At 46.5% G+C, this 72,089-nt stretch overlaps 1 protein-coding gene across 8 annotated transcripts; it reads right to left on the reverse strand.

Annotated features, from left to right (window-relative positions):
- Positions 1-25,842: 25,842 nt before the first annotated feature.
- Positions 25,843-56,569, reverse strand: LOC137421712 (perilipin-3). Of its 8 annotated transcripts, none has more exons than XM_078773400.1 (12): positions 56,319-56,421; positions 56,073-56,148; positions 55,019-55,140; positions 54,562-54,621; positions 53,326-53,524; positions 53,144-53,226; positions 51,059-51,230; positions 50,468-50,643; positions 50,108-50,230; positions 47,469-47,599; positions 31,887-32,061; positions 26,311-29,467 (listed from the first exon to the last, which is right to left on the reverse strand). In XM_078773400.1, the coding sequence occupies exons 4-12, from the start codon at positions 54,601-54,603 to the stop codon at positions 29,225-29,227; spliced, it is 1,344 nt and encodes a 447-aa protein (XP_078629526.1). In that variant the 5' UTR covers positions 54,604-54,621; positions 55,019-55,140; positions 56,073-56,148; positions 56,319-56,421; the 3' UTR covers positions 26,311-29,224. The 8 variants fall into 8 exon arrangements, with proteins under 8 accessions (XP_067964124.2, XP_078629526.1, XP_078629525.1 ...); XM_078773399.1 differs by having other exon boundaries at positions 50,468-50,676; positions 56,319-56,366; XM_068108023.2 differs by lacking the exon at positions 56,073-56,148 and having other exon boundaries at positions 25,843-29,467; positions 50,468-50,676; positions 56,319-56,569.
- Positions 56,570-72,089: the final 15,520 nt, after the last annotated feature.

Raw genomic sequence — 72,089 nt, forward strand, 5'->3', positions numbered from 1 at the left:
GACGTAGGTAGTTGAGATGGATGATAATGACGAAGGGAGTGCTTTGTGTAATGGGATGACGGGGAAGCACGAGTATTAGGGGAAAAGCAGATAGATAGATGATGCTGCGTGTGTGAGGAGTTGTGTATTGAGACAAATGGAGTTGGTTTGAAGTGTATGGAAAGAGGTGTGTGAGCACAAAAGGTGTGTGAGAGAAGTGGTGTGCAAATAAATGGTGTGTGGAATATTTGGTGTGGAATGCTTGGTGTGGGAATAAAAGGTGTGGAATGCATGGTCCGAAGGAGTGAATGGGGGGAGATGGACCCATTCACGAATACCTGGGGTGGGCAGTTTAAAGTCAGGTAGAGGGCTCAGGTAAATTGTTTGGATATTGACACCTGTGGTGCAGGTAGTGGCAAAGTAGTGCTTTAGAGGGTGCATGAGTCAGTGAAATGGCTGGGCGTGTGGCTAATTGGTGCATATGGTTATTGGTTATATAGTGCGTATGGTGCGTATGACCCCATCCCTACTATGGGGCACTCCGCCACTGGTAGTTTGTCGGCCAGGTGAGGGTGCAGGTAGGTTCGGGAGCCAGTTAGAGTCGTTGTGAGTTATTCAGTGGGGCCCGAGGATCCAAGGGAAGGACCCGGGTTGCCCAATGCAAAGGAGGGCATCAGGGGGTAAAGAGCCAGGAGGGGCCTTCCCCAGTTTAGGTAGTCACAGGAGCAGGTAAGCTCGGGTGGCGACTTCAGTGGCGGAGGTGCGCAGGTAGTTGGACCTGCTAGTGGAGCCACATGACCCAGCCCTGAAATTGTGCAAGGGCACAGATTGAAAAATTGGGGAGTGAGACCCAAATTCGTAGGGCACCGCAGAGTGGTCAATGGGGATTCGGTTTTTAGAACCACATAGTTTAAAGATGGCCGATTGGCAGGGTGTGACCCCAGGTAGTTTAAGTGAGTTAATGTCATTAGTGTAGTTAGGATGAGAAATCCCCTTCGCATCATCTACAGCCATTCACCAAGGAGGACGAAACTCCACACCAAGACCAAGTGAACTGTTGAGTGAGTAAGACGCATCATGACGTAATGAGACATTGTGGTTGTTCCATTCCTTCCTTCCTGGGAGGGATTGGGAGACGACTTTGGAGATAGAGGGGGATATTGGAGAAAAGATGTAGAGACGAATTTGAATTTGTAAATTCCAGGAAGGGCTAGGGTAATGTAAGCTGACGTTGGGGGGTACGGACGGTTAGGGACGAGCTTGCTCTGCTCGCTCTTCCGCGCCCCTCATGCTGCATTACCTTGTTTTGCTGTGTACCTTTGTGCCCTTTCCGCTTTGCTGGTCGTGCTTTGTCTCTCCCCCCACCCCAGCACCATTGTGGAGGTGGAACGGTGCAGCACCATCGACCTGTGCAGCACCCCTGCTGCACTTTTCTACATCTGTGCAGCCGAACTGCACAGCACTTTGCTGCCATATCATTTTGTGTAACTTTGCCACACCTGTGCAGCACTTGCTGCCACAAACACTTTGCTGCACATTACACTTATGGACCACAAGTTTTGTGGCCTTACACCTCACCTGTGTAGCACCTTGCTGCAAACTCACCTTGCAGTTTCGGACAACTTGTTTTGAGTGGCATCAATGTCACGCAGTCAGACCACATAGGGTTGGCCCTGCTTGGCAAAGAAATACAATTAACACAGTTTTTGTGCATTTTTATTATGGTGTGCTAGGGACGAGAAGAGTTGTAAGTTTACTTAGCCCTGAAGAGCAGGAATGGCCTGTATGCCGGTCAGGGGGCTTGCCGGTTTGATATATGCACACAGAAGATGCAAGAAGCAAGATGCAAGTGGCAAGCAGCAAATGAAATGTGAATTTTTGAGTGTGTGTTTGTGCTTTGCTGTGCTTTCTTTCCCCTCCAATCTTCTTTCCAAAAAGGACAGGTCCTGGGTCATAGAACTGTAAATAAGGTAAATCTTTTGTGCTTGTATATAAAATGCTGCCCACCGGCTCTATGTTTAGTTTGACAAATTCCGGATTCGGTTAATTGTGGGCGTGATTCTGTTAGATTAGCTACTCAACGCAATACGTGGGACATATTTAGTGTTTTAAAACTGTCGCACCCACGGGTTAGAGTAAATGTTAGGGGGAACCACATCTATATGTCACATGTAAAAGTAAAAGTTAATTCCCAGATCTTTCTCAAAACCGGTCGTTCCAATTTTTGTAGGTTCGACTCGGGGACGGGTCTGACGAGGGAGAGGGGTAGTGTTGCGGTTTTGAGTTTTGGTAACAGTTTGTATAATAAAGGTTAAATTTCCCCCTAATACTTAGTCACACAACAACATGTAGCCTCGCGATAGTGTAGTTATCTCTTAGTATTTGTGAGCTTAGTCCTTTTCCTATGTTAGTTCTGCGTTGAGTAGAGTAAGGAGAATAGGTCCTTCTCCTACTTCCAGTGCCTTATCCCGCCTCCATCGCCTCATGCCTCTTTGTGAGGCCTTTGGTTCTTTTGGCGCGAATTAACACGAGCCAGGCCTCGGAGGGTCGGGGCGGGACCGAATGAGGGCGGCAGAGGAGCTGACGGTAAGCGCGAGCCGCCATTCGCGGCTCAGAGGGTGTGGCGGCAGCACTGCGTCACAGGGCGTGGTTGGAAGGTTCGAGAAGGTTCGGGGCATGTACATATAAGCTGTTGCACAAAGCCACCAGGAGTTGTTGGCACCCAGGAGTTGGCGAGTGAGAGAGTGCGCGGTGAGCAGTGGAGTTCGAGCAGCAATTGAGGTAAGAGGACTGAGTTGGCATTGAGTGGAGAAAGACACGCATGAACCAGGATACACGCTCAGATGAAAGTGCTGCTCGGTTGAGCTTGAAGCCGAGCCGTTATAGTGCATTGAGTTACGTGAGTGATAACGCGCTGTGTAACCGCCAGCCGCGCTGAGAGACACGTACTTTTCCTTCCTAACTCATCGGCTGCCTTTTGTTCGGGAGACGTGCTACGAGGATCCTTCCACTGCCTGCTTGCCTTCTTCGCGGGACGTGCTGGGACCGTGGAGAGCCGGACGGGGCCATTCCTGGACGACCAAGTCGGCGCGTTTGGCCTGAACATCAACCTGCCTGCAATTCCCTGTGTGAGTGTGACGGGCCCGAGTCTGGGGATTAAGAATAAGACTGTTTAAGTCCTGCTCTGTGTCTCTGCTCCTACCAAATTGTATATACGTGTAAATAATAATTAAACCTGTGTTCTTCCTTCCATTCGATCGTTCTTGTGATTTCCTCATTGACTAAGCGTGGTACGAATAAAACCGCTCAAATTTGGGTCCAATATTTAACGGTGACTGCATGGACCACGTGGTATGCAATCCGCTCGGTGTACTCACATTACACGTGGCTCATGTGAGGCTTGGTTCCCCACTTCCGTGGCGGCGCAGGGATTTAGGTACGAGCGAGACTTGGTCCCGAAACCCTCCCTTGCGTTTGCCCGGAAGAGGCGTTTCAAGTCTCTCTTTTCCGCCAAGCCCAGAAAGAACAAGGGGCTTAATCCCCCCTTGGTAAGGGTAATAATGGCGGCGGAAAACCGGTAACAATATATATATATATATATATATATATATATATATAGATATATATATATATATATATATATATATATATATATATATATATATATATATATATTGTTGCGGATATGGGATTTGCATCCACCCATATCCGCTTGTAAATATTCCCCTATTTCCTCAATACTTCCCAACTATCCCCAATCCCCCATTCCCTAGTCCCATTTTCTGTAAACAACACTCTGTAGACCCGACCTCCCCCTATTTCCCCCATTAAATGTCGTGCCCAGGTTCACCGCATCTCATGTAAGACAACTATAGGACATCTTGCTAGTTATTCTTAGTCTATGTCAGTTAAGGACTCGTTTCCATTAATTCTGACCCTTCGTTGCACCAGAATGTGATTGTATGGCACCGTTAGGAAGTTTAGGACCTCCCAATACCTCCCCGCAGCTCTTCCTCACGGTTCAGCAACAACAACAACAACAACAGCAATGGCGGCGGCGTGCACAGGGAGTGCGCGTCCTCACTCCGGCTTGGTTAGTAGGGGGTGTTGGGAGGGCACGAGGCCTTCCCAACGAGCCGCCATCGAACATGTGCTCGACGGGGTTACCAAATAGGGGCTCCCTGTCAGCTCCTCGTCAAGGGCGGAGCCCAGTAACCCCCGCACCCAATGGAAGCGGCGGACCGGTCCCATCTGGGGCGGAGCCAACCAGCCGAGGGCGTGTCACTCCCCGCTGAGCATGCGCAGGAAGAGGGAGGTGACGTTAGATGCGCGCTGAGCTTGGAGCAAGCAAGACGTACCCTCCGAGCGCTGTGAGGCCTCCCCGCATCTCTGGACTGGACCGTGCTTTATCCTGTCCCCGAGCCAAGGTGCACCTTGTGCTATCGACTACCTGTCCCTTCCTGCCATCAATCCCTGTGTAAGTCAGCCTTGTTCCGTTTGTCTGTGGTCTGTCTGGGTTAAGATAAGATTGTATCTAAATGCCTATCTCTTCTGTGTCTTTACCTCACTACCGTGTAATCTACCCCCTTTTCTCCACCACTGTAATTATACCCTCCTCCGGAGGTCTTGAGAACTGTACCCCTTGCGTCGTTTCATCTATCCCAGTCGTTTTGTCCTTTCGATCATTGATTTAGCATAGCGCGATTTGGTCAACGTCTGGGTGGAATCGGGGTCTAGTCGGGGAATAACTGTTCGGTCGCGGTCATACCAACCGCTCGGTCAAAAATAACATCCAAACCGCGTCAGTAACAATTGGTGTCGAGGAGTGAGATTCGAGGCCCGAACCAAATTTTTAAAAAAACATCTAGGAAAAAAATTTGGTCAAAATTATAAAGACACCGAAATTTGATTTTGTTTTACAAAAAACCCGAATTTTGAAAGTCGCGCTATGGGAGATCAAGACGGCTGGGTTCCGGTAGAGGAGAGTGAGGCAGGGTCGATCCAGGACCAAATTGAGGGACATGAGGAGAGCGAAGCAGTGAGGGCGGCAGGTTCGCAAAATGGCGTCCTCGCGCACGAGGTTACGGGCGCGCAAAATGGCGCCTCGCAGATGGCTACGGCGGCCGCGCCCGCTGCACAAGTGGGAGGGGTTGACATGCAGGCCCTCATTGCGCAGCTACAGGCAGCTGTACAGATGAGTATGGGGAGCCAAATTGAGCGACTGGGAGAGCGATTGGAGGGCCAAATGGGGGTAATGAGGGACGAAGCGAGGGGTACCGGTGAGGGATTAGACAAGAAATTAGAGGGGTTAGACAATGGGATAGAAGGGGTGAAACATGGGTTAATGGGGGTAGAAAACAGAATGGCCGCTCAAGAGAATCAAATGGAAGGGATGAAAAAGGGGTTAGAGGGGTTAGAAAACAGTATGGAAGGCAAATTGAGGGACATGAGGGACCAAGCGGAAAGGGAAGTTTAAAAAATGGGGCAGCAGATAGAGGGGGTCAGAATGGGGGTAGAAACTAAATTGGATGCTCACAGGGAGGAAATGGAGCAGATGAGGGTGGCATCTGGGCAGGAGATGCAAGTGATGGGAGAGGAGATCAGAAGAGGTGTGAGTGAGGAGGTCGGAGGAGTGCGCGAGGAGGTGAGGCACTGTAAGGAGCGCATGGAGAAGGAGGTGAGAAAGGGGACTGTAAAATTGCAAGGTGGTATGGAGGAGTTGACGCTGGGAGTAGAACAACTGACAGTGGGACAAAAGGAGTTGGGGGACCAGGTAAAGAAGAACACAGCGGTAATAGAGGGTTTAAAATCAACACAGAAGGAGATGAAAAAGGACGTAGGGGTAATTAAAAAAGAGTGTCAGACGGTACATGAGGACCTGACGAGGAAAATGAACAATGTGGTAGAGGTGATGGAGGTTAAAGAGCGGGAGGTGCGGGAGCACATAGAAAAAAATAAGGTGGAGTTAGAGGAAGAACTTAAGGGGGCGCACGAGGAGATGAAGGAGGTGAAGCAGAAATTAGAAGAAGTGGAAGAAGGGGTGAGCGAAATTAAGAAGCGACGGAGAGAGGATAAGAAAGAGATAAAGGAGGAAGTAAAAGAATTGGTCCAAAGTCTGTGTTCGGATCGTGATGAGGTGCTCATTAACCGGATGAGGGATTCGCAGGTGATGGAGGAGAGGCGAAGAGAAAGAGGACCCGGTGTAAGTGGTGACCAATATGGTCGTGCGTATTGTTACATATCTATGTGAATTAATATTCAGATCTTTGCTTATCCGTGTGTAGTATATTAAGGGTTGTTGTGATTGGAGGGTCAGGAGCCCTTCTGAACCAGTGGCCGGAAACGGAAGTGACCGGAAACGGAAGAGGAAACGACACGAGGAAAAAAGGACGAGTATTCGTCTTGTTCTTCCTCGCCCCGCTCGGACGAAAGGTGGCCTCGACCTTGCGCTGCGTGAAAAAGCGGCGTTCCGAAGCCCGTCTGGCGAGAGGAGTGCGGGGCCTGGTACGATACCGACCCGGTGGAGACGTCAAGTTGACGTGGGGCCGTGCATCGACCCCGCGTCTGGTACCGTTCGCGGCCCCGTCTAAAAAGACGCGTATGAGTCGCAGGTTGGGGCCTAGCACGCCTGGCAAGTGGCGTGGGGCTTTCGGCTTGCTTTACCGCGCCCGCTCCGCGTAGCCACGAGAGGCTGCAGCCGCGGGGCCGGGTACGATACCTGTCCGGTGGAGACGTCCACCCGGGGTTCGTTCAACCGCCCGAGTGCGGCGACGCCGACTATCATCTTGGTCAGGAGGGGCCCAGAGACATTGTGCGGGACCGAGACCATAAGGGTGTCGTGAGTACTCACCGGGACACACGTATATAGGATGGCCATCTTATTCATAGGGAATTGATTGTCAGTGAAAGATTGTTGATGGTGGTGTATTGTTGATTGCTCGGGGAAAATCTCCGTGGTTGTGTCATTGGAAATTGTATGGTATCAGTACCATTGGGAAATATATTCTTGAACATCAGTGTCTCGTGGGTGGAATTCATAGGGATTGCGTTGCGAAAGCGCATCTATATAATACTACTTTCTGGCGAAGGTCCTCTCACGGTCCGGGGGTCACCGAGACCAGGTAGTCCCCGAGGGGACCACGTAACAGAATTGGGGGCTCGTCCAAATTACGATTTGCGGATTCGCAATTGGGTCTACGTCCAGGATCTAAAATTGTATAAAATAATAAAATAATATTTTTATTAATTAAAAGTTATTAATTAAGTATTAATTGGTAATTTTGGGGGAAATTGGGGTAAAGTCTTGGGGGAAGGTTAACAGGTGTTAACGATAGTCACCATGGCGTTTGTGGCACAGAACTTTGCGGTAACACCGAGTGAGGCACAGTTCCGAGCGTTACTAAAGTCGGACCTCTTGAAATTGGCCAAACATTTTAACTTGGAGGTCCGAACTAATTTGAGGAAGGCAGAGTTGCAGACCACGGTGATACAGTCTATGGTGGGATTAGGAACATGGGACGAGTTAGCCTGGGAGTGGCTACCTGAGGAACCAGAAGACGTGGAGCTCCGGAAACTGGAGTTGCAATTACGGAGCCAGGAACGGATCAAAGAAGAAGAAAGGAAAGCAGAAAAGGAAAGAGCAGAAGAAGAAAGGAAAGCAGAAAAGGAAAGAGCAGAAGAAGAAAGGAAAGCAGAAAAGGAAAGAGCAGAAGAAGAAAGGAAAGCAGAAAAGGAAAGAGCAGAAGAAGAAAGGAAAGCAGAAAAGGAAAGAGCAGAAGAAGAAAGGAAAGCAGAAAAGGAAAAAGCAGAGGAAAGGAGAATGGAACGAGAACTCCAGGAAAGGTTAAAAGAAGAAGAAAGGAAAGCAGAAAAGGAAAGAGCAGAAGAAGAAAGGAAAGCAGAAGAGAGGAGAGAAGAGAAACAAGCAGAGGAAAGGAGAGTGGAACGAGAACTCCAGGAAAGGTTAGCAGAAGAAGAAAGCAAAGCAGAAGAGAGGAGAGAAGAGAAACAAGCAGAGGAAAGGAGAGTGGAACGAGAACTCCAGGAAAGGTTAGAAGGGAGAAAAGCAGAGGAGAGAAAAGCGGAAAGGGAATTAAAGGAACGTGACATGGAGCTTCAGCAAGAAATCAAATTCAAGGAGCTGGAGTTAATGAGAGAACGGGGAGAGGCACCACCCTTGCTGACGGGGTCGACACCTAACCAGAGAACCTGGGATGTGGGCAGACATGTGAGGCTGGTTCCACCGTTCAGTGAAAAGGAAGTCGCGAAATTTTTCCCACACTTTGAGAAAGTGGCTCGACAATTAAACTGGCCGGAGGAGGCCTGGACCATACTCGTGCAAAGTGTGCTGGTGGGGAAAGCTCAGGAAATTTATTCGGCGCTACCAATGGACCAATGTGCAGATTATGAGGTACTGAAGAAGCACATCCTCAAGGCCTATGAGTTGGTTCCGGAAGCTTACAGGCAAAAATTCAGGAATGCCAGGAAGAGGGAGAGTGAGACCCATGTGGAGTTTGCCAGAGTGAAAGAAAACATGTTTGATCGGTGGTGTGAGTCAAAAGGAGTCGGGAAAGACTTCGAAACATTGCGGGACTTGATCCTGGTGGAGGAATTCCAGCAGTGTGTCCACGAGGACATCAAAGTGTACCTGCAGGAAAAGAAAGTACCAAAGTTGTGGGACGCAGCCACCATGGCAGATGATTATGCCTTAACCCACCGAATAGGGGTCCATGAACCTACCTCCTCGCCTAGATCTCCGCAGGGAAGGTGGGGAACAGCAGGTGCGGAGAACGACAATACATGGCGGCGGCCTCGAGAGGATGAGGGGGACAACGCGGATACCCCACCTGTTCGAAGTCAGAGGGCTGTGGGCCCAAGACCAACTTATTTTTCAGGGGGCCCGAGGCAGACCACGAGTTTTTCCTCCGGGCCTACTTGCGCGTTTTGCAAGAAACCTGGACACTTGATGTCCAGTTGTTACCTCATGAAAAGGGACAACCCAGAGCGGAGTCCGACTATTACCACTCCGAATGCGATGGCTAGCGTAAGAAATCGCCATCAAAAGGGTTACCAACCATTTATTTCAGAGGGGTTTGTGTCACGGGATGGAGCCTCGACTAACCGGAAACCGGTTAGGATATTGAGGGACACAGGGGCACATCAATCTTTAATGCTTGAAGGCATTTTGCCATGGTCCGAGGAGACGGCAACGGGGGATAGTGTTCGTTTACAGGGGATTGGGGGCGGTGTTAGTGCTCCCCTTCATGTCATCCATTTGGAGTCCGAGTTGGTGTCAGGACCGGTCACCGTCGGTTTACAAGCCACGCTTCCTATAGAGGGTGTATCTGTGGTTATCGGGAATGATTTGGCCGGGGGTCAAGTTTATGGTAACCTGAGGGTTGGTCAAGAGCCCAGCAGGGAAAATAACACCACACCAGCTCGGGATGGCGACAAAAGTGCCAAGTTATTTGTAGGGGGACTGAACTTCGAAACAGAGGAAGAAGTTCTGACCTCTGTCTTCAACAGATATGGGCCGCTGGTGGACGTGCGGTTGGTAAGAGACTGGGAAACGCAACAGTCCAGAGGGTTCGGCTTTGTCACGTTTGCCAGCACCAAAGACACCAGAGAGGCAGAGAAGAATTGGAATGGCAAGGATTTGGAGGGTCGGACCATAACAGTAAGGAAGGCATTTCGTAGGCGTCGAGAGGTCTACAGGAGAGGACAACTGGGCGGTAGTTTTGGTGGTGGCCGCAATCAATATTATTATGGAGGCTCCCTGAGTTACGGCAGCTCCCGAAGGAAGGATTGGCAAAGTAGTGGCCGAGAAGGAGACCGCTATTCGTGGGACTACAGGGACAAGGGGTCCCACCATAATTATTAGGGAAGTTCTGAGAAGTTGAAGCACTGAATGCGGCGGAGCCGCTGAGCCAAGATTCCTACACGGATTAACCATGAATGCCGTTCCTAAAGGCGTCCATATAGGGAACTTTCATGCACGGACTAACCGTGAACTCCACGTTCCTCAAGGCGCCCATGTAGAGAACTTTCCTGCACGGACTAACCGTGAACTTCACGTTCCTAAAGGCATCCATGTAGTGAATACTCGGCTTGGCCTCCCGGAAAAAGTGCTATCGAGTTGCGTAACTTTGGATCTTTGATCAACCCCTTAACCTTCATTCACAAGAAGCTGACGGTCAAAGTCAGAGGGTCATGAGAGGGAGTTTGATTTGGCAGGGACAATGTCGTTGCTGGTGTTTAGTCCAGAGGGAGTAATCTGGGGGTTTTGTGAGAGTTTGTTGCTTTATTTTTGAGTTGGGATAATTTTTGCCCAGGGGAACTGAGGATTTGGGGGTTGAGTTATCTGGTTTATTTATCCAAGTTGGCCGGCAACGAAAGTTTTCGCTGGGGTCAAACTTTCTTTCTTGAAGGGGGGGAGTGTTACATATCTATGTGAATTAATATTCAGATCTTTGCTTATCCGTGTGTAGTATATTAAGGGTTGTTGTGATTGGAGGGTCAGGAGCCCTTCTGAACCAGTGGCCGGAAACGGAAGTGACCGGAAACGGAAGAGGAAACGACACGAGGAAAAAAGGACGAGTATTCTTCTTGTTCTTCCTCGCCCCGCTCGGACGAAAGGTGGCCTCGACCTTGCGCTGCGTGAAAAAGCGGCGTTCCGAAGCCCGTCTGGCGAGAGGAGTGCGGGGCCTGGTACGATACCGACCCGGTGGAGACGTCAAGTTGACGTGGGGCCGTGCATCGACCCCGCGTCTGGTACCGTTCGCGGCCCCGTCTAAAAAGACGCGTATGAGTCGCAGGTTGGGGCCTAGCACGCCTGGCAAGTGGCGTGGGGCTTTCGGCTTGCTTTACCGCGCCCGCTCCGCGTAGCCACGAGAGGCTGCAGCCGCGGGGCCGGGTACGATACCTGTCCGGTGGAGACGTCCACCCGGGGTTCGTTCAACCGCCCGAGTGCGGCGACGCCGACTATCATCTTGGTCAGGAGGGGCCCAGAGACATTGTGCGGGACCGAGACCATAAGGGTGTCGTGAGTACTCACCGGGACACACGTATATAGGATGGCCATCTTATTCATAGGGAATTGATTGTCAGTGAAAGATTGTTGATGGTGGTGTATTGTTGATTGCTCGGGGAAAATCTCCGTGGTTGTGTCATTGGAAATTGTATGGTATCAGTACCATTGGGAAATATATTCTTGAACATCAGTGTCTCGTGGGTGGAATTCATAGGGATTGCGTTGCGAAAGCGCATCTATATAATACTACTTTCTGGCGAAGGTCCTCTCACGGTCCGGGGGTCACCGAGACCAGGTAGTCCCCGAGGGGACCACGTAACAGTATGATGCGCCAGGTGATTTAATAAGCTTGGGGGTCGAGATGGACCCGGATGTTCGTGAGAGGCCAAGAGTGAGGTGTATGGCTGGTCCGGAGGGTGTGGAACGAGGGTGCGAGCGAGAGGGTCCGGTGATGGGAGAGGTGCGAGGTGTGAGTGAGCAAGGTTGTGGTGGTATGGAATGGGTAGCGGGTTGCGGAAGTGTGACCCATGCATCGACACCAACAGGGGTAGTTTTTAGAGGGACAGGGGAGGCACGGGAGCCCCATGGGGGTAATGTACTGTGGGGGCCCGGCCGGTTCGGCCCCGCGCTGACCCCGCAAGGGGCGACGCACGGGGTCCGGCAGGCAGGCAACGACTCGCAAACGAGGTGGTCCCACAAGGTCCCACTCGCGCCGTATGACGGCAAGAGTGATCTACGTGCGTACCTGGCGCAGTTTGACTGTGTGTGTAAGGGCAACGGTTGGGGTGAGGACGAAGGTGGAGTACACCTGGTGGCCGCATTGCGCGGCGCGGCGGCGGAGGTGCTGACGGCATTACCACCGGGTGCTCTCACCCTGCTAGCCCTCCGCGACGCCCTAATTAATCGATTCGGCATTGAACAGCAGAGCGAGCTTGTTAAAGCTCAGCTCGCGCTGCGAAAACGCAAGCCCCAGGAAGCCATCGGGGAACTTGCCCAAGACATTCGCCGCGCAGTGGGGATCGCACATGCTAACATGGCAGCGGATTCCCGGGAAAGCCTGGCGCTGGACCATTTTATCCAGGCCCTCCCGGATATTGAGCTCCGGCAACAGCTCGCCATGTGGCGCCCGCAGACTCTGAGCCAGGCGGCTGACGCTGCAGCCCGTTGGGAAGCAGCGAGGCCCCTGTCCCAGGGGAGCGAGCGTCACGCAATGGCGGTCTGCCAGGTGGGACCCCCGATGAAGGGCGGACCCCTTAGGGGGCCCGCCCCCGACGTGAGTCCTGACCTGGCGGGCATGGTCCGGAGGCTGGTGGACCAGCGCCTGGCGGGACCTGGACCATGGCAGGCGGCCCCGGAGGTGGCCCGTGGTGGACCACGAGCGGGTAATCCAATTCGGACCTTCAGGGGGGGAAATTTGGAATTCCGGAGACAAGCACCTTATCAGGTGAGGTGCTATACTTGCAACCGTCTGGGTCACCTGGCGCGGCACTGTCGAGGCACGCGCCGGGATGATCCCCGGCGGTTGAGGTCCTTAACTCCGCCTAGGGGGGAGCGGGTTAGCCGACCCCAGACACCCCCCCCGCCAGACCCCGGGAAACTAGAAGGCCTAACACCGGCGAGCAGGCGCCCCCCGTGGATTGCCTCGGCTTTAGATGCCGAGGCGGGACCCAAGTACCTCTGAATAAGGGGGGCTTATTAGTGCCAGAGGACTGGGGGATTGATGAGCGATGGGCCCGGTGGGTAAGGGTGGCATCCCTGCCACCCTTCCCATGAAAGGGGGCAAATGCGCTATAGATTATGGGGTGTATGGCAGTGAAAACTAGCCCGGGTGGGTTAGGATATTGTGTGTAGGGCCCTAGAAGATGACATTAGCCAACGTTAAGGTTAGTTAGTGACAAGGATACCTGTAGAGGGGACGCAGGTAGATTAGAGTGGATGATAATGACGAGGGAGCGCAATAGTTTAAAGGGACGACTGGGAAGCGCAAGTTTCAGAGGGTAGTAGTTAGATGAGATGATGCTGTGTGAGAACTGGACAGGTGTGTGGAGCAGTGTATGAGTAGTGAGTGTTGTGGATCAGCGCGAATGCGCTTGGGGGAGAGAAGGGTGCAGGCGGCACCAAGTATGAGAGCACAGGTGTGCAAGTGCAGGTGTGTGGAATATATGGAGCAGAGAATGAGTGGTGTGGACAGAGTTGGAGTAAGTGGTACGGAGTGGTGTGCATGGTGCGAAGGTGTGGATGGGGGAAGAGTGGACCCCCTTTTCACGAGTACCCGGGGAGGGTAGTTTAAAGAATAGTTAGAAGGTATAGGTAAATTGTGGTTGGATATTGGCATTTGTGGTGCGGTTGCAGAATGGTATTGTGGATGGGTGCATTGGTGTGGTGAAATTGGCTGGTCGTGTGGCCTGTTAGTATGAGTGTGAATGGTTGGGCACTCCGCCACTGTTAGATGTCGGCCAGGTGAGGCCGCAGGTGGGCTCTGGGAGCCGTTAGTGTCAGTGGGTGGCTGAGGATCCCGGGTGTGGATCGGGCAGCCCGTGCCAGAGAGGGCACTGAGGGGGTGAGAGTGCGAGAGGGCCTTCCCCAGTTAGTTAGGTTAGGGTGAGGAGCAGGTGAGCTCGGTAGGCAACAACAGTGGTGGAGGTGTGCAGGTGGGCGGACCAGCTGGGAGCGTCACACGACCCAGCCACCGAAATTGTGCGGGGGCACCGAGTGTTGAATCGGGGAGTGAGACCCAAATTGATGGTGTGCACCACAGATGGTCAATGGGATTTTGGTTCTTCGAACCACATAGAGTAATGAGGGCCAATGGTTTGGCAGGAGAAAGACCCCGGGTAATGTAAAGTTGTTAAAGTCATTTAGGAAATAGTTAGGATTGATGAACCTGTCGCACCATACGCAGCCACTTACCTGAGGTGATGATGATGACTCCACACCTGTGTTTTCTTTGTTTTGTGTTGCAGGAAATGAGAATTGCTGTTTGGATTTGTGAGACGCATCACGACGTGGATAAGACATTGGGGTGATTCCATCTCTCCCTCCTTCGGAGGGACTGATGATGAATTGGTGATGGCAGATTTTGATGTTGAGTTGGAGATGGCAGATTTTGATGAGAGTTGGAAATGGCAAATTTGATTGGTTAGGAGGGAGAGAAGACGAATTTGGTTTATGGGAGGAACGGGGAAGACAGTAGGGACGTTTGTTGATGTGTAAAGTAGATGTTTATGGGTAGTGTTGTGTTTTGTGGATACAGTAAGGGGTAGTGGGAGGGGCAATGTAGGTTACCTGGTGGGGGGGGGGGGCGTACGGTAGGAACGTACCTGTCTCACCTGGTTCCCATGTGCCCCAGTGTGCATTACCTTGAATTGCGTGCACTTTTGCGCCCTTACGACCTTACTCACTTGGCTTATTTTGTCTCCCACCTCCGAGGATCTCGCTTTGGGGCAGAGAGAGAGGAGAGAGAGGTGCTGGCTCCACAGTTGTGGGCCTGTACTTCCGCTGCTTGCTGCCTGGATCGATACACCATATGGACCGCAATTTTTGTGGCCGCCCACAATGGACCGCAGTTCTTTTGCGGTCAAGCACCACCCGTGGATGGACCTGGGTCAACGTGGCACCTATGCCATACAGGTGAACCACTTTTAGTTGGCCCCCCTGACGGCCACAATTTAGAAATGGACGCGGTTGGCGCCTTTCTTTATTTCTAAAGAAGCCAGAAGGCCAAGTGCACTCCATGAAGACAAGACCAGCGGCAGAACAACGGCCGGCTGCGACACCACCGGTGACCATGGACACTTGATTGTGCATTTTTTATTGAACACTTTATTGGTGCACCGGATGGTGCTGACTGTGCATAATGGGGTGGTGCTTTTGGTGCTTGGACGGGGTGCTCTGCACATTATTAAAGGCCGTAGGGCCACAGGGCACTCGTGGGTTGGTGTATCGATGCTGGCATGCGTGCTCTCCCTATGCATAACATCTGCATGTGTTCCTCAAAGAACAGGTCCTGGATCGTAGTGTAAATATCAGTGTTGTATAAATAAGGCTCCCTACTGGCTGTATGTTTAGTTTGAGGATGCTTTCCGCGATTCGGTTATCCTGTGGGTGTGTTTCTGTTAGGAGAAGGGTGCAACGTCGCAGGGGGACATATTTACTCATTTGTGAACATCTGTAAAACTGTCGCACTCAGGGTTGAGTTAATAGTAGAGGGAACTACATCTGAGTGCCACACTAAAGTAGGTAAAAATTTATCGTGTCGGGACGCCCCGAGGTAGAGAAGGGTGCAATGTTGCGGATATGGGATTTGCATCCACCCATATCCGCTTGTAAATATTCCCCTATTTCCTCAATACTTCCCAACTATCCCCAATCCCCCATTCCCTAGTCCCATTTTCTGTAAACAACACTCTGTAGACCCGACCTCCCCCTATTTCCCCCATTAAATGTCGTGCCCAGGTTCACCGCATCTCATGTAAGACAACTATAGGACATCTTGCTAGTTATTCTTAGTCTATGTCAGTTAAGGACTCGTTTCCATTAATTCTGACCCTTCGTTGCACCAGAATGTGATTGTATGGCACCGTTAGGAAGTTTAGGACCTCCCAATACCTCCCCGCAGCTCTTCCTCACGGTTCAGCAACAACAACAACAACAACAGCAACGGCGGCGGCGTGCACAGGGAGTGCGCGTCCTCACTCCGGCTTGGTTGGTAGGGGGTGTTGGGAGGGCACCAGGCCTTCCCAACGAGCCGCCATCGAACATGTGCTCGACGGGGTTACCAAATAGGGGCTCCCTGTCAGCTCCTCGTCAAGGGCGGAGCCCGGTAACCCCCGCACCCAATGGAAGCGGCGGACCGGTCCCATCTGGTGCGGAGCCAACCAGCCGAGGGCGTGTCACTCCCCGCTGAGCATGCGCAGGAAGAGGGAGGTGACGTTAGATGCGCGCTGAGCTTGGAGCAAGCAAGACGTACCCTCCGAGCGCTGTGAGGCCTCCCCGCATCTCTGGACTGGACCGTGCTTTATCCTGTCCCCGAGCCAAGGTGCACCTTGTGCTATCGACTACCTGTCCCTTCCTGCCATCAATCCCTGTGTAAGTCAGCCTTGTTCCGTTTGTCTGTGGTCTGTCTGGGATAAGATAAGATTGTATCTAAATGCCTATCTCTTCTGTGTCTTTACCTCACTACCGTGTAATCTACCCCCTTTTCTCCACCACTGTAATTATACCCTCCTCCGGAGGTCTTGAGAACTGTACCCCTTGCGTCGTTTCATCTATCCCAGTCGTTGTGTCCTTTCCATCATTGATTTAGCATGGCGCGATTTGGTCAATGTCTGGGTGGAATCGGGGTCTAGTCGGGGAATAACTGTTCGGTCGCGGTCATACCAACCGCTCGGTCAAAAATAACATCCAAACCGCGTCCGTAACAATTCTTTTGTTACTTTCGTAACAATTTGTTTGTAACTTCTTTCGTAACAATTCGTAACTTTTCCGCCAAGCCCAGAAAGAACAAGGGGCTTAATCCCCCCTTGGTAAGGGTAATAATGGCGGCGGAAAACCGGTAACAATATATATATATATATATATATATATATATATATATATATATATATATATAGATATATATATATATATATATTATATATATATTATATTTATATATATATATATATATATATGTGTGTATATATATATATATATATATATATATATATATATATATATATATATATGTGTGTATATATATATATGTGTATATATACAACAACAACAACAACATGCATTTTAAGGCCATGTTCCCTGCTAGAGCGGGGTTTAGCCTTGCGGTCCCCATGAAAATCTTCTCCGATATATGTGTATAAATATATATACACATGTGTACACATATATACACAAATCATGACAATATATGTGTATATATATATATATATATATATATATATATATATATATATTATATATATATATATATTGTAGCAGCTACCGCTGGGTATACACAATCGCCTTGCACCTACCGAGGACGCGGAGCGATCACCATGCCGGGCTCGTCCAGGACGCCCGGGCATGCCCGCTCTCGACTTGCCAGGCCTCGTCCAGGACGCCCGGGCATGCCCCCTCTCGCCTTTCCCAGGCAAATGCTCCGGGATAATGTGTATATATATTGCTGCCCGATAAACGGGCTTTTTAGAGAGTACCCGAGTTGATTTGACACAATAAAGAAACTCGGATGAATTCCAGCTTTTTGTCGCGTGCATTCTTCCGATTTACGTTGGAGCATAGCTCCTACATTGGTGACCCGACATGGACACGGCAGTTGCCCTCAAACTGCATACCTTCTGGGAGGCTCACGCGGCGGTTTGGTTCGCCCAGGCGGACTCCCTGTTCGCCCTGCGAGGCATCACGGCCGACGACACCCGCTTCCACCATGTGGTAGCAGCACTCGGCTCAGCCACCGCGGCCCACGCCCTGAGCCTCCTCGAGAGCCCGCCAGCCGCTGACAAATACGACGCGATTAAAAAGCTCCTCCTCGACGCTTTCGCCCTCTCATCAGCGGAACGCGCACAGCGCCTGCTCGACCTGCCCGAGCTCGGCGACACGCGCCCGTCCGAGCGAATGGACTACATGCTTTCGCTGCTCGGCGAGCACTCTCCGGTATTCCTGTTCCGGGAGCTGTTCCTCCGTCAGCTGCCTCACCCGGTACGCCTCGCCCTGGCAAGCACGATGATCACGGATCCCCGCGCCCTCGCCAGGGAAGCCGACAAGATCTCCGCGGCAGGCCAACACATTGGAGCAGCGACCTGGAGCCCACCGCCTTCCGAAGCAACGCCCATGGCGCCCCGAGCACCCGGCACGGTCGACGACCGAACTGCCGACGCAATTGGCGGCCGCTACGCCACGCCGACCACCTCCAGCATGATGACCGGGGCCTCCACCTGACCAGGCATGGTGTTATTATCATGATGCCAGGTTCGGACAGAAGGCCCGGACATGCCGACCCCCGTGCACCTTCGGCAAGCCGGGAAACGGCCGGGCCGGCGTTCATTACCAGCCATGAGCGCCGGCCACATGGGCAACTTACTTTTCACCACGGACAAAGCGTCCGGACGGCGCTTCCTGTGTGACACCGGCGCCCAACTGAGCGTCATACCCGCCTCCGATCAGGGCAGGCAGTCCGCGGTTTGCGGCCCCTCCTTGGTTGCTGAAAACGGATCGGCCATCCGCACCTTCGGCCCGCGCAACGTCACCCTCTGCTTCGGCAGCCAACGCTTTAATTGGACTTTTGTAACCGCAAGCGTGCCCATGGCTCTGCTAGGCGCCGACTTCCTCTGCGCACACGGACTGCTGGTGGACGTCCAACGGCGTCGCCTCATCAACGCCGAGACCTTCAGCTCCCTGGCATGCACATTGAGCAGCTCCGCTCCGACCGAGCTGGCATGCGCCCTCCCGGCGGCGAACGAGTTTGCTCGCCTGCTCACGGAGTTCCCGGCCCTCACGCGGCCGACGCTTTCGGCCGTCGCAGTACGACATGGCGATCGAGCATACCAACCACATACCAACCACGGGCCCGCCGGTCTACGCTAGAGCCCACCGCCTCGACCCAGCCAAGCTCGCCATGGCCAAAGCCGAGTTCGACACTTTGGAACACCTCGGCATCGTGCGGCGCTCCGATAGCGCGTGTGCTTCGCCACTACACATCGTCCCAAAACCAGGGGGCGGCTGGCGCCCATGTGGCGACTACCGCCACCTTAACGACGCTACCACCCCCGACAGGTATCCGATCCCGCACATCCAAGACTTCTCCACCCGTTTGGCAGGACGGGTCATTTTTTCAAAGATCGATTTAATACGGGGATACCACCAGGTACCTGTCAGGGCGGCCGACGTCCCAAAAACGGCCGTCATCACGCCGTTCGGCTTATTCGAATTCCTGCGAATGCTGTTTGGCCTCAAGAACGCGGCTCAGGCGTTCCAGCGCTTGATGGACGGCATGCTGCGCGACCTGCCGTTCCTCTTCGTTTACCTGGACGACATCCTCGTCGCCAGCACGTCCCGGGCCGAGCACCTCCTCCACCTGCGAACACTCTTCGGGCGCCTCAGCGAGCACGGCCTCATCGTCAACCCGGCCAAATGCCACTTCGGCACGACGGCCGTTGATTTTTTGGGCCACCACATCACCAAGAACGGGGCCGTGCTGCTGCCAACCAAGGTCGAGGCCATCACCACGTTTCCGCGTCCCCGCTCCATAAAGGCCCTGCAGGAATTCCTGGGAATGGTGAATTTCTATCACCGCTTCGTGCCCCGCGCTGCTCAACTCATGCGGCCCCTCCACGAAGCCCTCCGGGGCAAGCCGGCCAAGCACGACGTCATCTGGTCCACAGCAATGGACGCGGCCTTTAAAAGCTCAAAGCGGGCCCTCGCTGACGCAACACTGCTCGCTCACCCGGTGCTCAACGCTCCCATCGCCCTCACCACGGATGCCTCCGACTACGCGGTGGGCGCCGTACATGAGCAATGGGTGAACGGGGTTTGGCAGCCACTCGCTTTTTTCAGCCGGCAACTCCGGCCGAACGAGCTCAAATATAGCACGTTTGACCGTGAGCTCCTCGGTCTACACCTGGCTGTTCGCCATTTCCGCCACCTCCTGGAGGGCCGACCCTTCACGGCGTTCGTCGACCACAAGCCGTTGGTTTACGCAATGGCCAAGGTCACGGAGCCGTGGTCGGCCCGCCAACAGCGCCACCTCTCCGCCGTGTCGGAGTTTACCACGGACATCCGGCACGTCGCCGGCAAAGACAACGCCGTGGCCGACTGTCTTTCTCGGGCCAGCGCGAACACGGTCCACCTCGGCATGGACTTCGCGCTTATGGCGGCGGACCAAACCACCGACACCACGGTGCAAGCCCTCTGGGCAGCGGACACGGGCCTCCGCCTGGCCGACATCCCCTTCGCGGACACTGTCCTGCTCTGCGACGTCTCCCAAGGCCAGCCTCGCCCCATCGTGCCCGTTACCTGGCAACGCCGCATCTTCGCCTCCCTCCACGGCCTTTCCCACCCGGGCCGGAAAGCTTCCCAGAAGCTGGTGTCAGCGCGATTCGTCTGGCACGGCCTTCGACGGGACGTCCGTGATTGGACCAGCACCTGCACAGCCTGCCAACAGGCCAAGGTCCACCGACACACCCAGGCCCCGCTGGCACCTTTCACCATGCCCGAACGACGTTTCGACCACGTCAACGTGGACCTGGTGGGCCCCCTCCCCCCATCACGGGGTTTCACACACCTGCTCACCATGGTGGACAGGACCACCAGGTGGCCGGAGGCCGTTCCCCTCGTCTCCACCACCACCGCCGACGTGGCGCAGGCTTTCATCGCCACCTGGGTCGCCCGCTTCGGCGCACCGGCGGACATCTCGTCGGACCGCGGACCGCAGTTCACCTCCGAGCTGTGGGGCGCGGTCGCCCACAACCTGGGGGTCAAGCTCCATCGTACTAAGGCCTACCACCCCCAAGCCAACGGGTTGTGCGAGCGATTCCACCGCTCCATGAAGGCCGCGCTCATGGCCGGCCTTCAGGACGGCGGTTGGGCCGACCGGCTGCCGTGAGTCCTTTTGGGCCTCCGCACGGCCCCCAAGGAGGACCTCCGGGCGTCCACCGCCGAGCTTGTCTACGGCCAGGCGCTACGCATCCCGGGCGAATTCGTGCCCGACGCTACCAGTCCCTGGTCCGCAGCTCACCAGCACTCGAACCTCCAGGAGACCGCCCGACGGTTTGCCCCCATGCCAACGTCCCACCACGGTGACCCCAGTCCTACGTCCCCACAGCGCTTCGCACAGCGGAGTACGTTTTTGTGCGTCATGACGCACATCAGGGGCCACTCCGGCCGCCGTACGATGGGCCCTTCCGGGTCCTGCGACGGGGCGACAAGTCGTTCGTCATCGACATCGGTGGCAGGTCGGACCGGATTGCGGTGGACCGCCTCAAGCCGGCGCACGTGGACATTGACCAACCGCCACGGTTGGCCCTTCCGCCGCGGCGAGGCCGCCCCCCGTCCACGGTGCCCCCCACTCGACTGCCCACCACCACACTGGACCCCCCCCCCCCCCCACGACCCGCCAGGGGTCGCTTCGGCCGGGTCATCAGGACCCCCCTTAAATTGACCCTGCCGGTGCAAGTCGATTCTGGGGGGACGTGTGTAGCGGCTACCGCTGGGTATACACAATCGCCTTGCACCTACCGAGGATGCGGAGCGATCACCATGCCGGGCTCGTCCAGGACGCCCGGGCATGCCCGCTCTCGACTTGCCAGGCCTCATCCAGGACGCCTGGGCACGCCCGCTCTCGCCTTTCCCGGGCAAACGCTCCGGGATAATGTGTATATATATTGCTGCCCGATAAACGGGCTTTTTAGAGAGTACCCGAGTTGATTTGACACAATAAAGAAACTCGGACGAATTCCAGCTTTTTGTCGCGTCCATTCTTCCGATTTACGTTGGAGCATAGCTCCTACAATATATATATATATATATATATATATATATATATATATATATATATATATATATATATATATATATATATATATATATATATAGATGCGCTGGACTACCCGACGTCACCTGGGCGAGAAGTACCGGCTATTTGAGAATTTATATAAGAAGGCAGGCAGTGCAGGGTTTGGAATGTGCTGGGACTACTGGACATTGAAAAGCTGTGGAGTTTTTGGACTCCTGCTGGATACCTTTTGCCTGTTGGCATATGTAATTTATAGGCATGTTAGACATTAATTATGTGGACGTAAACACCTCAGTTTTCGGTGAAACTAGGCGAAGATTTCCTATGAGAGAGGCATACGTGTCACGTGTGCGAAAGGCCATCCACAAAAGGATCTCTCTGCACAGTGTGTGTCAGCCATGACTGCGCATTGTGCTGTGGAGTCAGAAGTGTAAAATATCTTTTTGGGGGGGGGGGCGCCCTATGGGGAGGACTGTGAGGGGAGAACTCTGCCCAGGAAGAAGAAGAGAAGAATGTGAGAGCCCTGGTGATGAGGAGGAAGAAGAGGGCTCGCATGTTTCTTTGGAGAGATGAAAAGAAGGCTCATGTAAAAAGAGCACAACCAAGTTGTTCTCTTTGGAATTTTGGATTTGAGCCAAGCTGGGATCAACCTGTGTTTTTGAAGGGGCAAGAGGAAGAGAACAGAGGGCAGACCAGGAGGCCTCGCTTGGGGGAGAAAAATGGGTTCACAAGGCGTGGTGGAGGCTTATCGTGCTGGCCTTCCTCATGACCGATCTTCATCGTGCTCTGTTTGGTTTTACCTCATCGTGGGAGTTACTAGTCACTGGCTGTCGTCTCCCACCTGCTTTCCAAAGCGGAATGCATTGAGTCTGGCATCTTCCCTGCGCATCAGAGAAAATGGAAGTCTCGCCTGCATTAGTCTTGTTGTACGAGTGTGATCTGTGGCGCCTTCGGTGGGATAGGAATTGCTTTATTTCCAATCATTGTACATTAGTTTAAATATATCCATTTATGTATTTGTGTCCTTTTTCACTCGCCTGATTTGTTCCATTTTTGTTTATAGCATCTTGTTTACCCTCCTCCCTGAAGTTTTGTTTACAAGATAAATCCTTTAAAAGTGAAGGAAGCGTGTTTGAGGCATCTGTTTTTTTGTGTGAGTTTGCCATCAATTTCGACCCAATTGAATGATCCTTGGGGTATGGATAATGGTGAATAAAATTTTAGATTTTATTGAATGCAGTGCAGCAAAAGACCGTTTGGGCCATTCCCCGGGACGATAGCTCCCAGCACCGAGTGTTCTGTCTTCACAGCGCTCAGTGTTGACAACATTTATAAGATTTCAATGTTTTCAATGCACATGTGCCAGAACCCCGACATAGATTTTCTCCCCAGCAGCACTGGATTCCCCACCCAAGTTGGGTCACCTGATAAATATCGGGTTATTTAGACTTGAATGAACCATCAAGAAGATTGATGTTTAAAGCTGTAGCAAAAATTAACTTGAGGGTGCACCATGGCAACAATGTGCCAAATGGCCTCATATCCTTGAATTATGTACATAATTCTTTCATGGCCGTCACGTCAAATAATTACGTACAAGCTCGCCTACTCTTCACGAAGGACACTGTGGGATCTTTAACGTCCACCAACTAATGCTGGCAGACGGGATTCCCAGTTTAACGTCCGTCCGATGGAAGGCACACACTTTGATGAATCACCCTGCCTGCGAAACAACGGATGACAGCTGGTAGCTGGGTCGGGATTCATGAGTGGTGAGTGTGAATGCTGTGTTCATCCTACTATTAATTTGCCATTGGTCACTGGATTTAACACCAAAACAATTTTTTATTACAGACCGTAGGCATGAAAAAGCTACATTTATCGAACAAACAGTTTCAAATTGCGCACCTCGTCGCCATTTACATTGCATCAGATGTGGCAATGAATGTGAATTGTTGTTCCCAGCTTGCTGGCTCAATGACAGAAGACGAGCCGCCTTCCTCCCTACTCCATTTAGAATCCCATGTGGGCACGGGCAACTTGCTAGAAATAATTATTCGTGCAGTTGAAGCTGCATTATACATCTATACACGACATAGCGGTGTGATCCTGACCACTCGCCAAGATGGCTTCTGTACACATTTTGCTGTTTTAAATCTTGATAAAGCAAGTACATTTTGTCCTGGTTAATGTCGTGGTAACCTGACGTTAAGTGAAACTAAATGACTTAAAATGAATCAATTTATCTCATAAGAATTAATGTAAATGGGGGGGGATTATGTTCCTTCGCCCACATGAAATGCATCATATTGTTACGAATTTGGTAGAGCAAAATGTAGAGCAGAGTATATCTGAGTAGGTAACATGCTTCGAGATGTCGCGATAAGGAACACATCCTGTAATAAGTCAATGTTTAGGCGTTTGGTCGGTTAAGGTGTATAATTGTGAATCTACCAGGAGATACGTGTGATAGTTAGTTAGGGAATAATGAGTATAGCCCTTGTATGTCTCACCTAGTAGTCAAACCTTTGTCCATTATGGCACTGCAAACCACATAAACATTAGTTAGGACCTTTAGTACAACACTAAATGACGCCCTTCCCCCTGACATGACTTAGGAAGAAATCAGGCTGGAACACCGCCACAATTGGCCGCCACCATTTACACCTCCGAAAGGCCTACCCACCTCGCATAGCACGTGCTATGACCGAGGAGCAGGAGTGGGGAGAGTTGGAGCGATGCAGTGGGCGTGCCCCTGGACGAGCCGGCGAGTCGTGGGAGGCTCTGATTGGCAGAGCAGTGCGCCAATATGACGTCATCGGCCAGAGATATTATCGAGGGTCGGACGCCATTTTCGGGAGTTCAGTTGAGAGGAGTTCACAGCTTGAGAGAGTCCCTGTGCGATCCTGAGTTGGCTCGTGAGCAGGGTCCTGGCCCGTGTTGAGTTGGCTGTCATGTGGAAGATCCCCATCGAGGTGGTTGGAGCTCGCTCCTTTTTGCTGGGTGGATTCGCGCTAGCCTGCTGTGGGACCTCGTGGTGATCGGTGCTTGGTGCTCGAGGCCTTGTGGGACTTGGAGCGAGGGACCTCGTGGTGTGCGATCGGGCCAGAAGGAGCGGTGTTGGACGGCAGCCACCAAGACGACAAAGACAAGATAAGGCCGAGCTCCGCGTACACTGTACACGATGTGACGTGTTCTTTTCTTTAATTCATCTCCCTCGTATCGTGTTTCATATCTGTTGTGTGTGGGATCCCAATTGAGCTACCTTATTTTATTACCGGCACGTACTTTTTCACTGTCTTTGCTTTTCCATTTAATAAATCGTTGTATTATTTTCTGTATATACCTGAACGCAGTTTCCTGTTTGATTTTAATAGATAAGGCTGCAGGGCTCTCGTCTTTGGTTTTGGAATCCGCTATTGAGTTTTCGCCTCGGGAGTTAGAGCCTCGTAATCGGCCTCCACAACTCTGGTGTTAATTGGAGTTGCGTGACAATATCTATCTATAATTCCAGTAATCTCTGTGTGTCTGTCTGTGTGTCTGTGTGTCTGTGTGTCTGTGTGTTTGTCTGTGACCGCTGTTTCTCGACAACCACGGGTCCGATATACTTGAAACTTGCCAGGTATATTGCTGGGGACCCGAGGATGTGCCTTTTCAAGGTTTGAAATTAATCGGACAAGTACCTACCGAGCTATGTCCAAAAAACGCTTCAACCAATCAGAGAGCAGCGAGCTATCACGTGTGCCGAACCGTTAATGCAATGCAAGCGTTAATGCGTTAATGCAAGGCTTTTCTTTTTTTCCCTCTTCTCTTTCTACTTTTCCTTGCGATTAAATTGCAAACAGCCAAAATACGTTGGCGCTAATTGAATAATTGGCCATTAACACTAAAATAATCGTAACTGCGATATGCCAACTTCCGGACAGTGCAGCCTTCCCTGTTGTTGTTGTTTGCAGCAGCTGTTTGCAGCAAGGCAAGGCTTTTCTTTTTTTCCCTCTTCTCTTTCTACTTTGCCTTGCGATTAAATTGCAAACAGCCAAAATACGTTGGCGCTAATTGAATAATTGGGCATTATGTTTTACAACTAATAAAAACGAATTTGCGATTCATTCGCTTTCCTGCGCGTTTGTGTACGCGATGGCGATTTCTTTACCAAACTCCGGAAGCCGTTCGCTTTGGACCGAACCATTGCATGTAAATAGAGGGGGGGGGATTGTCACCACTCGCAAGCCGTTCGCTTTGGACCAAACCATTTCATGTAAATAGGGGGGGGGATATAATTTTAGATATATATATAGTACGGGCATGCCCTAGTTTAAGTAAATTCACACACTTTTCATTGTTTATACATTCTGTATTGTACATTGTAATACAGTATTGTAAATAAATGTAAAATAAACGACAAAAATCACGCTTTTAGTACAAGAAAACAATCTACTGGTAGATGGCGGAGTGGGAGGGCGGTGGGTCACTGAGATCCGGAAGGTTCTCCCCCTTGCTGTGACCTAAAGGCTTCTGCTGGTTGTTCAGATGACCGATTTTCTCCCTCCTCCCCAAAAAAAAAAATCCAATGGTTGACTGCTTGCCTCTTCTTTTCTTGACATTTCATAGCAGCACTGAAGACTTTCCATGACAATTATATACCCGACGACATAATAGCGAGGTATAGGTAAATATTCACGACATTCTGTGAAGCATTGGTATCTAATTACTATCGACGTTATAACGAGGCAACATTAACTGGAACGACGTTAAGCGGGGACACCCGTAACTCTGTGCTAAAATGCAGTGAAATATCCACAACTGTTTATAAACTTTTATTTTACTGAGAATGGCCATCGGTCTCAAAAAAACGGTGATTTACATGCATTAGACACAGAGTGCAACATGCAACTTACAAACATGTGCGTGGGCACACCTCCCAAGCTGCCACATTCATGACTTTCTTTACCATTTCCACTTCCTTTTTCATATGCAGTTTAAGATTCCAGGACTTGTTATTCATAACTGTTGTTTCTTTGTGGGAATAAGGACCACATTAACCAACAAGCTTAAAACAGTCATTTAAAGAGCAACATTTGTGCCAGAATAATGAATTGTTCAGTTAAACTTTTGAACAGAAAGCTAAGTGCTCAATATACCAGCATCCCAATGTGACATGGTGTTCATCTCGTACATGGTGATTGGTATGTCTTGCTACCCCCATGCATTTGTTTTTAACCTACCGAAACATTCTAACAACATATGCAATGCCCACCAGAATACCTCACTAATAAACATAGAACCAAGGTTCTTGACCCGGTTGCATAAAATTCCCTTATCCTTTAGGAAAGATTTACCTTCAGGTACACCGATTCCTTAGCAAAGGATTTCCTTAAGGGCTGTTGCATAAACAGCCATTAGGAAATCATCAAGTAAGGATTTAAGCCTGATGTCGGCTGAGTGGTTAGGGTTCCGGATTGGGATCCTAGGATCCTGAGTTCAAATCCCGGTCGATCGCTGAATTAACGCCAGGGGGGTTGACTCAGCCTATCATCCTTCCGAGGTCGGCAAATTGAGTACCAGCTTGCTGGGATGAATGTGCCGGTGTGTACCTTGGTTTAGAATAGGTACACCGTGTCGCAAGAGGCGACTAAAGGGTTGGCTTCAGGAAGGGCATCCGTCCATAAAAACATTGCCTCAAAAAGGGAACCATGATAATTGTCATGGGGCCCGCAAGGCTAACCCCACTCTAGCAGGGAAAATGGCCTTATAAAGGGGGAAAAAAAATTCAAGTAAGTATTTCCTTATGGTTGAGGAAATACTTGGAGCCATTGCTATGCTAGACAACCAATCACATTAGAGATAGAAAGACGTGTCCGAAACAAGAACACATAATGAACACATGATTTAAAATGACGCTTGTCTCTGGTGTTGCGCTGCGATAATCATGGACCAATTTCCATGAATAGCACCTTTTAGAAACTCAAAGGTTGGTGTTTAAGGATGGGGTGGGGGTGGGGGTGGGGGGGGGGGGCGAATGCTCCCTTGAGTTTAAAGAATGTTTTAAGGAAAAACTTAAGGAATATTCATATACGCAACCATCCTCAAATTAAGGGTCTCCTTAAGGGGAACTTAAGGAAATATTGAAGTAAATCCTCAAGTCTTTCCTTAAGGATGCTCATGCAACCGGGCCCTTGTTCTTAGCTTAGTCATTATTACAGTTGGAGGTTTTAGAGAATCATCGAAAGTGAGTGTGAATCGCCCGTGGATGCTACCAAAGTAGTTTGTGAATGATTGAGTCACTGAAATTAGAACTTCATGGACTCGTGTTGTTGACTTCCTCATTGTTTGAAAAAGTAACATTAAAATATTGTCGATGCTTTTTGGGGCATTTATCAAAAAATGAATCTTCAGAGATATGGTGTGCTCTTTAAGATAAATGTGATATACGAGTTGGAATGGTATTTTGTATAAATTGGAATTTAAGAAAATGAATATGTTTATCCTCCCGTTATCCACTGTCGCTCCCACACTTTTCATTTCCTGCATCTGTGCCTGGAGTGGAGCTGCATTTCCAGATATGGAATTAGCTATTCTCACCTTTTTTCCTGCAAATGTGAAAAATGGATTACGTCCAAGTCATGGAAGATCGGTTTTAAAATCCCATCACTTTGGAGGTCCTGTATTTTCCAAGATAATTCTGCTCCCTGACACTTGGACAAACTGGTGAGTGCTATGTTGTTGGTTTCAGCAAAATTATTTTGATGTCATATTGTACAATTTTTATTACAAATACACATCTTTTCAACTTGATTGGTGCACCTTTTCCCAATTAAGACGATAGACCACCTGTCTGATGCCAACATTCACACCCTGTCTTGGCTTGGAAGCAGTCCTGATATGAACTGGATTGCGATCTGCTGGAACGTTGCGGACAGAGAATTGCCCCCAAACAATTGCCAAGAACTATGATTGAGCTTCAGAAACTCTTTAATGCTGGTATATATGAAGGAGTACAGTCTAATACAACTGTAATCTCATCTCATCCATGTCCAGAAGGTGGCAAGCTGGCACAAAGGTGAAAGGAAGTCCACAGATTAGTACAGGCCTCAAATTTGAAGTCAGTTGTAATGTATTTTAAAATCGAAGATTAGTGAAAATCCTGTTGAAGATGCAGGAAACCCTCCCAGAAGTAAGGTGATGCAATTATCTTTCTACTACTGTATATTCTATGCTTGTATGTAATAAACTTGCTTTGACGTTGCAATGTGCAGGAAGGCATTGTGGTGTTGCAGATCCCATTGCTTCAATAACTGTTTTGAAACTGTATTTTCACCATTGCATATCATGATGAATTATGACATCATCATCTGTCATGATCAAGAGGATTTCAGCTCATATTCCCCTACACCTTCTTCAGTCCAGTAATTATTTTTCATTGCACCTTGAATGCCTGGGCATCTACATAACCTTGTACTAAGCATTAGCAAAATATTTTTTGTAACCCTACAAATGACATTTTAAAACAGGATTTCATGGAAGCTGGTAAGCAATTGTCATGCTATTCTCAAAAAAGGTTGAGGTTGGGGCCACAACACATCCTCAAGGCCATGGTTGTTGTTTTTAAATAAAAATGAGATGCTAGTCTAACAAATGCAGCGAGTAGACACTACAGAACAACCCATGAGCTCTCAGCACAACTTGGTGGTGGAAATATAGTAAAAGTAACTTCATTATGAATCGCTGGATATTTTGACTTGTCTACGAGGAACCTCGCCTCTAGACGCCGCTCTTTCTTTTTCCTTTGATCCTGGTGCTGGCACATGAGGGCTGGCATCATGCTCAGCGTCAGCGTCTCTGGAAACCAAGCTTGTCAGCTCACCTTCTTCTGATGCTGCATTGGCATCATTTTTTTCTGCGCTCACCCACTCGCCACTATTTTCTGCTTCGGGACTGTTCAACGATTCTGGTGGCACCTGAGGCAAGATGTGGAGTTAAGTTCAAGCAGCCTGCATCTACATAAATGCACACCGAACAATTCTGCATGTGGTCACCATCTCCATCTGGTGATACTTGCTGGTAATTACATGCAGCCAAGGATATGACCGATTTATGGCCCTTTGTAAGTAAGGCCTAACAACAGTTTGAGAATTAGAAAATAAAGGGACAAAGCTGTTTGCTGTTTGACAGCTAAAACATTGCAAAAAGTCAAATCAAAATCACAGTGAACATTTGCAACGTTTTCATCAATGGCTCCAAAACAATGGGAAAATGAACTTCACTTCATGTAGTGGAAGCCTGGTGTTGGCTTAGCAGTTAGGGTGCCGGCTTGGGATCCTAGGGTCCTGGGTTCGAATCCCGGTCGATCGCTGAATTAACGCCAGGGGGGTTGACTCAGCCTGTCATCCTTCCGAGGTCGGCAAATTGAGTACCAGCTTGCTGGGATGAATGATCACGGTGTGTACCCCGGTTTAGAATAGGTACACCGTATCCCTGCGCATCGTAAGAGGCGACTAAGGGTTGGCGTCATGAAGGGCATCCGGCCATAAAAAAAAACATTGCCTCAAACAGGGAATCCATGATTGTCATGGGGCCCGCAAGGCTAACCCCCGCTCTAGCGGGGAAAACGGCCTTAAAAAAAAAAAACGATCATTCATTCATTCATTCATTCATTCACTTCATGTAGTGGGCTGACAGAATTGCCTAGAGGCATTAGACACATGCCAACCAGGTTGGCTATGCGTTTCTGGATCCTGTCAAGTAAAGATGAGTGAAAGGCTGGTGCTCCAGCCCAAATGTGGTAACAGTACTCCATGAGGGGACATATTGTTGTTTTATACAGGTACAAAACAGCCTCAGGAGGGAAATACCTGTGCACTCGATAAAGACAACCAACTCGCTTGGAAGCACTCTTAGCAACACCAGAAATGTACTGATCCCAACGGAGGTTAGAGGACATGTTCAGACCAAGAAGCCAAAGCTCAGATGATTCTGTTAAGGTTGAAGACCCCATGTGCATAGAAGGGAAAGACATAGCTGTTTCTAGAAAAAGACAAACACCAATTTGGTTTTCTTTACATTGAAGGTTACCAGCCAGTCGTGCCCCCACTTCAACACATTCTGTAAATCATTGTCCAGTGGAACTCCAACATCATTACAAGTAGCGTCGAGTGAATCAGCAGATGTACAGTAAATTGAAGAGTCATCAGCATACATGGCTAGCTGAGACAGAATATTATCAGGAAGATCATTGATATAAACAAGGAACAAAGTGGGAACAATGACAAAGCCCTGTGGAACACCAGAACTGATGGAGCAAGTATGAGAAGATTGACCCTCAAGTACCACTTTTATCCAGTGATTTGTAAGGAAAGCCAAATTGAATGAATACATCACTCCAGATACACCATATGACTGAATTAAATGTAACACTGGGGCAGACCCCTGTGCCACACTTTAGCAAAGGCTTTTGAGATATCCAAAGCAACTAATGGAGCTTCAACTTTGAGCTCTTGTTGAAATGATCCATAATTAAGGATCGCTGCTCACCAGTAGAGCGAGAATAACGAAAGCCATACTGGCAGTCAATGAGAAGTTCATTGTCCTCCAGATGGCTGAGAAGTTGTTCATTGATGAAACATTTAAATACCTTACTTATTACAGGAAGCAGGTTAATGGGGCGATAGTTACTTGGTTCAGAATGCTCACCGGCACCCTTGAAAACGGACAACAGAAGCCACTTTCCATGATTAAGGAAACACTGAAGCAGACAAGCACAGGTTGTATAGCTTGGCAAGAATCGATGACAGTTCAGGCCAAAACATCTTCGATACAATCACAGGGATTCCATCAGGACCAGTCATTTTCGAGGCATCTAGGGTACAAATAATTCTGGCAACCTTCTTAGGAGTGATAAATGGAACAGGAATATCAGAGTCTGTGTGAGATGGAAAATCTGAGATGGAAGAGGGTGTCCCTGATCATTGAGAATTGAGTTAGAAACAAAATAATTTGAAATGAAAAAGAGGAAGTACAGAAGATGAATTGCAGTTGAGGACACTGTTGGCAATATGCCAAAAGTCCCAAGAACCAATCCACTGTGTCGCAATGGAATCGGCTACATAGGCACCCTCAGGTGCCTGAACTGCTTCCCCTTCCTTCCTTTCTCCCCCCCTCCCCCCTCCCCTCCCAGGTACCTTTGCTAGTTTATAATATTCTCCGTTTGTGTTGTTCAAAATTACATTTATTAGCACTTCATTGTTCATCAATAATGAACCATGATGCATTAATTTATTTCATGTATGAAGAGATCACTGATAAAAACAATGTATGTACACTGTTCGATTCATAAATTAATAAAACATGATTAATCTTCACTTCTGTGAATATACTTACCAACCAGCTAATCGGAGTGTTGTTTACTATGTGTTCTAAAACTCCATCAACAGCTCCACGAGCTGACAGAGCCAAACTTGTAGGCCGGGAAGGTCGGCCAGAAGGCTTGGACCATACATTTGGGCCAAGCTGTGAGACTTGACAAGCGGCCTTGGCCAAAAGTCCCATCACCAGGCTGCCAGGAAGAGTGGGGACAACCAATTACACGAAGGAAGGGGAGGGAAAGAAACAGAGATAACTTCCTACCAGATTGCATAACTAATGGTCAAAAACACCTGACCTCTCCCTTTTCCAGACAGTTACGAATGAAACAATGATTTGAAAGTTGGTAATATTTACAAAATGACAGGTAATTAAGCAAAATGCTTCATTAAGAAATAGACAACATGTGGTAGAAGGTAATGTGTTTAATCCTGGCAGAATAGGTGGCCCAGGGTTATGTATCATCATGTGGATGGCCACCACTCAAAATGAATCCTTCACTGTTTAGGTGGGAACTGACCTCACTGAAGATAGGCTTCATGGGTGACTGCAACAAGGCCAATTTATTTGACATGGCAACTGAGCGATTGAGTGATGTGTCGTTAATCCCATGCGTCTCAAAATGCATGCCATAAAATGAGGGATTATCACTAATTTCGGCATCCAGGAGTCCCAATTAAACCCAAACGTCGGCATGGCAAAATGGTGAGAATATGAGGTACATGCAGCCAAAAATAAATTAATAATTAAATTGTACACGAGACAGATGGCATAAAATCCTAAACACAAGGACAGGCACAAAACACAATAACTTATCCTATCAACTTATCCAGAAAACAAAACTATCAGTGAAGGGGCAACACACATACACAGTCGTACAAACTGAACTGGGTGAAATAATTAAAGGCTGGTAGTTCATCCCAGAATGACACAAGAGGTGCTCTTGTATTCTGGAGATTGTGAAGTTCACGAAAAACAGCTTGGGAGTGTGGCACATCTCTAAGTCAAAGGGTGGCCATAGAGACAGAAAAAGAGAGATAGAGAGGAAGAAATAGATTGAGAATGGCTGCAGAGCCAGCACCTTTAAGATCTCCCATTCCCTCCCCCACCCCTCCCCACCGCTCCATCCCCCAATTTTTTGCCCTCATGGTGCTTCGTCATCACCCGGCAGGCATCAGTCAATGGCTTGCCACAAGTAGGCATGCAGACGGTCTCGGTGATGCCTATCCTGACACAATCAGCACTATGGCCTTGGGCAGCGAAGGCCAATGCCACCGTGCCTTGCTCGTCACCATTCACGGGCAGTCATGCTGAAAGGTCCATACCCACTTGATGAACGTCAGAAGGCCGGAGTTTCTTCCTCTTCATACCTTCCTCTCCCACGGATGTGTCGTGGCACATGCATGCCATGAGGGTAGGCTGGCCAGGTTGATGCAATGCCTCGTTTTTGTCCATCTCCCACCCAGTCGGACTCGGCAGACAGAGGAGAGGAAATCTTACCCTAACAAAGCTAAAATGACTCGGCTCTTCTACTCACCCAGCTGGGCCACATGAGACAATTAGTCTAGTAGGAAGACTAGGTCCCCCTGCACCCCCCGGAGATATACTTCTAATCAGTGTTTCTAGATTGGAAAAAATGTGTAGAAAATGACTAGCTATGGCCCCAAGCTGAAAAAATGTCCCACATACCATTTTTATGCAAATTACTGCTGCCATTATCAAAAAAACGATTTTTGACAATCTCAGCCAATATTGCAGATAATTGAAAAATGAAGGTGTCTAGACCCATGTTTTGAAGGGCATAGATCATGATAGAACTATTCATAACATGATTACATGTGTCTATGGTATACTAGTATGCATATTAATGCTGTAATTACAAAATAATCAGTTTTACAAATGATAAGGATACGTTAATACTGCAGATAACTTAACATGGTACATAAGGGGTCTAAACCCAGGTATTTTCAAGGTTAAATGTCAACAAGATGCTCCTGAGTCTTGCATAGGGGCGGGACATTGGCAGTAACATTGGTACCACTCAACTTTTCTTCCCACCATTGACTTTGTATTGCGAGAGATTTTCACTTGCTTATTTAAAGGTTTCTCACCCAGCCCACGTAAAATCTACCAACTCCTGCTGTTAACTCCCAAACATATTTTTTTATGTTATCCAATCACAGTGCAGAAATGACAGACTAGAGATCCAAATTAGTGCTGCTATAGCTGCCATTTTACATTTCCATCCATGTAACATGCGCGCTCGCGCGCTCGTATCAATTGGTAATGTCGCGCGCTCGTATCAATTGGTAACGTTGATGTTATTGAATACCTCAGTTGAAAGTTCAGTCTTCAATTCCATCTGTGTGTTGTTCTTGGTATTCATCCTCCAATCTAGCCAGGTAAGATGCTAACTATAATGTTACTCACACTCTTGACTTCAGTTTCTGCATGAAATCATAAACAGGCAGAATAACAGCTGAGCCAGCTAGCACCATGTTAGCTAACGTTAAAGCTAGCCTCATCTATGTACAGTATGTTCCTAATGTCGGTGTAACTTAAACTTTTGTTAATGCCAAACATGAGACATATCTGTTGACTTCTGTATATGAATTGAACCAGAAAGAGGCACGACAGCTGAGCTAGCTACAGTAACTTAGCACAATGTTTCATTGGCCTAGATAGCTAACGTTAGTGTGGAAGAATTTAGATGTTTTAGCTATTAGCACTTTTGATGCCACTAAACATGGTTTAGTCAGCTAAAAAGTACCCTAGTGTAGAACATGACTCAGAACCTCTGTTACCTCACTGAAAACTCAGAGCCTCCTTTCACAGGCACTTTTAACATCATTCGTGATTTCTTATTTGTCATTTAACAGTGATGGTAGACATCGACAGCAAGCATGCCCAAAAGAAAACGGAGTGTAGAACCTGCAGCCCAAAGCTCTCCTCCTACATGCATCCTTCATGTACCATCCATGTCTGATCATGGGGATTTCACGCCCCTCCGTAAAATTAAAGGATCTGCTTCAGAAAAACTGCAACTGCTTCAAAAGATCCGGGATAGACGTCTCAACCAACCGCATGACTCCCCATGTCGTATGCAATCAGTATGTGATCAGATCCCGGCAACTCTTCCTGATGACCTAGAAAGAGTAGGATATCACAGCAAGTGTTATAAGCACTTTGTCCGCCACTTTCATCGTCTGGGAGATGATACAGAACCAGGGCCATCAACCTCATCATGGCATCACTCTCCTCGTAAACCAGGAGGTTCTGCTGAACCCATCTTCCCGCCAGAGTGTATATTTTGTGAGAAAGTTGAGACCAAAGATGCTCATCGCAATACTGAGAGGCCTACAACCTTCCCATCCTTTAAAAACAAAGAAAATGCATGGGAGCAAATCGAAACACGGGCTGAGAAAATGGGTCTCTATCGACTCCATCGAAAGGTGAAAAACAAAGACCTCTTTGCATGTGAGGCCAAACACCATCCGTCATGTTTTAAAGCTTTCCGCACAGCATTCTACAACTATGAGCGTGCGATTCACAGAGCCGAAGCACCAAAGGAGCAGGCTTGCATGTCAGCCGCCCATGAAAAGGCATTCAACTCAGTACTGGAACACATTCAAACCCAGGTCATCCAGCAGAATAAAGTTCTACAGCTTTCTTCCTTGCGCTTGCTCTATGTCGAGGAACTGAAACTGAATGGATATGAGAACTCAAATTATCGGTCAGAGAAACTACTGAAACGCCTACAGAATGACCCAATCAAGGAGCATATCCACTTCACGAAGGTTGATCATGACAAATGTGATGTCATTTCTTTCTGGCTTGTGCACAGCTCAAACATAACAGTTTCCAATGCTCTCGCACGAGCATTCACACTCGGAAGCACAAACAAGAACCAAAATGTTGCCCTCCAACTTCGCCAGGGTATTCTACAGGCTTTCAGAGAGTGTAAAGACCAACCATGGCCACCAACAGCTGAAGACATGGAGCTCAATCCTGAAGACATCCTACCTCCAGACCTTGTCCGCTTTCTCAGCGTGCTAATGACTGGCAAGGAGGGCATCGAGACAGAAAAGGTGAAGCGTCTGGTCTTCTCCATTGGACAAGATCTGTGCCGTGCAGTGTCAGATGGAAAATGGAAGTTACCAAAGCACATTCTCCTCTGTGTGACTGTAAGGCACCTGTTCCGAAGCAAACAGCTCACCACAATACTACACAGGCTTGGACACTCTGAGAGCTACGATTTCGCCTTGGAGTTGGAAACTGCTCTCGCCAAGGTCCTGGATGAAGTCTCAACTTATCGTACACCACAAATTGTGACAGGAGAGGGCAACCTTGTATTCCACTGTGAGTGGGACAACTTGAATAAAACCACTACCAGTGTGCACGGCAGCAACATTGTAAACAGTGCTGGAGGAATCATGGTGCAGGAGGTCAAGCCCGGGTTCGAGAGCAGCAAGGACCGAATGCTACCTACCATCAATAGGTCACAACAGCGTAGCCTGAAGGTCGACACACCAAAAACTCTCCCACCCTTGCACTTTACTCGCGTTGGCCCGAAGTTCCCTGAAGGCTCATCATTCACACCGCCAGCAGAGAATGACACAGTCTATGCCACTACGATGCAAGAGTACTACATCTGGCTCTTCATCAGATACATCGGAAGCTGTGGCCTGCAGCCTGTGCCTGGGCTAGGGGGTTTCACCTCTGCAACTGGTTCTCCCCCACCCAGCAAATCAACAGTCGACTACTGCACGCCTATCCACCAACCGATCACAGACAACGCAGTTGTTCGTGAGCTACTGAAGCGTTCCGAGGCAGCAACTGCTGAGGTGGGTCAGAGATTGGTCCTGAATACATTTGATCTGGGTGTCTGCATGAAAGCCCTTCCCATCATCTGGCGCTGGCCAAATGAATTTGCTAGTCATGTAGTGTATTTACTATTTTTGTATTTACTATGTGTTCAGCGGAGAAGACTGCACCAGTGCCTTCAAAGGGAAGGGAAAAGTCGGGCCCTTGAAAAAGCTGGAGAAGAATCCCAGGTTTCACAGGGCATTCGGTGAACTGGGTGACAACTGGGATGCCAACCCTGAGGTGGAGAGGCAGTTAGAAAAATTCACCTGTGTGATGTACGGCCAGAGTCGCGAGTCATCAGTGGACATTGTCCGTGCCAAGCTGCTACGAAAAATGGTGGGAGAGGACAAGACCCTCACATCCAAGTCCAAGGTTGATCTGGCTCGCCTTCCTCCATGCCAGTCTGCCCTGAAGCCGCACATCCAGCGTGTGAACCACCGCGTAGCATTGTACAAAAGAGCCGATCAACCTATCATCGAAAAGCCAAAACCTTATGAGGAGCAAGGATGGATAAGGACTGATGAAGGACTGTTGAAACCAATGTGGTCCAGTGGTCCCATCCTACCAACCTCACTGGTGGATCTTCTGAACACAGGAGAGCACGAAGAGGAGGAGGAAGAGGAAGGAGAAGAAGAGTTTGACTCTGACGATTTCGATGAAAATGATGATGACTGACTCAGTGTAGAATCACTAATGCTAATGATGTTTATCTAAAACAAGCAAGAGAAGAGTGGTCACATTGAGTGCTAGGACTATTTTGACAGTTGTAATATTTAGAAAAATAAAACTTTGTGTTAACGTCTGTGTAGACGGACCTTAATATGAGTCTATTATTTCGTAAAACTGTGATTATTTTGTAAATAAAGCACTAATTAGCATACTAGTATACCATAGACACATGTAATCATGTTATGAATAGTTCTATCATGATCTATGCCCTTCAAAACATGGGTCTAGACACCTTCATTTTTCAATTATCTGCAATATTGGCTGAGATATGTCAAAAATCGTTTTTTTGATAATGGCAGCAGTAATTTGCATAAAAATGGTATGTGGGACATTTTTTCAGCTTGGGGCCATAGCTAGTCATTTTCTACACATTTTTTCCAATCTAGAAACACTGATTAGAAGTATATCTCCGGGGGGTGCAGGGGGACCTAGTCTTCCTACTAGACTAAATGTTATTCTACCACAAATACTTAATCCTGGTGGTTCAAAAGTCCGATTACTAGTATTACTACACAAAGATAAATGGTAATTAAGGCCTTCAACTAACTAAAGATCCCCGTCCATTAAAGGAAGACTCCAGACCCCAAATTTTTTTTTTTAGTTAAATGCTTCTACATAATCTTTGATCAGTACATAACAATATAATCGAAAAAAAAAAAATCAACCCGCGAAGTCGTTTCCTTGTAATCTGACCTTAAATGCGCCAATAATAGACCATCGACGAAAACGCTTCTGCAAATCTTAGACCACGTGCCCATGCACAGTATGACGTCACACAAGGTGATGGGGAAGCCGGAAATACTTTACAATACAATACAATAGTGTGGAGTGTTTCTATTCTAGTTATATTGTCCTGCATATCGGATTCTAAAGGGTTTATAGTTGTGTTTTGTACGTACGGGTGCAGCAAAGTCTCGGAGCCTTTTGTGCGAACACTGCATTAATTCCCGAAGGATGTTGCCAGTAATAACACTTGGGCCATAACATTTGGCTGGGCACTGTGATAGTACTAGGAGTGCAGTCCTAGAAACAAAATATAATGTATAATAGGTAGCCAATTTATTTTGCTGGTTTATACCAATATTTGCATGTAAAGTGTAAACAACGTTTCATGATTGAAGAGCCCCTTTAAAGTATGTACGCAACCATAAATTGAGAGATTATGAACCCCCCTTCCATTCAAGAAAAACAATGGTATTATAATCATAAACACAGGCTCGAATGCGAGTGTACTGTCACTGTGTGTCCCCAAAGACACTTGCAATGCATAGGCCTAGGCCTACACTAAATCGTAAATGACGTTTATGTCATGTATAAAATGTGGGCTATCCCCACTCCCCTCCCCCCCTCCTCCCGGGATGCGAGCATAATTGTTTATGTATCGACTTATTTCGGGGTCTAGCGGAAACATGTCTGCCATAAATATAAATAAATTGGCCAAAATTCTATGAAACGCTGACGTACAGTGACGAGTGTATTTGTACACTACACTCAGTAGCTGCAGCCTGCGTGTCTGTGGCTACGCCATGATACAGGCACAAGGCCATTGGGTTTTTACCGTTTTATCAATCAAACAAAGTCACTACGGTACTGCAATAACACTCGCTTAATATAAATATTCCTCGCATATTTAACCGAAACTATCAACAAGTCGGCTCGCCCAACACGTACCAGTAATCTAAATCTGCGAGCCATTCAGCATCATCTTCGTCGTTTTCCACTTCGACCTCCATATTGGCCTCTGGATCTTCGTCGGCGTATTCCGGCTAAAACTGATATGGTTGAACACCAAATTCTCTCCGTTCTATATCAAATTCTTCTACAATACTTTCCTCAGCCTCTGATATGTATTCATTGGTTGAAAAGTCTGACAGATCGGAGGAAATAGAGCAATTCGGAGTCAGAAACTTCTTCTTCTGCCATGTTTATGCACTGTGTGCACTGCAATCAGCTGAGATCTATACCTCGTGTGACGTCACAAGGATTCCAGAACTAGCTTCTTTTTTTTAATCGTGCCTTTTTAAAAACGCATTTTACGACTAATTTAGCATCGATTTTTTTTTCTTTTTAAAAATTAAACATTACCTAATTCTAAATATTTAAATAATTAATTTTTTGGGGGGGTCTGGAGTCTTCCTTTAACGTAACTGTTTTGCGGAAGGGTATAGGGCAAAACATGGAACCAGTTCCTTGGCCTCCTGATCGATAATTACAATGATTTTCAGAGCATTAGCCTTCACAGCATCTCAGAAGGAATCATGACATACAGGAGCCCCAACCCACAAAGGAGATCAATAGTCATTGAACAGGTCAGTGGTCTCTGTTTTCCATCATCTATTCTCCAACACTGACCCTCCAACCTCCATTCTCTCATTCCTCTGAACCTCCCAAGCAACTCCAGGATGTACGTGTTCTTCCAGTAACTCACTCCTGGTTAAACTTCCAAAATCCAGTCTGACTGCACACCTCAACTCTTTAATTCCTCACTTCTCCCGTCTATGGGACCACCTTCCAGAGGCTGTTCTGTCTCACTCTTACCCCAGAGCTTCAAGGAACCAATGTATCTTTATTCATGCACCACCACCTTGTGTTATCCGCTATCCTGACACATGATCTTTATTACCCCCCATTATCCCTTACCGACTATTTCAGTGTCTCCTCCCTCCTCTCTCTCTTCCTTTATCCCCTGTTGTGCATATATAATACATCGTGGTTATATACCTGGGATCATTCTAAATGCACTGGGCCATGGACCAACAGCCAGGCCTGAGGCCTGCTGACCTGCCGAACATACTAAAAATAACCCGATGTACATACATAAAGCAAAAACATGCATGCACGGCTTATGTGCATGTATAATACATTGTGGTTATATACCTGGGATTATTCCAATTGTGCTGGGCCATGGACTAACACAGAGGCCTTAAGGACTGAGGCCTGCTGATCTGTGCTGCTTCATTGGGGTGGAGTCAGGCCACCTGTCCAGCCAATGCATGTAAAGCAGTGGGGTGTCGTCAGTGCAGTTGAAAACTGAGCCATGTATAATATGTGGTATTTTATAAGATAAAAAAGGGCATAACTCCATCTAAAATTGGGAAAACGCCCTAAGCCTCAAACTTGTTCTGTAATTTATCATAATAAAGCCATGTACCAAGTTTCAGTTGAATATGTTAGAGGTTAAGGGTGGAGAGTCTGGAAAACCACAGGTTGGATGGATGGATGGACAGACAGATGATGAGCCGGAAGGGACTAATAAGGAATGAAAATGTGTCCTCGGTTATTTATTTTTTTGGAACAATAGAAATAAACATCGATGCATAAATAAACGAGAGAGTTAATAAAACATGATACCCCATGCAGTGTTCAAGTATATACCTTACTTTTAATTAAATATTGATTTAAAAGATCGTTTAAAAATCCAGAAGTTTTGCACTACTGAAGCAGTCTTATACATCACCCTTATACACTGTAATAAGATGACGTTAACTGGCAGTTTAGGAGATGGAGACTTTATTAATCACCATAGAACACAGCGTCAGTCGGCATCCCGCATCGTGCGTAGCCAAAATGGCAGCCTTTTCTTCACCCTGATGTGCACCTTCTCACATGTTACGCCGTCTAAGGCTATATATCGATATATAGCATGATTCTAGGAAGTATTATGAAGGCGCTTTGTGTTCTACATTGTTCAAGTACACAATTCAATTTAAATAAAGGTTTAACGACATAAATAAGCTACTTCCGGATTTACCGCCATATTACCGCAGTGTCCATTACATCACCCTATCTAACACGTTACATTAGTTCTTCATGCCTGTTGTTTGTGTCCTTTATGACATCCTTAAAAACAGTACGTTTCCTGTTTGGAATGATTTTCAATATTGTTTGACTGCCAGGCAGACAGACAAAGTAAAATTATTATCTCACTCCTCTTCGCGCATGTATGATCAAGCCAACATACGGTAAAACTAAAGACTTGTCTTTCTATTCAAGAACCAATTCAAAATATAACATTAGATTTAGATAAGTTGTTCCTCAATCATAAACTGGTATGACAGGCAGAGAGACTGATGGACGGATGGATGCACATGAACCAATTACTTAACTTTGCTTTTCATTTCGCGTGTGCGGGGGAAAGATGGGAGTTGGACTAAGGTGGTGATAGAGGATTGCATGCAATACAAAAAAGCTAAAGGATTGCAAACAGGCCTAGGTGCCAGCAGATGAAAAAACAAGACACTTATGGATAACGGATGTCAAAAAAAAACATTTTCTTGCTTGCTGATGCACACGGGACAGTTACTGCTATCAGATTCAAAACAGCTTAGCTGTGACGAAATCTGAGAAACCACAATGACCATCCAGACCACATCGCTGTACGTCCGGTTGCTCTTTAGTTTCAGCCGTTACTTCTCTTTACCATTTATATGCTGGATTAAAATAAGGAATGCATCATAATACAGGACAGTACTTCTTTGCTGTATTGTGATGATCTGTACTAAATCTATTATAATCCAGATGACATGTTCATTTTAAAGATTAATGAAAGGGATAATGAAGTGACAACTATATTGCATCAAGAAAAGTGAAATGAAAATGCAAAATAACCAATCAGCAGCTCTTCAAACGTAATGCGGGGAGTATTTATATATGTAAATATTTATTATATACTGTATATACACATTCATTTATTTATATATATATATATATAATTTTTTTTTTTTTTTAATATATATATATATATACACACAAATAAACATTTATTATAATTGTTTTTTTTTTATGTTAAAGGCTCTAGGCATAGATTAGAAAAGTCCTCATCAAGGCCAGGCCAAAATAAAAGGGAAGGAATGTGTATGATGAAAAGTGTATGGTGTTTGTTTGCGAGAAAGAGATTAAAGCGAGCCTGGGAGCTATAGTTTGAGTGGGACAGAAAGTAAGACCAGCAATCCTGACACAGAGAGTGTAAGATTGTTCCGGGCACCATTTTAATGCTAAGTCAGAACGGTAGTATTACCCTGGGCGGTTGCTGTCTACAACCTACTACCTAAGACACATACACACATGTATATATACATACACTGTATATACATACATACATACATACATACATACATACATATATGACTATAGAAATTGTTACGTTTGTGGGGGTAGGGATACTTTAGTCCAGGTAGATTTGTATAGGTAGGTGCTCCGAATGTCGTGTAGAAACCTTGATGTAATAAGTACTTGTGGAGACCATGTGTTCGGATTAAGCTTGTATATTTGTCCCCATCGCAAGGGGGCGGGGCATGTTAACTAGCTTAGGGAATAAGGGTAAATTATCACTTGTACGTCGTTCCCTCTGTGATTATCCCTTTGTCTCTTATGGCACCGCATTAGACACGTGTTAAAATCGCACATTTAATGGCACTAATTAATAATAAAACGAATCGGAAACCCAGATGACGCACTTGGGCTGATTGCCCCGACTGGAAAGGATGCATAGGACGAAAGATTCATGAAGACACACCCTGAGGAGCCATGATTGGCCAGGGCTCTTGATTGACAGGAAGGACGAGTAAGAAGGGACTCGCTGATTGGTGAAGGAAAGGATGAGTAAGAAGCAACTCACTGATTGGCGAAGCACGACCGATGACGTCAGAGAGCGGGGTATAAAAATAGTTGGAGCGGCGGACATCTTCCTGCTCGTTTTTTGGATGCCATAGCAATCAGTCATGAGTGCTCCTCTCCTCCCCAACCTCTCGGTTTTGGGTCTGGCAATAACGGTTGTGTGCCAGCATCTTCTCCTCATTAACATGTTCGTCTGGCATCTGGACATTGAGGGCGAACATTCCCTCTTGCACCTCTCGTTCCAAAGGCGATAGTGCCCGGGGAGGATTCATCGTGAGCAGCAGTGTTCCGGCAGCGGGCTGGTGGACGTGCAGAGGCAAAAGGCAGAGCGGGGACGGAGAGTTGCGGTTTTACCGGTGCGGCTGGATGAGCAAGCTGCACGCCTGCGATTCGGGATGCAAGGTGAGGCCTGCTACGTGGAAACGGGCGGTTCCCGCCAATGACCGGACGGTTTCCGCCAACACCAGAGCCGCATCGAGACTGCGTGCCCGGGGCCTGGAAGAGTTCAGACGAGGTGCACCGGGCGAGTCGGGTTAAGTGCACACACACACACAATTATTTTCAGTTATCCTTCCCTTTCGTCTGTTTTCAAGTCTGTTTGTGGGGACGTCCCATTTAGGAATTTAGTCTATCGCGTGTTTTATTTTGTATTACCGGCATTCTTGTACATTTTAATCTCGCCTCGGTTTGAGTTATTTTCCGCAGGTTTGAGGACTGCCAGTGGGATCCGTGCAGGTAAGGGTCCCCCAACCCCCCCCCCCCCCACGTGTATTAACTCCGCCACATTTGATGAACGCCTTGGAGTAACAGCATGTTTGGCTATTCGTTCTGTGGAAAGATTTGAATTGCCAGGAAAGCGACAAAATATATATATATATTAGCCGAAAGCACCCGGCGTTGCCCGGGTTCTTTTTGAATGAATATACTACTATAATTCAGCTTTTACTCGTGGCTGTAGAATATTGACTACTATAATTAAGCTCAGCTTTTAATTGTGAAATGGGACCAGCCCAGCCGAGGCGGCTTCGACCGGCCTCGCCACCTTGTCTATAACCTTCCCGGGGCCCGCCCCGACATTTTTAGTTCTTTTTGAATGAATTTACTACCATAATTCAGCTTTTACTCGTGGCCATAGAAGATTGACTACTATAATTCAGCTCAGCTTTTAATTGCGAAATGGGACCACCAGCCTGGCCGGGGCGGCCTCGACCGGCCTCGCCACCTCGCTTACAACCTTCACGGGGCCCACCCCGACATTTTTAGTTCTTTTTGAATTAATTGACTACTATAATTCAGCTTTTTCTCGTGGCCGTAGAAGATTGACTATGATAATTCAGCTCAGCTTTTAATTGCGAAATGGGACCAGCCTGGCCGGGGCGGCCTCGACCGGCCTCGCCATCTCGCTTATAACCTTCCCGGTGCCCGTCCCGACATTTTTAGTTCTTTTTGAATGAATTTACTACTATAATTCAATTTTTACTCGTGGCCGTAGAAGATTAACAATATAATTCAGCTCAGCTTTTAATTGCAAAATGGGCCAAGCCCAGCTGAGGTGGGCCTCGACCGGCCTCGCCACCTCGCCTAAAACCTTCCCGGGGCCCGTCCCTAAAAAAATTTCATTAGAGGTTTCCTCCTATCTTTCACCGTTCAGGAGATTAACTTGCGCTGACAAACAAAAACTTGCTTTTATATATATATACGGACCACAGCTCCGTCCAATATATATATATATAGGAATGGTATGAGAAATAGTTCAAAAAGCCTCATTTCTTGCTAGAAGTCTGAGTTTGTTTCCACAACAAGCATGTCCTTCCTTACAAGGGCATAGTCATGATGAATGAATTACTGAAATATCCCTATCTCTTAAAGCTCATTACTCACTCCCCCCAACCCCCTCTACACCTCCCCAAAAAATTCCGTGTTACCCCCCAGGTTAAAGCCCCCTGTTATAAAGGGTTGCTGCTATCATAGAATTATAAATGCTACCATTGGAACCGCTACATTAAGCTCCCATTCCTGCATCTTCTTCTTTAATCATGGAAAGACAGGCTTTTAAAACAAGTATTTTTATGATTAAAGGCACAATTTTTGTTCCAAGTAAATCGATTATTAGCTTTCCAATGGTACCATTTTTTAATCATTATATGACAGCAGGAACCCTTTAGAATGAAGCATGGCACATGGACGAATGCTCCTTTTAGTATTAGATGTTACGCTGGGGAAAGACCGTCAAAATGATTGGTGCACAAAACTCAACACAACACAGAGGATGACAACACACACAAAGTTATAGATTATGTCTAATTCATTCATTCATTCATTCAATCAGGGAATGGGAAAGGGGGATTCCAAACAGGATTGGTCGAAACAGTCGAAACGGGATTCTAAACATAAATGGATCAAAACGTTAGGTGGAATTTCTTTGATGTGCTTCAGACGTTAATGCAAAATGCACAAACATACGGTGTATAAGCACAGCTTCAATTGCTCCTGAAATAAAATAGAAAATAATGTGGGCGAGGTGTGTAGGCACAGAACACTGATTGCTCAATGCCTCAAAAAAAAAAAAAAAAAACTGGGGTTATGTAATGCAGCCAAAACATGGCTATTGCTTATGTGCATATATTATACATTGTGTTTATATAGCTTGGATAGATTCCAATTCCACTGGGCATGTAGAATGATCCTATAGACTGGAAGGCTTAAAGCCTGAGGCCTACACCAACTGAATGCCTGTGATGCCGATGGGCTGCAACCTATTGACATTTGATGATGCTTCAACAGTCACTTTTGGTCTATTTCATACTGAAAAGAAAACTTATAGGGAAGGCATGGCGATTGTGAATATAACACTTCTGAATATGTATCGGGCCTAACGGAGTAGCAAAATGGCAGACATATAATTTTCTTTTTCAGGGTTGGAGTCAGATGACAATTGTGGGTGGAGTCAGGCCAGCTGTCCAATCAATGGTTTTAATGAAACATACATACACATTTTGACGTTCGGCGAATTATATATAGATTCTGAAAACTTTCTGTACAACTACGTCAGTCTTAAGCCGAATTAAGTAATTAATCTGCAAGCCTCCCATGTGAAAGCCATTAATCTGTGGGCCTCCCATGTGTCACATCCAGCATGTTCAGAAAGCTGCTGCCATTTCATCTCTCGCGACATGGGGACGCGGTCTCCGTCGGAAGAACGAGGAGATTTGATCGTAGTTGGCTGATGTGAAATTTGGACAGATCGATCAGCATTCTCATTTGGCTCTGTACTCTGGTTAGACAGGGGTAAGCTCCTTTTGGAATGCTGAGATGCTTTATGATTTTCCCGTCGTTAGTACTATTGAACCAGTCTAGTTGTGCCTTAATGACGATGCAGTTTTATTCAATTGTAAACGGAACTTAAACTTACATGATTTATGTGATCTACTGTATGTGAGTAAAAATTATATTTGATTGTGTAACCTAATCACCCATGTTGGTTTGGTACAATCAATTAATTAAACAATCTTCATGTTCGGTTGTCGAAGTTATTGGTCACTGCTTGTGGAGAAAAGTTTGATTGTCCAAATGTGCCATAATGCACATATTGCGAGAGTATGTAAACATTATCTGCCTCTGGTGTATCTCATGTGTTACATGGGTCAGGCCTGTAAAGCTTGTACTTAAATATATTTGAAGTTACATGCTCGATATATTTATTGTAAACATTGAAGCAACATTGTTTGTTCGAGGCAATCACCGCAATGTAGCTGGAAATTGCTGGAATTATCGTTAAAGAATCATTCCATCAATTGCTTGAGATATTGAATTTGCTACCTGTCATGTATCTCTGCTGAATAGTATTTCTGTATCTTTTAAGGTTCTTAATTACCTGCATATTCAAATACAGCAAGTATCAACCGTCATCCTGCGTCTCACTTAATTCTTCCTGCATCACAATACATTGAAGATTCCATAGCTTTCTTGATTCCACTATTTCTCTCATGTTACTAGGCCCTTGGGCAAAACTGAGGTTTGCCTTTCTGGCATTGTCACCTGAGCACATAGCTCATAATGTTTACATTCCAGGTTAAAATCTTATATCCTATGATGATTTCTCCAATGTCCTTTAAGTTCATGCAAAAATAGACATCTCCTAATAGCCTTGTTCTGCATGGAATGAATGAATGAATCCCTGTTAAAACAAAACAAAAACACCAAATTTCCTGTATGTCTACATCCACGACATGGGGACACTGAATGGCCTAGCATCGCTCCAGTATCTAATACAACCATTGGCTCAAATTTAGAATCAACCCTGGCCAAATATGAATTTCCGAGATAAACCTGTGGATGCAGTGTTGATAATGATGGTAAACAAGGCCTTGATTTCATATAAACATGTACCTGTGAGCCCGGGCAGATAAAGCCAGCATGCTGTAGGGGATCGTAAAGGTCACTTGGAGAATGGAAACCATTGCTACGTGTGCCTGTTCCACAATCCCTTGCATCAAAGCCATCAAACCAGCCTGCAGATCCTAACCGTGGAAGAGAAGGACAAGAAGGAGTCTAAAGTTTGGCCTGGATATAATTATTCAACTTTTTACATGAATAACCAAGCACATCAGGTACAAAATGCAAGTGGCTCTTCAAAACAGCTTATCGCCAACACCGAATCATTTAAACTGGAATTCACCTTTATTATTGGGATTGTAGTTTCTGTGGATAAGTAGGTACATTTCGAAACCTTGTTATGAGATAGGCCGTGAGGTGATTATATCATTGTTTACTTGTTTTGAAACTACTGGGTGAGGCATTGAGAATCCATGGAGAAAGCAGTGTATAATTACTGCAGTTGGGCAGTGACCCGCATCAATTATTGAATCCAGTACGTCGAGAAATTCAATGTTTGTCTCTCATGCCATTGTCTTTAATGTAAACAATTGGGTTCATTTCACAAAGGACCTTTCTACTTGGCCATGTGGATAACCATTGGTTTTGGTAGACGTCTAGACGGTCACGGTGAGCTAGACTCCACGGATCCCAATTAGAAGTGAAAAATCCAATTGAGGTCCAAAATAGCAATCATGGATGTCCTCTCAAATCCTTCCAAACCTCACCTTGGGGAGGAGGGTGAGGAATTTGGTGAGGGGAAGCATTAGATCCAATCACTCTGCAGAACAGTTTTCATTTGTGGGTAAGATGGCAACAAAAACTGGTCAGAGCTGGAGGATGAGGTAAAAAGGGATTTCACACTTTACCCAGTCTCTACAAATCTTGGTGATGCTATTCTCTGGGCTCCAATTCAAGGATACGAAGGGGCGAGAGAAGCACAAAGAGCAGAGGTTATGTGATGAAGCGAGGTTGGGGACAAATATGAGCCCCAAACAGAATGGATAAACGAGAGCCACCAAGGCCAAAGATAGTCAATGCTGCCATTCAAATGCAGGGATGTGATTGAGCGGCATGAGATTAGCTCAGGCCTTCCTGCTGTAAACCTTGCTGCTAGTGCCGTGTTGACAGAATATCCATGCTTTTGGGTGCCCGGAGGTTTTGTCCTCTCCTCCTTGCCCCGTCTGCCTGCTCCAGATTTCCGTCTGCATTTATAACCTACTTATTGTGATCAAACATTAAAAATAGAGCTCTGAAAATCAATGCGCTTTTAATATCGCCCACATCGTGTATGTTCTCTGTGTTTAGAAAATCATTGTAGTTATCATTCACCCTTGTGATTACAAGCATGGGAAGATTATGTAATAAACGCACTATGCATTTATTGAAAACCAATGTATTTCGGAGTAATTGCAATGCAAGTACCACAAGCTTAAGAACCTGTATACGATTCATGATCAAACCTACAACTGTTTATTGTGGGAATAGTTTGCCAATGATTATATTAATGCAGCTTTCTTTGTAACCAGACTGGCTCCGCTCTTTCATCTATGCATGTTGGTGGTACAAGAAGGTGGGCAGAGGTTATGTTTTCACCGGTGTCTGTCTGTTTCTCTGTTTGTTTGTTTGTCTGTGAGCAGGATATCTCAAAAAGTTGTGGACAGATTTGGACGAAATTTGGTGAACAGGTTGGGTGTGCAACAAGGACGAATTGGTTTGATATTGGTGAAGATCCTGATCCGGATCTAAATACTATAATTAATTAAATGAATCTTCAACATTGAGAGATCGGGCAAAAAACCATATATAGCACGATATCTCAAAAAGTTGTGGACGAGTTATGACAAAACTAGGTAGATGAGTTGGGTAGGTGACAAGAACAAGCCGATTCGATTTTGGTTTAGGTCCAGATCCAGATCCGGCCTATCAATGGGATACAAAACGTAAACTCTTCAACCTGGCGGAGGTATGTGCTCTACCGAGTGCTGTTCTAGTTCAACGATTGTGATTACAAGGGGCTAATCTGTACCTGGCCGTTCTTGTGATGCACTGAGTGGGTCATTGGGACCATGGCACACCTTTCCCGGAGATAGTAAATTGGACCTCTGGGATTTCACTATACTCCAGGCTCACGACATGCCTTAATAAAGGGCCTGCACAGTAAAAACGATACTGATGCAATCTTATATATGATACATACAATGGACAACGTTAAAAAAACAAATTCAAAGCTTTTAATTTCTAGTTACTGTGGTACTTCCACATGTAGAGGAGTTAGTTACATATAACAAAAGCAATATTTTGGATGATACCCATATTTTCCATCCATTCTTCTTCACCCACTTCCCCTTAGCAGAATCTACTCCAACCTCCTTTCCCTTCTCTCCTTCCTCTTTTTGAACTTCTCCCTTCTTTTCTCTCCTCCACCCCTCCCTTATTTTGTTCAGTTTTATTCCCATTTACACCCCGTTTTTTCCTCCAAATGCATTATATAAATACCAGACCATACATTGGCAACCATTGCACCGGCTTGAGGAGCTGAATGGCCTCCTCTTGCATTGAACTTCTTTGTAAAGGAACTCGTGTTATTTTTAAATGGATCAAATTTAGAATTACATTTCTGAGTGGGTACTTTCTATAATGACTATGATTACCTCTGCTTTTTCAGTGGGCCCTTCACTTCTGCCAGTCAGCCTTTTGGTAGCACGTTCAGCCAAGGCTTTGGTAGCCATCATAACTTTCTCAGCTGACACCAAACCACTCTGTGCCGCATCCAGCTGGAAAGAGTTCAAACATCTGAACAGCAGGTTGGCACTGTACTTACAAGACCAAGATGCATATATGAACAAGACCCTTCCCACAAACATGTCCTCAAGGGTAATACGCCATGTCGAGCTAAGATGAAAAACAACAATAAGCAATCCTGCTTAAATAACAGCCATGATCATGTATTCTTTAATCCCCTTGATTAGGCTGAATCGTTTGGTTGAGATCTCTCGTCATGTGATCCATACCACACCCAGTGCATCGAGAATTCGGGTAAGAGCATCCCGTGTGGGGGTAAGCTGCTCCACGGTGTAGCGCGTCACTCGCGTGCTCGTTGTAGATAGGATAGCTCCCACACGATGTCCTCGGGAGTATGTCTGCTTGCGCACTCGCCATCCTGCGCTCACCGTTCCCTTAGAGTCATCTGCAATTGCCACCAATGCTGCATTTGCTAAAGCTATGTGAAGGAGGGTTGAGGAATGAATGTAAAATGTAACTAGGAGGGAAAGGTCGCATCATGCAGGTTTACCATCTTCACACGCTGCTCGTACATATCAAAACGGTTAGCATGCAGAAGCATTTAAGATCTGTGAAGTTTCATTTTACATTATATTATGCTATATTACTTTATGCATTATATTATGCTATAGGAGGAAACAACAAAAACGAACCAGTCAATTTCATTGATACAGTCATGAACTATACTGAAGATGTAACTTACTCACTTTATTGAGGGTTATTGCAAGGATTATTTATTACATTGTTATCCAATGATTCTTGAGCTATTAGGGTGATAAACAAGGAAGTAATGAATATTAATTTCTCCATCCTCAACTTGCCATTTTCATCGGCACCTGGTGGCAGACATAGGTCAATGCATCTCTCTGTGGCTGTCAGAGCTGAGTTGGTGACCGAATTAGCAAGCCCCTGGGCTAGCACGATGCTGCTGCTCACCACACCTTGCGTCACACGGAATATCGCCATTGCTGAGTCGGTCGCCATGGCTGCTACCTACGGTACAGGAACAGGCAGATGCAGGTCATTTTATTTATGGCTAAAGAGCCAAGACTTTCACACCATCCTAATGCCAGGCAGAACATGGTACCAATAAAGTTCATGTGGATGATTAACAGTGTTGTGAATGTTGTGACATTGTGAGTTGGTTGTTGATTCATCAACTCACAAAAATATATTTACGTCCATAGTCAGACTTGTAATATAAATATGAAAGAAACTCTAAATTGATTTTACTCCACAGACCTATGATGTGGAATAAAATGTCTACTTTAACCAAGATAATACAGGGTCTTTATAATCTACATCTACTATAAATGGATGAGGTGTGTGTGTATGTGTATGTGTATGTGTGTATGTGTGTGTGTGTGTGTGTGTGGGGCATGTTTTTTGTGGAGTCCTACTGGAGCTCTCTCATGTGGAGTGTGAGACACCAAAGCGATTGTCATGACCTGAGTTGATTAGGCTAATTAACTACAAGGAATCTGGAAAAATTCCCATGTTTTGAATGCACGTCATGTTGAGGTGTATGTATCAGTTCAATAGGTCCTTCCATGGCATGGAAATCTAATTACAAAACTATAACGACACTCTTAGACATCACGAAGTCGACCAATATGCCTCCGCCCACATTATAATACCTGTACCAAGTTTGCTTAAAATCCATTCAGCTGTTCTCAAGTTATCACATTTTTACCCGACATGACCTCTGACTTTTGACATCAGTACCCCAAAATTTAATCAGTGAATCTTTCCATCATTATACATATGTGTACCAAGTTTGAATTAGATCACTTCAGCCTTCTCAAGTTATAGACCTACAAGAGACATTGACTTTTGACCTCTTTGTTTGAATTAGATAACTTCAGCCGTTCTCAAGTTATAGACATATTACGGACTTTGACCTTTGCCACAAAATTGAATCATTTCATCTTTACATCATTATACATACATGTACCAAGTTTGAATTAGATCACTTCAGCCGTTCTCAAGTCATCGACATTAGACTTTGACCTCTTGACCCCAAAATCTAATCAGTTCATCTTTACCTCATTATACACACCTGCACCAAGTTTGACTATGATCCCTTCAGCCATTCTCAAGCTATAGACCTATTACAGACTTTGACCTTCAACCTTTGCCCCAAAATCTAATCAGTTCATCTTTACCTCATTATACACACCTGCACCAAGTTTGACTATGATCCCTTCAGGCGTTCTTAAGTTATAGACATTGTACAGACTTTGACCTCTTGACCCCAAAATCTAATGAGTTCATCTTTAGATCATTCTACATAAGTGTACCAAATTTGGTCAGAATCCCATCATTGGCTCATAAGTTATCGCGGTAACAGTATTTTTTTTTACCTAACATGACCTTTGGTCTTTGACCTCGTGTCCCCAAAATCTAATCAGTTCATCTTTACCTCATTATACATACCTGCACCAAGTTTGACTAAGATCCCTTAAGCTGTTCTCAAGTTATCGCAGTAACGAAAACCTATCACGGATGGACGGACGGACGGACAAACTGAAAACAATGCCTCCAGCGACTTCATCGGTTGAGGCATTAAAAAAAAAAACATAACAAAAACGATGATATTAACATTGTAATGAAGCATATATTAATTAATACTAATAATATTAAGAATAATAATAGTAGTATCATTTGGCAATAATAACGAACATATAATCCCCCCTCGCAACCCCTGCCCTGGCCGAAGCACATCTTGGCTTGGTGAAAGGCAGGCTAATGCTCAAGAAGTACAGCATGGAGGTATGCTACAAGGCTGTGAATACCAATTAATGAAAATTTGGTCCAACGGGCCCACTAGTGACATTAAAAAGGTGAAAATGCTCAGATCGTCAGTGAGTGGTGGGCAACAGGTGTGTTGAATAGTGTTTGAGAACCTTCTGAGGAGGTTGGTGCAGAAAAGGCAGTTGTTCTTCAAGAATGTCCAAGCCAATGCAAGCAAGAGAATCAGCAAACGCAACTACCAAAAGGAAGAGAGATTTTAAACGGACACTGGAATAAAATTCTGTCAATTCCATATGGATAACAGAAACAACCATCCAAATTCCATCAAACCCACTGTGTGGCTGTAAGACAGTGAGAATGGGCTTGCTAGCCCAGAAGGCAAGGTTTCCTGCCATGCGCACACTCTCTTCAGTGGCTGAGCACAGGCCTGCAAGTCTAGGGTGTCCTGATTTAGCATTGGTGTAGGACTCGAGCAGGCCTGCGAGACAAGGTGCAAGCAGGGGAAGTTGCACCACGCGTTCCACTGCCACGACCTGTGGACAAGTGGCGTTATTCAAATGACTGCTTAAAGTTGGAAAAAAACATATTACCTATCAGGTAGGCTAGAATAACTGTTATTGCTACTTCTCCTACTTGGTTAACAACTCAAATTATTCCCTCCTTCTTGTAGTGTCGGCCTTGCAACCTTTTGTCCAAGCCTTTCACAAACCGGCTAACAAGGCCTCACATTCGACTGGAGGCCAGTTTAGCCATGGTGCAGCCGATAACTCAGCTACTGCTCGTGAGGGGACACCATGGGATATTTTACTTTCACCAAATGAGCTAGCAGATGGGACACCTAGTTTAATAGTGACAGAGTAAACATCGATGTATCATCGTGCGTATGAAACATCCGGATGAAAGTAGTTTTAGCTGGGTCGAGAATTGAACCCAGATTCGACAGCTCAGAAGTAAGTGTGCGTACCTCTTGGGTTCATCCTAGACTATCCTGCCAGCCCTGTTATATGGGACATGTGTGGCATATAAAGATTCACACATACAATTAGGATATTTCATGATATTTGAAAGCCAGTTACATGATGCTGTTCTACACGAGTGTTCGAAACACAAATTAATAAATTCGTTTTCCTGTAACGCCATTTTAAATGGTTTATAATAAATCAGTAAAAATTTCACACAAATCCTTCTGCCGATCAAATTTCATTATTCAAGCCATTTTTGGACTTTCAGCACCCACCAGTTTCCATGAATCGCAAAAATAATCTTCCTGGGTCTAAATGAGCATGATACCGTGCGAAAGGAGAGGTCACGAGAAGAACATTCCGGAAATTAAAATCCCAGTCATTCTCAACACGGCTGGGCCCTTCGACCAATTTGCCGCAATGAATCCGGCTCGTATTCCCACCATGGTCGCCCGTTTGCCTCCTCACTTGAAAGATGTCTGATTGGTGGAGAACACACCCTGCGTGCATGGCCGTTTAACGCGGCGTCTGTAATTTTCTGGCCATTTTTATTGCCACTTTTGTTGTTCTTCGAGCGCGCAATTTTATGATCGCTGCTGTTTACTTACCTTGATGTCCTCATCTTTGTTTTTCTTCGTAGATCGGGTCATGCTTCTTTAAGGCAGATGCTGCAACAGAGGGGAGGGAGAGAGGAGTGTGAGAGAGACAGAGACAGAGAGACAGAGAGACAGAGACAGAGAGACAGCACACACATTGAGGAAACTATTTTCTGCTGTGCGGGTTGTTTATCAAGAGATTAGCAAACTTCGAAGGTTCCAACACGCTGATCTGGCATTGCCTTTCGAAATTTCCTGGTAGGTAATCCGTGGTTTTACACTTTCGAACCCGGGTTTCATTCGGACCATGTGACAGCAAGGCCTGAATAATTGGGTCATTCAAAGACGTTAGCACGTGAGCTCAATTTTCCATTTAACACTTTGAAAGTGAACTTGGAACGGAAGTGGAAGGATGGAAAACAAAAGTTTGACAACAATCGAATCGATGCAAATTGCTGTTTTCATTCACATTTAAGTGGTCGAGGTTTGCTGAACCAATCGCCGATAACAGCTACACTTGGTGGTGGTAGTGGTGGTAGTGGTAGTGGAAGAAGACCGAGATCGTCACCGGCTGAGTGCACCACTGTCCACCTATCAAAAGGTACAACATGATATTCTGATTTATAATGATACAAAAAACAACAACAACACATTCCTCAAACACCACTGTATACTACTCCAATGTCATGAAGCATGAATAAGACGTTTTGTTGGAGGATAAAATCGGATCCCGACTACATTTAACAAACATGGCAAAGCGTGGCCATAGGTATGGGCTGCACTTTGTATGCGATATTAAGCCGGCTGTCTCATCGGCAAGATGCACATCAGAGATCCCATAGTGGTACACCCAGCTGAATTCCCTGTGTATAATTGACCACCTACGCCTCTTTAGAACCGTTTCAGTCGTGTAACCGTCAAGACAAGTTCCATGATACGTCTCGAACTAGAACGGGCACTCGGAAGAGAGCATACCTCCGCCAGGTTCAATAGTGCACCGATAGACCAGATCTGGATTCGGACCTGAACCAAAATCTAATCAGCTTGTTTGTGTCACTTTCCTAACTCATCCACCAAGTTTTGTCATAAGTTAACCACAACTTTTTGAAATATCATGCTCATAGTTTTGGCCCTAACACTGAATGGTGAAGAATCACTTAAAAAATTAAATAATTATCGTATCCGGATCCATATTCGAATCTTCACAAAAATGAATCAATTATTCCCCATCACACACCCAACCTGTCCACCACGTTTCCTCAGAATCCGTCCACAACTTTTTGAGATATCCTGTTCACAAACACAGACAGACAGAAAACATAACCTGCATCTACATTCGGTGGTGGAGGTAACAATTGGAGATCCACATCATTCCACTCTCCGTTTTCTCAAGACCATTTGTTTTCACTTTTTTTTCTTTTTTTTTTTAAATCAACGACCCGACACAGTGATCATGAGACAGCCCGGGATAACGAAATCCAAACAAGCTGTACCATATAGTAGGCTATCCTTTATGTACTTACGAAAAGTTTCTCAACAACTTCTGCGAAAGCACTTTCGAAATACCACGTGGTTAAGAACATTGCCAACACTTCATACCTGCAGTTAGGAATACATCGATCCCCGTTCCAAATGTCACAAACAAGTTACACTTTTCATTTACGATTAACGAATAAAAAGAAATCCCAACAGTACAAAGTTCGTGTGCCCTGCCACGGGACTCGCACACTTTTATTGGTGTTAAAATCCACACCGCTACAATTACACACCTTTACAAAGACGAGCTGCTCTTTCTGCACCAACCCTTGTTCACCGTCTCTGAATGTGAATGAACCCACTTCCCGGTAACCGGTATTAATAGACAGGTTTGGTGGGTGGTGGAGTTGGGTGTGTTAACTAGGGGGTGTGGGAGGGGCTTCCAAGTCCACTCTTACAATTGGCCACAAAATCGGTGAAACAACGAAAACACCTTTTTCCCATTCCCTGCGATCATGTGCTTTCACCGTCTCAATAACAACATAATGATATGCACGATTACTTTACGAGACGGACAACTTTATGCTCCTCCCACTCCACGCCCACCAACTCCTGCTCCTCCCACCCACCTACTCGTGCTCCACCCACACACACACACTGGATCTGAGAATTATTTCATTTTTGAAGTGATTCTTCACCATAAGAGACATGATTATAATAACTAAAAAGCACCTGAAAATGCAAAGCCCGTCCACAACCGCTTTTATTCAGACTTCTTCTTCCATGTGCTAAAAGTGATGAAAACAGCTAAAAGTGAAATTGACAATTTTACGTGACCTTGACCTTTTGACCTCAAAAGCAAGAGAGGCTTCATTGACCCAAAAGGCAAACACTTCAAATTTCAAGTCAATCGAATGAAAATTTACGATTTTATGTAACCTTGATGATGATGTCGAGTCTCCTCGCGCAATGATGACTTTGCCTTTCTATGGCTGGTATACACTGGTAAGTGTGTGGTATACACGGGGAGTCGCCACTCCTCTCCGTCTCTCTGCTGGCCGTGGGGGAATTCACCCTCTTCCGTCCTTGCTGTTCGAGTCGACTGGACTCTCATTCACCAGATATGCAGAGCCGTCTGTCATTTAAACCGCATGGCTGCGGACCGTTACCCTGGTAAAGGGGGCTGGCAGGTACTACACCTTGCCCACAGGTGACCTGGGGTTATGCAAGGAAGGGGCATCCATCTCCCTGAGGTATCAGAAGACACCCGCATACCCAATGTTACTTTGACCTTTGCCATTTTGACGAGATTATTCATTTGTCTTCTACATATTCTCATATTAATAAAGCTTTCTTGAAACTTTGATGACAAAACTCAAGTAGTAAAAGAAATTACAGCTGGGACAGACACACACACACACACACACACACACACACACACACATACACACACGCGCACACACACACACACACACACACACACACACACACACACACATACACACACACACGCATGCACACACACACACACACATACACATGAACACACACACACATGCACACACATACACATGAACACACACACTCACATGCACACACATACACATGAACAGACACACACACACACACACACACACATACACATGAACAGACACACAACAAACACACACACACATACACATGGACAGACACACACACACACACACACACACACACGAACACACACATGAACAGACACACACACACACACACACACACACGAACACACACATGAACAGACACACACACACACACACACACACACACGAACACACACATGAACAGACACACACACACACACACACACACACACACGAACACACACACGCACATGCACACACACGCACACACACACATACACAAACGCGTGCGCGCTCGTGGTTGTAAAACCCAGTCTCTCGCTGCACCAGAGGAGAGGGTATTGCATTTGAGTCCGTTTGTTTGTTACTTGCCGGAAAAAATTCCGGAAAGTATGTTGGTTGCTTGGTTTGTCTGTCCGTCTGTTCGTGCGCAGTACTACGTCTACATCGTTGTTCATAGCATCGCCATACTTTACACACATATTTGCCTTGCCCTGGAATAGACTGTGCCCAATTTTTAACTCTCTAGGCCCAAGGCCTCCATTATGACGTCATAATTCGACAAGTACAAAACTTCATCTGATCAAGATGCAATTTCTTGAGTGCCATGTCGGCATAAACTGGTGGAGAAAAAAAAAATGATGATGACGTCATCGGTCACGTGGTTCGGCCGCCATCTTGGAAAACCGAAAAACTTTGCACCTCTATATCTCCGAAAGTGCTGAATAGAATAGTGCTGTGATGGCGGGAAGTGGTTGGCAAATCAAAAAAAAAAAGTACATTCCGGCAAGTCCTCGGTCTCTGACCAATTTCTAGTTTGTTTGTTTGTGATTTTCACTGCAACCGTTGGTCCAAGTGACAGAAAATTTTCAACATAGGTGCACCATCTCCTGTATAATTTTTTAATGATAATTATGACGTCATAGGTCACGTGGTACAGGCGACATCTTGGAAAACCGAAAATAACACCTTTATATCTCCGAAAGCGCTGCGTATAAAAAATTGAGACATGGCTCATTGCAAAGAACTCTCCATGGGGAATAAAATATGTTAATGATGATGTCATAGGTGCCTCCATTATGACGTCATAATTCGACAAGTACAAAACTTCATCTGATCAAGATGAAATTTCTTGAGGATCATCTAGGGATAAATTGGTGGAGAAAACAATGACGATGACGTCATCGGTCACGTGGTCCGGCCGCCATATTTGTTTTTCCGCCATAATAGTACTTTTGTATATCACTAATAACACGTCCAGGCAAGGGTCTGCAATCTCTTGATTGCTCTTTCTTGTTGTGATTGTGTTCATGTGAACATCTTATTGAGGCGTTTAAAAGATTGAAATGAGAATTGATGCTCTCGTGGTGGTTCCGTGTGTATAATTTAGGTTTCTCTTGCAGTCATATTATAATTGTGTACAATGCAGGACACGCAGTCATGCATGCAGTACGAGTACAGTAGTACTATTCTCCTGCAGTCCTACTTCAGTAGTACTATTCACTGGTGGTACTTGTACAGCAGTACTATTTTCTGGCAGTACTAGTACAGCAGTACTATTCTCTGGTGGTACTAGTACAGTAGTACTATTCCCTGGCAGTACTAGTACAGTAGTAGTAATATCTGGCAGTATATACGAGTACAATAGTACTATTCTCTGGCAGTACTAATACAATAGTACTATTCTCTGTCAGTACTAGTACAATAGTACTATTCTCTGGCAGTAGTAATACAATAGTACTATTCTCTGGCAGTACTAGTACAATAGTACTATTCTCTGGCAGTACTAGTACAATAGTAATATTTTCTGGCAGTACTAGTACAATAGTACTATTCGCTGGCAGTAATAGTGCAGTACACACAGCTTCAACAAAGATTTTTAATTTTTTTTGTATACAAAAGCCAGGCTCATGTAAGAGCTAACACATGAAACACAAGAAGCATAAACGGACACATAAAACATATGGACTAGATGTCCTCGTTATCCATACCATTTGGATGTTTAATTTCACCATAAGTTGACTTTCTAACTTGAATGTGGATTCTGCCCAAATTAGCCACACCAGTTACTTTGAGGGTGTTTTTGTCTGCACTTTGATCCATTGTAATTTATAACATTCATCGAAGACGTTAAAACAATCAATTCTCATGCCCACAGGGTTGTACAGGAATGAATAATATACACATGAAACTTTGGTGTTCATCTTCTTTACCCTCAAGATATGGCCCTGGTCCTCACACTGAATTCACTCTTCTGAAAAACTCCACTGCAACTATCTTGTCCACACCCTTCATTGTCTTAAAAACTCTATCGATCTGATACCTTTGAAATCACCTCTTTTCTAATGTAAAAAGCCCTGTGTCCTTCAGCAGATCCTCATTCTCGACGCAGCTAGTCAGGAAAATGATCACGTTTTGAGGTTAGAGTGTGGAGAGAATATTCCCTTGAATAAAATGTAATATTCAGAATATAGAAAGACATTTTGCCATAAAAAGTAATTGGAAAACATTAGAAAGCCTTCTAATACAAAGGTGGAAACCGCTCCAGATGTGTGTGTAAAACCAGAAAGAAAATGGTTCTCTGGTCGGCAGTCGATGATTGTATATTTTTCAATATGAAAGTCAAATATATCGTCGGGGGGATACCAGAAAGATAAATTGAACAAATTGTGTGATTTACATGCTGCTATAACTCTGCGCGAAATTGCAACTTTTTGATGTGACTCAAATTTACTTCAATTCACTGATAATGATATCGTTGCTCAAGAAGCCCATTATCATAGGTCATGTTATAAGAAATACATGAACACCACAGAACTAATACCTATAGTACCTGGGAAGGGGATGGTCCATCCGAGCAGGTATACAAGATTGCATCAGCAAAGGCACACTCAAATGGCTCTGAGATTCTGGTTATGAGTGATTTATCTCAAAAACTACATTTTAAAAAATCATTAAATTTGATGCTGAGGATATACGTAACTCAACAAGGGTTAATTTTCACGGAAGACTTGAAACTGAGTTTGGTAACTCTATTTCACTCCGAAAATGTAGAAAATGGGCGAGTGTGCATTATGGACCAATAGCTTGCACTTCTGAAGTGTCGGAGTGATCTGAGTAACCACATCAAGACTTGCCAAATGAAAGACCAGACAAGAAGCACTGCTCTTCATCTCTGCAATCTGATAAAGTCTATACAGGTTGACAAGCCTTGGCCCCCTTTTCTAAAGGAGTTGGATGAAAATTACATCCCAATTCCTCTTGAGCTACTAGAATTGCAGACGACACAAAGATGCAGCCGTGCAACACATGTACACGAAATTGGGAGGAAGCGGTGTACAATAATTGAATTGATTAAAATAAGTATATAATAATCGTAAAATAATTAATTGCTTAATCAATTGGCTTATAGCATACCTAAACCACCAGTTTCATCCGAATGTGTAACTTTTAGAAAATTAATTAATTGAATAATTAAATAATTAATCGATTAATCAAGAAATCCAAAATACCCTTTACAGCCAAATCACTTGGTCCGTTTTGTGTCCAAATTTCAGCTTTCTAGCTCAACGAACGGCTGAGATATCGTCTGGACAAACAAGAAAACAAACAAACGGAGTGAAAACGGAGTACTCCCTTTTGGCGCGCGTCATCGCTGGGCCCCCTTCTGTGCCGGGCAATGACGTCATGCAGAACCTGGAGATGGAATATGAAAGGAGCAGTGTACAATAACTAATTCATATAACATTTTATACATTCATAAAACTAAGCACCAGGTACCACTTTATTGGCTGCTGTGGTAACCTTATAATAAATAGCATTTTGATATTCCAAAGTCATATTGGAGACTCAGTCATCATTTAGATGCATTAGATGCAGTGTAGATCTGAAATTGTTTTAACTGGAAGGCATAATTACACGAACAACCCTAAAAATGGCCAATTTCTAGACTTGACCTTGAATTTTGACCTATGACCTTGACCTCTAAGGCTAATCTATATAATAATAGCGTAAGGACTCGACTTTGTTATCCCTTTTACGCCGCACCCAGTGACCCGATGCCCACGGCACTAATGGATTTACGATCTACGAACCGCGCTCTTTGTTTATCACGTACAGACATACTCGAAAAATCTGAATTAGCCGACGTTGGGGCCCAAAAACATCCGATTAACTGCCGATACGACGCCATCTTACGACGCCATCGTATTGGCGTCTGCTGGGCGAAGGCGAAGCAAGCCGTCCGCTGATTGGACAGGCGAAGGCGAAAGCAAGCCGTCCACTGAGTGGACAATCCAGAGCATGCATTTGTGCCGGTGTCGGTGATCGTTGTTCATATACGCACTCTTCATTCTCATCTTTCTTCCTAACTCTTACTCGGACAAGCAAATCCCCTATGCCATCCATAATGGTACACTCTATCCATACACCACATCCTCCCTTCCGTGGATGTTCCACGGGTTTCGGCTAGTGAAAAGTATTCCACAAATAAAGGCCATCATTACAACTATGGGTTTAGATTAAAAATCACGTTGATAGCCCATATGATATATGATGCTCTGTATTCCCATCGATTTTGCCTTTTGTGACTATCGGTTTATATAGCAACCTCAAAATAGCATAATGCTGGATTTCCCAGATGCCCCCCAAACCCCCCCTCTTCCCCCATCATTTTTTGTGAACTATATGAATTAGCCTATTAGAAAAAAAAGTTCCCCTTTTGTCCCGAGAGATGATACAAATTAGCCCAAATATGGGGTCTGTCTGGCCCACAGACTATATGACCTTCCTCAGATATGACCCAAACTGAACACAATATTCTACATGAGGCTTCACTAAATTCCTATACAGTGTTAACACCACTTCTTTTGATTTATAATTTATTTCCCTACAAATACAACCTAAAACCCTGTTATCACTGTCCTGTCTGCTGAACCCCACAGCTATTACATGTAGAATATCTTCTCCCACCCCCAGATCCTCCACCTGGGTGACATGCTCCAAGATTGCCCTTTGCATTATGTAATCTCTATATTTTCGTTGTTCTTACTCATCCCCAGTGTGACAAAATGATCATTACAAGTTGGACTCTGGATGACTTGATCCTGTCTGAAATTGCCAATAATAAAGAAGACAGTTGTATCATCAAGGAGTTAATTGGTGGCAAAATCAATTCCCAAAATCAATTCAATACTTTCGCCCTTCTACCTTCAAATCCAGAAAATGGTGCAACTTTTTCTGTGAATCTCTCCTTGTACAACAAAACATTTTTTGGAAGGGCGGTGATGTCTATATGCGATAGAGCTCACGAGCAAGTAGCTTCATCTTTCCGGGCATATGAAGCATTTACATCCAATACCATTCACACATTCCACTATGCGATTATAAATTCACGACATTGTATTCTGTCGCTGGTGTGGAGGCCCATCGGCTGCCATGGCATGCCAATTAGGAGTTGAGCGCACTTTTAGGAGCGTCGCAATTTCTAAGGTATTAGGACTTGGGTAGGGACTGCGTCCCAAAGGAGGACAACAAGGTCACCTAGAAAGTTAACTGTTACCTCTACCATTCACAAAAGGCACACCACCATCATCTATCATATGCGAACCTACTTTAGCAGCCTATGTAGAGGTCACTTGCCAGCCTGGCTCAGGGTTTTAACAGATCTCGGCTCTCAGATTCTCAGGTCTACAGTCTCACTGCACTCTATCACGACAGAACTCCGCTCTTCACCTGTGGTAGTTGATTTAAGTGTCACAGTCGTTGCACACCTGCTATAATACCTTCTGTACCAGAATAATTTGAATGTACTGGAAAACTGAGACATAACGATTGGGAGACGAAGATACGATGATCCCATAGTAGGATTGGTGTTCTAAATGTCACTGAGATCCTTTGCCTTTCGATCTTTCGCGCATTTGAAGCCGTTCATTGACGGATCGATCATCTGCATCACAGCGCATCGGGTTCACTGCTGCCTGTGCCTTCTGAATTTGAATCAGTCACCTTCTCTTAGAGTGACTACCCTACCCGGTGAAGCATCTCAGTGTACCAGGGTCTAAAATTATTGTTGCTTATCCTCATTAAGTCACCTTCACTTGCCTTATCTATCCTGAGCATTCCTGCTTTGAGGTGCATTACACCTGCCTTCCACACCTCTCCTTTAAGTTTTAAATGGCCTCACCATCAGAAAATGTAAGGAATTTTACTGGGCGAAGTTGTATTTTAAACCAACCATATGGAGTATTCAATGCAGTATGAAACCTTATGCTGCAAATGCTTTCTGGTCATACCAATCCTTTTGAGCACTGTCCTTGTAAGTCATGTAAAAGTATGCTGGTGCATCTTAATTACTTTGTCGTACATGTAATAACACATAAAGCGCCTTCTGAAAGTATTCCCACCCCTTGACGTTTTTCACATTTTCTTGTGTTACGGCCTGAATTTAAAATAGTTTAAATTGTGATTTTTTGTCACTGATCTACACATAATATCCCATAATGTCAAAGTGGAATTTTTGTTTTCAGAAATTTTTAAAAAATTATTTAAAATGACATACCTTTTTGAAGGCAATATCTAATTTACATAAGTATTTAACCCCCTGAGTCAATGCTTCATGGAAGCACCTTTGGCAGTGATTACAGCTTTGAGTCTTCTTGGGTATGTCTGTATCAGCTTTGCAAATCTAGATTTGGGGAGTTTCTCCCATTCTTCCTTGCAGATTTGCTCAAGCTCTGTCAAGTTGGATGGGAAGCATCGGTGAACACCAATCTTCAAGTCTTTCCAGAGATTCTCAATGACATTCAAATCTGGACTTTTGCTGGGCCACTCAAGGACTTTCACGTTCTTGTTCAGAAGCCATCCCAGGGTTACTTTGGCTGTATGCTTGGGGTCGTTGTCCTGTTGGAACGTAAATCTTTGCCGCAGTCAAAGGCCTCTTTGCACTCTCAAGCAGGTTCTCCTCAATGATTTGCCTGTATTTGGCTCCATTCATTGTTCCCTCTATCCTTACAAGTCTCCCAGTCCTTACTGCTGAAAAGCATCCCATAGCATGATGCTTCCACCACCATTCTTCATGGTAGGGATGGTTTTAGATGCATGATGAGCTGTGCTCGGTTTCCGCCATTAGTAGAACTTTACATTCAGGCCAAATAGTTCAATTTTTGTCTCATTGAACTGCAGAATATTTTGCCTCATGCTCTCAGAGTCTTTCATGTGCCTTTTGCAAACTCCAGGCAGGCTGTCATGTTTTCTCAGGAGTGGCTTCTATCTGGCCACTCTCCCATACAGCCTAGATTTGTGAAATGCTGTAGAGACTGATGTCTCTTCCGGCAGGTTCTCCCATCTCAGCCAAGGAATTTTGTAGTTCTGTCAGAGTGGTCATTGAGTTCTTGGTCGTGGTAGTTCCATATTCTTTCCATTTTCTTATGATGGAGCTCACTGTACTCTTGGTAACTTTCAACACTCTAGAAATTGTTTTATACCCTTCCCCAGATCTATCTATCTATCTATCTATCTATCTATCTATCCTCTTCGGGCCAAGTAAGGCTGCAGCGCGTACTCTCTAGTCTGCCCTGTTTCTGGCTATCGGCCTGGCTTCATTCCATGATCTCCATCCTATCTCTTTTCTTTCTTTTTTTACTGTTCTCCTCCAGGTTGATCGAGGATGTCCCACTTTCCTTCTTCCCTCAGGCTTCCATGACAATGCTGTCACACAGTTGTTATCATCATTCATTCTTAGCACATGTCCAATCCATTTCCATCTTCTGATCTTGACTTCATCGCTGACTCCCCAGATACATGCCTCCTTACAATTCTATCTCGGAGCTCTATGGACAGTTCCTTGAACTTCATGGTAGAGTTTCTGCTCTGACATGTACTGTCAACTGTGGGACCTTATATAGAAAGGTGTGTTTCTTTCTAAATAATGTCCAATCAATTGAATTGGCCAAAGGTGGAGTCCAACCAAGTTGTAGAGACATCTCCAGGATGATCAAAGGAAATTGGATGCACCTGAGCTCAATTTGGAGTGTTATAGGAAAGGGGTTGAATACTTATTGACTAAAGACATTTCAGCTTTTCATTTTTAATTATTTTGTAATAATTTCTAAAAAAGAAAATTCCACTTTGACATTATGGAGTATTATGCGCAGATGAGTGCCAAAAATTCTCAATTTAATCCATTTTAATCCAATCCAATTTAATCCAATCACAGGGTTAGGGTTAGGGTTAGGGTTAGGGTTAGGGTTAGGGTTAGGGTTAGGGTTAGGGTTAGGGAAGGGAAGGGAGCAGCAGATAGAGGGGGTCAGAATGGGGGTAGAAACCAAACTGGATGCTCACAGGGAGGAAATGGAGCAGATGAGGGTGGCATCTGGGCAGGAGATGCAAGTGATGGGAGAGGAGATCAGAAGAGGAGTGAGTGAGGAAGTCGGAGGAGTGCGCGAGGAGGTGAGGCACTGTGAGGAGCACATGGAAAAGGAGGTGAGAAAGGCGACTGTAAAGTTACAAGGGGGCATAGAGGACCTGACGCAGGAGGTGGAGCAGCTGACGGTGGGACAAACGGAGTTAGTGGAGCAGGTTCAAAGGAACACTGCGGTATTAGGAGGGTTAAAAGCGACACAAAACGACATAAAAAACGACTTGATAGCGACAAAGAGGCAGTGTCAGACGGTACGTGAGGGACTGACGACGAGGTTGGACGAGGTGATAGAGGTAATGGAGACGAAGGACCGGCAGGTGAGGACGCACCTGGAAACGGTCAAGGTAGCCTTAGAGGATGAGCTTGAGGATACGTACCGGGGAATAAAAGAGGTGAAGCAGAAATTAGAAGAAGTGGAAGAAGGGATGAGCGAAATTAAGAAGCGACGGAGAGGGGATAAGAAAGAGATAAAAGAGGAGATAAAAGAATTGGTCCAAAGTCTGTGTTTGGATCGTGATGATGTGCTCATTAACCGGATGAGGGATTCGCAGGTGATGGAGAACAACAACAGCTCCCACTCCTGACACCAATTGTTACAGACGTGGCTTGGATGTTATTTCCCGAGCGGTTTTATGGTATGACCACGTCTGCACAAGTTACCCGATTGTGCCCGAACGTTGACTAATAGCGCTATGCTAGACCAATGAAGGAAAAAGAAGACACACGGCTGGAATTAATACGACACGACACCAGGGATACGGTTCTCAAAGGTTGTTATTACAATAATGCGGAAGGTTTAGATTACAGGGACAAGAGGGAAACATAGGAAGGTGGGCACTTAAACACGCTTATATTAACCCCAACAGACGACAAATAAACGGGACAAGGCTCACTCACACGGGGGTTTGATTGCAACGAAAGCGGGTAGCAATCGCTCCAGGTGCACCTGGGCTCAGGGCAGGATCACGTACGGTCCAGTTCGGTCCAAAGATGCGGGGAGGTATCGTCGCGCTGGGGGTGGCGGTGGCTTCTCTCTCCAAGCTGAGGCGCATCTGACGTCACATCCGGCGCGGGGCCGCGTATATCCGGCGGGGAGTGACACGCCCTCGGCTCGTTAGCTCCGCCTCGTGGAATCGGCACGTTGCTTCTCATTGGGTGCGTGCGGGGGGGTTACTGGCTCCGCCCCTGACGAGGAGCTGACAGCCAGCCCCTTCGGGGTAACCCCGTGGAGCGCATGGTCTGGAGCTAATCGAGCCGGTGTGAGGACGCATCCTCCCCCGCTCCGCCGCCATCTCCTCTGTTGTTGTTGTAATTGTTGGGGAAGAAGATGGAAGGAGGTATGGGAAAGGTCCTAAACTCACTACTGGTGCCATATAATCACATTCTGGTGCAACGAAGAGTCATAATTAATGGAAACGAGGCCTTAACTGACATAGATTAAGAATAACTAGGAAGATGTCCGAAAGTTGTCTACGTGTGGTGCGGTGGACCTGGGCACGACATTTAATGGGGGAATAAGGGGAAGGTCGGCTCTACTGATTGTTATTTACATGCAATGGGACTAGGGAATGGGGGATTGGGGAAAGTTGGGGAGTATTGGAGAAAATAGGGGAATATTTACAAGCGGATATGGAGGCCAAATTCCATATTCGCAACATTGCACCCTTCTCTACCCTCGGGGCGTCCCGACCCGATAAATTTTTACCTACTTTAGTGTGGCACGCAATGTAGTTCCCTCTACTATTAACTCTACCCTGAGTGCGACAGTTTTACAGATATTCACAAATGAGTAAATATGTCCCCCTGCGACGTTGCACCCTTCTCCTCACAGAAACACACCCACAGGATAACCGAATCCGGAAAGAATTCTCAAACTAAACATACAGCCGGTAGGGAGCATTATTTACAAGACTATGCTGCTATTTACACTACGATCCAGGACCTGTTTTTGGAGGAACACATGCAGATGTTATGCATAGAGAGAGCGCGCTTGCCAGCATCGATACACCAACCCACGAGTGCTCTGTGGCCGACGGCCTTTAATAACGTGCAGAGCACCCTTTCCGAGCATCAACAGCACCACCCCACCACCAATCGGTGCAGTCACCATTGTTCAATGATTAAAAATAAATGCGACAACCCCTAACCCTGCAGGTGTCTCTTGCTCTTCTTGTGGTGCACTTGGTGTCAACTAAAAGTGGTTCACCTGTATGGCATAGGTGCCACGTTGACCCAGAGGTCCATCCCCGGGTGGTGCTTGGCCGCAAACGAACTGCGGTCCATTGTGGGTGGCCACAAACATTGCGGTCCATATGGTGTATCGATCCCGGCAGCAAACAGCGAAAGTGCAGGCCCACAACTGCGCAGCCAGCACCTCTCTCTCCTCTCTCTCTCTACCCCAAAGCCAGATCCTCGGAGGTGGGAGACAAAAGAAGCAGACAAGTGAGTAAGGTGGTAAGGGCGCAAAAGTGCACGCAATGTAAGGTGATGCACACTGGGGGCACATGGGAACCAGGTGAGACAGGTACGTTCCTATCGTACGCCCCCCCCCCACCAGGTAACCTACATGGCCCCTCCCTTACCCCTTACTGCATCCACAAAACACAACACTACCCATAAACATCTACTTTACAAATCGACAAACATCCCTACTGTCTTCCCCGTTCCTCCCATAAACCAAATTCGTCTTCTCTCCCTCCTAACCAATCAAATTTGCCATTTTCAACTCTCATCAAAATTTGCCATCTCCAACTCAACATCAAAATTTGCCATCACCAATTCATCATCAGTCCCTCCTAGGGAGGGAGAGATGGAATCACCCCAATGTCTCATCCACGTCGTGATGCGTCTCACAAATCCAACAACAATTCTCATTTCTGCAACACAAACAAAGAAAACACAGGTGTGGAGTCATCATCATCACCACAGGTAAGTGGCTGCGCATGGTGCGACAGGTTCATCAATCCTAACTATGTCCTAAATGACTTTAACAACTTTACACTACCCGGGGTCTTTCTCCGGCCAAACCATTGGCCCTCTTACTCTATTGGTTCTAAAAACCAATTCCCATTGGCCAACTGTGGTGCTCTTCAATTTGGGGTCTCACTCCCCCGATTCATCTCCCGGTGCCCTCGCACAATTTCTGGGCTGCGGCGTGTACCTCTCCCAGTGGGTCTACCCACCTGCACACCTCCACCACTGCAGTTGCCTCCGAGCTTACCTGCTCCTTACCCTAACCTAACTACCAGGGGAAGGCCCTCTGGCTCTCTCCCCACTCCGTGCCCTCTCTGGCACTGGGCTGCCCGATCCACACCCGGGATCCTCAGGCACCCACTCACAACTACCGGCTCCCAGAGCCCACCTGCGGCCTCACCTGGCCGACATCCTCACAGTGGTGGAGTGCCCAACCAACTACACACACTAACAGGCTACACGCCCAGCCATTTCCACAACACTAATGCACCCATTCACAACACCATTCTGCAACCGCACCACAAATGCCAATATCCAACCACAATTTACCTGCACCCTCTACCTAACACTTACACTACCCGCCCCGGGTACTCGTGAAAGGGGTCCACTCTTCCCCCATCCACACCTTCGCACCATGCACACCACTCCGTACCACTCACTCCAACTCTCTCCACACACCTGTACCTGCACACCTGTGCTCTCACACCTGGTGCCACCTGCACCCTTCTCTCCCCAAGCGCATTCGCGCTGATCCACTCACTCACTACTCATACACTGCTCCACACACCTGTCCAATTGCACACCTGTGCAATCACACCTGTTCCATCCTCACACACACGGCATCATCTCAGCTAACTACTCCCTTCTGAAACTTGCGCTTCCCAGTCGTCCCTTTAAACTATTGCGCTCCCTCGTCATTATCATCCATGCTAAACTACCTGCGTCCCCACTACAGGTATCAGTCACTAACTAAACTTAACGTCACCTAATGTCATCTTCTCTAGATCCCTATCAATATAACCTAACCCACCCGGGCTAGTTTTCACTGCCATACACCCCATAAACTATTGCTCCTTTGCCCCCCTATGGGAAGGATGGTGGATTTGCCATCCCACCACATCGGGGGTCTCTCACTACCAATTTTGCACATCAAATTTCAACAAATTAAAAATTTGCCAATCACTGCCCATCATCTGCCAATCACTCCTGCCAATCCCTTGCCAATCATCAAATTTTGTTTTTCTCCAATTTTGGGTCCAAAACACTAACCTCATCACCCAGTCGACTCACTAATACCTCTCGGTGCGCCAATCCCTGTCCAAAGCCCGGCTTCGTAAAGCCAAGCAATGGATGCTGGTTGTTCTGTGCCAGCGGCTGGGTGCGTCCCGCATTCGGTGCAGGGAAGGAGGTTTACCCGGGCCGAGATCCCACGCACCATCTCGGCACGGAGCCATCCAATGCCCCGATCTCGACCTGCCGGCACGTCTCACCAAAAAGTGGTCGCCATGACGACCCTTTCTATCGGGCTGCCAGCTCCGCCTAGTGGAGCCTGGACGCGGCCGTTCAAAGCGAGGCCCGGCACGCACCGAGGGCCTGCTTCGGCTAAAAGTCGCTCTAACCTCTAACCCGTGTAACGTCGATGCTTCACCTGGACGCTTACACCCCGCAGCCCGTTCCTTGCTCACACATCCAGCCGTGCCCATGCTCCTCGTACCTTTCCTTACACACCCAGGTACACCCATTCCACTCACAGCCTTGGTCACACACCTGACCACCGAACACTTTGGCACACATTCGTCGCTCGCACACCTCACCAATACACCTCTTCGCGCCCCCTCCTCAGTGACAATCACAGGTGTGCTCTCATTCGCACACCCAACCACGTGCCTCACCACCAACTCCAGCGTGCATTCCCACTCACGCTCTACCATTCCAGGTGTGCATCCTTCCATCCCAGGTGTACATCCTCGCTCACCTGTCACAACTAACTCACGCTCCATGTCACTCTCACTACTTTCACCTCCATTCCTGACAGAGCACTCACCCTTACTCTTGACAGCGCACTCTTTCCTCATGCACCTGTCCGTCACACACCTTTCTCGCGCACACTCTCCCGTTACACCCTCTGTAACACTCACCACAGGTGGACACTCTTCCTTACTTCTGACAGCGCACTCTTTCCTCATGCACCTGTCCGTCACACACCTTTCTCGCGCACACTCTCCCGTTACACCCTCTGTAACACTCACCACAGGTGGACACTCTTCCTTACTTCTGACAGCGCACTCTTTCCTCATGCACCTGTCCGTCACACACCTTTCTCGCGCACGCTCTCCCGTTACACCCTCTGTAACACTCACCACACCGCGCTTCCACGTGCTCCCTCGCACACGCGCTACGACCGACTCACTCTCGCCAGCACACTCACTCCTTGGCACGCACTTTTTCCTCACACACCCCAGAGTCGGATTTTCTCGCACACCTCCTTTTTCGCACACCAGACCTGTCGCACACTTCACCAACGGCCTCTCACGAACACCCGGGTCCATCTCGACCCCCAAGCTCCTTAAATCCCCTGGCGCATCATACGCACGACCATATTGGTCACCACTTACACCGGGTCCTCTTCCTCTTCGCTTCTCCTCCATCACCTGCGAATCCCTCATCCGGTTAATGAGCACATCATCACGATCCAAACACAGACTTTGGACCAATTCTTTTATCTCCTCTTTTATCTCTTTCTTATCCCCTCTCCGTCGCTTCTTAATTTCGCTCATCCCTTCTTCCACTTCTTCTAATTTCTGCTTCACCTCTTTTATTCCCCGGTACGTATCCTCAAGCTCATCCTCTAAGGCTACCTTGACCGTTTCCAGGTGCGTCCTCACCTGCCGGTCCTTCGTCTCCATTACCTCTATCACCTCGTCCAACCTCGTCGTCAGTCCCTCACGTACCGTCTGACACTGCCTCTTTGTCGCTATCAAGTCGTTTTTTATGTCGTTTTGTGTCGCTTTTAACCCTCCTAATACCGCAGTGTTCCTTTGAACCTGCTCCAC

The sequence above is a fragment of the Myxine glutinosa genome, chromosome 2 (assembly GCF_964187855.1).
Source record: "Myxine glutinosa chromosome 2, kmMyxGlut1.1, whole genome shotgun sequence".
In the NCBI taxonomy this organism is placed as follows: domain Eukaryota; kingdom Metazoa; phylum Chordata; class Myxini; order Myxiniformes; family Myxinidae; genus Myxine; species Myxine glutinosa.

Coding starts and splice junctions, on each gene's coding strand:
- LOC137421712 (XM_068108023.2), bottom strand. CDS start 54,603: ATGACCCGATCTACGAAGAAAAACAAAGATGAGGACATCAAG. Junction 53,525..54,561: donor ACAAAGATGAGGACATCAAG/GTAAGTAAACAG, acceptor ACTTGTCCACAG/GTCGTGGCAGTGGAACGCGT. Junction 50,231..50,467: donor TTCTCGATGCACTGGGTGTG/GTATGGATCACA, acceptor AACTCTTTCCAG/CTGGATGCGGCACAGAGTGG.